This window comes from Taudactylus pleione, unplaced genomic scaffold (assembly GCF_031769625.1).
Source record: "Taudactylus pleione unplaced genomic scaffold, aTauple2 ptg000333l, whole genome shotgun sequence".
In the NCBI taxonomy this organism is placed as follows: Eukaryota; Metazoa; Chordata; class Amphibia; order Anura; family Myobatrachidae; genus Taudactylus; species Taudactylus pleione.
This window is the reverse complement of record NW_028284734.1, coordinates 9,412,974-9,485,062: the sequence shown is the minus strand read 5'-3', so window position 1 is coordinate 9,485,062 and position 72,089 is coordinate 9,412,974. Positions and strand designations below refer to the sequence as shown.

The window sequence follows — 72,089 nt, the reverse complement described above, 5'->3', positions numbered from 1 at the left end:
TCAAAGGAATGAAATTATGAAGGTTGTCAGTAGTAACAATGTGAATACTGAGGTAAATGTAGAACTGCATTACAACCCTGAACTAGAAGGTACCGTCGTATAATGTACAAGATTTAGACATGCATAAAATGTATTATTAAAATGTTATTTTAAAACATCTTAAATAATGTAAGTCCCTATTCCCCCTCAAGACTTCCTTTATAGGATTGGTGCATCCCCACATCGTTCCCATGATCTCCCAAGATCTGCGGTGTGCGTATAGGGGTAGTTTTATGTCTCCTCCTAGAGACACATTATTGATGGATTAAGAACCACCTTGTGCCATCCCATAATATAACATTAAATAATATGTCATAATGTAAGCCTAAATTAATTTTAAAATTAGAGTATGATAGCATGTTGTTTGCTATCAAAGGGTGGACTGTCGAAGCCGGATAATGGGCTGAGACAGGATCGGTGTAAAATTAGATTGGGGCGACGCCATTTTGCGACTGGCCGCCCAGCGCCATGTTAGAGAAACTTGCCGTTATAAGTACACAGTGGCTGCGTCCAAATTGGCAGCTGTGGTGGCACTAGCGCACATCTCTGAATCAGGCCCTATGAGTGATCCATGCAAATACAGGCTTCCTTCACTATGCAGGCAGTAGTAGGGATGGCCATCAGTAGGTTAACCATCAATGATGTCGAAGCCGGATAATTGGCTGAGACAGGATCGGTGTAAAATTAGATTGGGGCGTCGCCATTTTGCGAATGGCAATGAGACGCCATTTTGCGACTGGCCGGCCAGCGCCATTTTAGTGAAACTCGCCATTATAAGTACATACGGCGATGCTATTATTTAGCGTCGTGCGATTCCCACGCAATAGAAAGAAGTTAAAGGTCCTCACCATACAAATAGACAGTCATTAAAACATATAAAATGATTAACCCTGCAAAACACGTACCATGGTGTACTCCACAAAACACATAGTCGCACAACGCTAACTAGCGTCTTTTCCCAATTCCCCAATACTTACACACTGCACACTTACACAAAAGGTTCCCTAGCATTAAAGTGTAATATCCAAGGTTTATGTAGTAATTATTAATGTTGTGTAATAAAGGTTATATGATATCTAAGGTTTAGTACATGGTAAGCAGACAGTGTTTGGTGTTGTACTGATCCACTGTGTCTCCACAGATTTACGGTATCATCGGTGAGAAGATCGCAACATGCGTCTGTAAACTATGGACTATAGAGAGTTAAAACATTAAAATGTACTCTTTAATGTTAGCAGCTTAGATTAGCATGCAGCGGGAAAAAGGACACAAAGCGTTGTTAGAGGTTGTTTGTGTACATTCGAATTGACCTATGAACTATCCTGTAACAGAAGCACCTTTAAGAAGAACCAATGGAATCATGTCAAACTTGTCTATTGTATTGCCTATCCCTGTAAGAGTATATATGTGCGCTCTCTGACCCCAGTCTTGAGTCTTCTTGCTGTGCTGTTGACGGAGGTTTCTAATGCTGATGCCGGTATCTGGGCCCAGAGGACGTGCGTATATAGCAACTGTACCTTGGGTCTGTATGATTTATTTGCGCTAATTGTCTTTAGATCACAGCATATAACCATCTGTTTTTATATTGAATAATAACTTTTTGTGCTTTGGGACCACATTCAAAGTCTGAAAGCATTACTGTGCGACTCATTACGCTAAATAGCGACAATTTTAGAAGGTATAGGCAGGATTTTAGAAGGTATAGACAGGATTGCATAGAGGTTTTAATTAGGTATCCATAATGATCACCATTGATTGTACCATTGGTGGTTGACATTGATTCTATGAAACCATCGGCTGTGAACCATCAACGGTTTCATCCACCAATGGGCTTCCCTGTTTTAATACTGGCCGGACAGTGGGCCAATCAGGGAGTGGGGGCAAGGCTTCAATGGTAGTGTTAGGGGTGGAGCTAAGCTCTGTGTCCTGGTACATAAAGGGAAAAAAAAACATTGCTAGGCTCTGTGCCATTGATGGCGGCGAACCATTGGATCTCTGCCATTAATGGCAAAACCATTGGCATCGGTGGTCGATGGCCAACCTTAGGCAGTAGGAGCTGTCCTGTAACATGGCAGAGGGACCCACCTGAAAGTTGTGCAGCTCAGCTTGACTAGGAAGCCAGAGGCGAGCTATTCATATATGGAGCAGATATCATTGTGGTCAATATCTGGGGGAATCAGATAAAGAGTGCACTATTGTGATATACACCTTAGCAGAGGAGTAGCGTGGAACCATGGCTCCCGGAGAAAGTGCATGTCGTAGTGCCCCCCCCCCCTCCCCTCTCTGTACTGATTTGTGCCAGTGAGGCATGTCCAGCCTGTGGGGGAATACTGAAGTGAAGAGAAAAACAACAAACAGTGGCAGTATCACGCTGGGCGTTGAGGTCCCATTGGGGGAATAGAATGCTTCGGTGATATACTATCTGACATTAAGGGGTAGCTCCTTTGGCACTGCTTTATTTATGTATAGCACCTAGGATCTGACTTTTATCTCCTTTGCATCATTGTTATTAGTCAATAGAGAAGATTGTATTATATATTCTGATCATTTAACTTAAATTGATAGAGTACATGTGCTAGAGTGAGATTCCACAGGGTGTACAACTTATGACTGCAATTACTGCCCCGAGTAGCTGTCACTGGAGTGGGAACACCTATGGGAAGCTCACTTCTCAGCTATGCTCCTACTTAGCAAATATACATTGCATCTATATTAATGTGAGTACTACTAATCATGTTCTGTCTAACTCCATTATTTCAGGTCTCTTAATCAGGGCCGGATTAACAATGGGGCGGGTGGAGCTACAGCTCCAGGCCTCCCATTGGAAATAGGCCCATAGGATACACAGACTGCAGTGCAGACAGGAAAAAAATGTTTTTTTTTCCTGTCACCACCAACAGTCCATCTCACTGCCCAGCTCACTCACCTCCCAGCCGCCCGAAGTATAGCCCTTTCTAACCCCCAATTCTCCCCCCTCGGTGGGTCTACTCACTGGCAGTCCCAAAGCCCCGCCCACCGCTGGTCGCCGAAGCTCCGCCCACGAGTCATCTGAAGCTCCGCCTCCTGTGCTGTCGTAAGCTGTGTCCTAGCTCAGGAAGGAAAGCAGCCCAGGTCCCAGCATGCTCAGAATCTTTCAGCAGGTCAGTGTATTATCTGGCCCCTGTGTATGTATGTATGTGTATATTGATAGACATATCTATATAGATATGCATATAGGTGTTAAATCAGGTGGGAACACAGGTACATTTATGTATGTATATACAATGTATATATAATATATATATATAAAGTATATATATATGTGTGTGTGTGTATGTTTATATATATATATATATATATATACTATATGTGTGTATATATAAATATATAAATATGTGTGTGCATATATATATATATGCAGACATGCATATTTATATATATATATATATATATATATATATATACACACACACATATGTATAAACAATGTCCGTGTGGTCCGGCTCTCCTGTAGAAAAAATGCTTAGCTGGGTGCCTGCAAAAAGTCAGTGGGGGGTGCAGCTCTCTATGCTTTTAAAAACAACACAGCTTCGGCATTATATTTGCATACATACAACACACACACACGCATTTGCATACATACAGTACACACACACGCATTTGCAGGGCCGGATTAACAATGGGGCGGGTGGAGCTACAGCTCCAGGCCTCCCATTGAAAATAGGCCCTCACAGACAGCAGTGCAGGCAGGAAAAAAAAAAGTTTTGTTTTTTTTTCCTGTCAGTCAGCTCTCTCACCCAATGGCTGCCAAAATCAGCTTAGTGAATTCTGACCTCCCCACCTGTTCCCCTCCACTTGAAGCGGATCGATAGGCCAGGCCAAAGGCCCACTCACCCTCGGACCGATGAAGCCACGCCCACCTCCGATGCCCCGCCCACCACAGACCCGTCAAAGCTCCGCCCCATTATACCGAGGCTCCGCCCCTGAACCGTTCTACTCCACTTGAAGTGGATCGATAGGCCAGGCCAAAGCCCCGCTCACCCTCGGACCACTGAAGCCAAGCCCACCTCTGATGTCCCGCCCACCAAAGACCCGCTGAAGCTCCGCCCCATTATACTGAGGCTACGCCCCTGAACCGTTCTACTCTAAAGGCAGCTCAGCCCAGCATGTCAGGATTTTTACTCAGGTCAGTGTAATGTCTGGCCCCTGTCTATATATGCATGTAAATATATATCTACTACCTATCTATCAATCAAATTAGGTGGGTATAACAGCTTATGTGTATATATATATATTAGGGATGAGCGGGTTCGGTTCCCTGAGAACCGAACCCACCCGAACTTCGGGGATCCGGGGCGATCCGAGCCCAAGCTCGGATCTCCCTGTCTGCCCCGGATCCCTCTCCCGAGGCAAAACCTCGAGATCTGCTGTCGGATCTCGAGGTTTTGCCTCGAGCGGCCATTTTAAAAAAAATGCCTTTGCCTTTAATGGGCAAAGTGCTGATTGGCTAACAGAGCCGTCTGTCACGGCTCTCAGCCAATCAGCATTATGGTGCTCATTTGCATGTAGCACGGACTCGTGAGATCCGTGCTACATGCATCTGTGTGACTGACAGTGACACAGAGCACAGATGGGTCAGTGAGACCCGTCTGTGCTGCTGTGTATTTCAATGACACAGATGCACGCACGGACCAGGACATCCGTGCTACTTGCATCTGTGTCATTGACACAGAGCACTGACGGGTCCGTGAGACCCGTCTGTGCTGCTGTGGTAAAAAAAAAAAAAAAAACCTGTGTAAAAAAAGAAAAAAATGGCGTGCCCCCCCCCCCCCAAAAAAGAGCAACCAGCCCCGGGCATTAGTGACCCAGTGCTGGGTGTGCTTAAATACAGGGGACAAACGACGTAGGGGTCCCCTGTACTTAAGCACAACCAGCACCGGGCTAGTCAGAACCAGTGCTGGTTGCCAATATACGGGGGACAAACGACGTAGGGGTCCCCCGTATTCTGCGCAACCAGCTCTGGGCTCTGATCCGGTCCTGGTTCTGGAAATACAGGGGAAAAAAATTAGTAGGGTTCCCCTGTATGTTCCAGAACCAGCACTGGACTTTTTCTAGCGGGGGGCTGATGCCACAGCCAGGGGAGCCCTTTCACCGGGTCCCCCAGCCGCAGCATCAGCCCTGACCGCTAGTCAGCCCAGGCCGGGGATCCCTGGAGAGCTGGGGACCCCCCACTAAGCTCTTATACCCACCTAATCTGTTTATAAATGTGTGTATATATGCACGTACATTTGTGTATATGTATGTATATATATATACACACACACGTGTGTGTGTGTGTGTTTGTATATGTACTGTATGTATACACACGCGTATATGTATGTACGTACTTGTGTGTGTATATATACAGTATATAAATATATATATATATATGTGTGTGTGTATATGTATATACACACACACACTTGTGTTTATATACATACATAAACACACATATATATATATATATACAAATGTACGTGCATTTATATATATATATATATATATATATACACACACACGTGTGTTTATATATATATATATATATATATATATATACACGTACGTGTGTGTGTGTATATATATATATATATATATATATATGTGTGTGTATATGTATATATACATACACACACACGGTGGTAAATAGGGATGTACAGGAGCTTCAGGCACATTTAAGGGGACTGTGGCAGGTGTGGAATGATATGTAAACATTCATCATGTTGATAGGAGAATGTCAACATGGTCATAATGTTGAAGTTGTCCGTGTCGACATTCATGTAGACAGTGATGGAATGTCGACATATCATCCCAGTTGGCCAGCGCTCACTGACCTGCTCCTGATGGCTGCAGTGACTCCAGCACGGCTTCCGGGTCCCAGCGGTCATGACCTCTGCGGCTCCAGTCTTCCAGTGAGTATCCCCCCCTAACCCTAATGCCTACCCCTAACTTATAGTACCTTTCCCTAACCTCCTCCCGCGCAGTTTAACTGTAACCTCCCCCTAGTGCCTAACCCTATCCTCCTCCCCCCGTAGCCTAACCCTAACCTTTCCCTAGTGCCTAACCCTATCCTCCTCCCCCCCGTAGCCTAACCCTAACCCTCCCCCTAGTGCCTAACCCTAACCTTCCCCTAGTGCCTAACCCCCCCATGTAGCCTAACCCTAACCTTCCCCTAGTGCCTAACCCCCCCATGTAGCCTAACCCTAACCTTCCCCTAGTGCCCAACCCTATCCTCCTCCCCCTTTAGCATAACCGTAACCTTCCCCTAGTGCCTAACCCTATCCTCCTCCCCCCGTAGACTAACCCTAACCTTCCCCTAGTGCCTAAACCTATCCTCTTCCCCCCGTAGCCTAACCCTAACCTTCCCCTAGTGCCTAACCCCCCCCATGTAGCCTAACCCTAACCCTCCCCCTAGTGCCTAACCCCCCATGTAGCCTAACCCTCCCCCTAGTGCCTAACCCCCCCATGTAGCCTAACCCTAACCTTCCCCTAGTGCCCAACCCTATCCTCCTCCCCCTTTAGCATAACCGTAACCTTCCCCTAGTGCCTAACCCTATCCTCCTCCCCCCGTAGCCTAACCCTAACCTTCCCCTAGTGCCTAACCCTATCCTCCTCCCCCCGTAGCCTAACCCTAACCTTCCCCTAGTGCCTAACCCCCCCATGTAGCCTAACCCTAACCCTCCCCCTAGTGCCTAACCCCCCCATGTAGCTTAACCCTAACCCTCCCCCTAGTGCCTAACCCCCCCATGTAGCCTAACCCTAGCCTTCCCCTAGTGCCTAACCCCCCCATGTAGCCTAACCCTATCCTCTTCCCCCTTTAGCATAACCGTAACCTTCCCCTAGTGCCTAACCCCCCATGTAGCCTAACCCTAATGTCAACATTTTCATGACTGTCAACATATCACACCACACCTGCTTCGGTCCCCTTAAGTGTGCCTCAAGCCCCTGTACCATCACAATTTACATGTATATGTGGGTGTGTATGTGGGTGTGTAATGTATGTACACACCCACATACACATATATATAGCAGTCAAATGGGCGGCACTCTGGACGGCCTGTATAAAACACACTAATACTCAGTTTAAGTTATCAACGCTTCAGAACTTGTATTCATTCTTTTGTCAGGGTTACTGAAGGGACGAATACAAGTTCTGAAATGTTGATAACTTAAATGGATTTTAATGTGTTTTATACAAGCTATCCAGAGTGCCGTCCATTCCACTGCTACATAGTTCCCTCCCTTCACAGGCAGTGGTAATTAGGAGGGCACCAGACGCCATAGCACTATCCTTTGCACAGGAGTGCTGGCCTACACATGCACAGTCAGCGGCATAGCAGGGCTAACTCCAGAGCGCCCTGTGCTGACCTCGTTCCCCTTAAGTGTGTAACGTCATGCCATTGCATAGATGTGTTGAGGCCACCGGCACCTGAAAATGCAGCACTGCCCGGAGTGTCCTGGGAGAACGCTGCACTGGCCACACACCTATGTAAACCAACACCACACCGCACTGGTCATGACCCCACATTACCAGTCACACTGCAACGGCACTTGTCACCTCCCCTGCAGTGACATACAATAGGCTCATCATAAATTTCAGCTCCAGGCCCATGTGGACATTAATCTGGCACTGCGCATTTGCATACATACAGCACACACACACGCATTATATTTGCATACATACAGCACACACACACGCATTATATTTGCATACATACAGCACACACACACATTATATTTTTATACATACAGCACACACACACGCATTATATTTGCATACATACAGGACACACACATTATATTTGCATACATACAGCACACATACACACACATTATATTTGCATACATACAGCACACATAAACGCATTATATTTCCATACATACAGCACACACAGACGCATTATATTTGCATACATACAGCACACACACATGCATTATATTTGCATACATACAGCACACACATGCATTATATTTGCATACATACAGCACACACACACATTATATTTGCATACATACAGCACACATAAACGCATTATATTTGCATACATACAGCACACACACACACATTATATTTGCATACATACAGGACACACACACATTATATTTGCATACATACAGCACACACACACGCATTATATTTGCATACATACAGCACACACACACGCATTATATTTGCATACATACAGCACTCACATGCATTATATTTGCATACATACAGCACACACACACGCATTATATTTGCATACATACAGCACACACACGCATTATATTTGCATACATACAGCACACACACATTATATTTGCATACATACAGCACACACACGCGCGCATTATATTTGCATACATACAGCACACACACACGCATTATATTTGCATACATACAGCACTCACACACACATTATATTTGCATACATACAGCACACACACGCGCACATTATATTTGCATACATACAGCACACGCGCATTATATTTGCATACATACAGCACACATACACACGCATTATATTTGCATACATACAGCACACACACACACACATTATATTTGCATACATACAGCACACACACACTTTACCTAACCCAGGGGCGTATTAAGAGTTGAAAGGGCGACAGGTCCCCTCCTCTCTCCCCAGCAGCTGGCAGCGCACTGAGCGCAGCAGTAGACTCTGGGCACTAGTCTGTGCCCAGAGTCTACTGTGCATGTCACTGGGGAAATGGCACAGTTGCCATTTTCCTGGTGATTTCACTACTGCGCATACGCAAAACACCGTGAAAATGGCTGGTGACCATTTTCCCATTTTCTAGGTGATTTATGCAGCCCTACTGCAGCGGACACGGGACTCTGGAGAGGTGCACCCCTGTCCTAACCTTCTCTGTAGTGCCTAACCTTCTCCCCCCCGCAGTCTAACTGTAACCTCTCCCTAGCTCCTAACCCTCCCTGCAGTGCCTAACTCTATCCTCCCCCAACAGCCTAACCCTAGCCTTCCCTAGTGCCTAACACTATCCTCCTCCCCTCACAGCCTAACCCTAACCTTCCCTTCAACATACCACACTATGGCCCTCATTCAGAGCTGGACGCTCTGAGCAGAGCGCACGCTCTGAATGAGGGCCGTCCTCCATAATTATGGAGCGTCCTCCTGGACGCTCGTATAGCTGTGGGTCACCACCCACAGCCTATACGAGCGTGCAGGTTGATGGCTGCGATGGTCTTGACCATCGCGACCATTGCCACTGCGAGCCGGAGCCTGCGGTTGAGTTTCTCAACCGCAAGGCCCGGAGTGATTTTGGCTCTATCAGAGCCAAAATCACTCCCACTGACATCACTAGTGATGTCAGTGGGCCGGCTTCTGACGGTAGGCGTTCCCTTGGGAACGCCCCCGTCTGGGAGGCACGCCCACCAAAGGGGGCGTGCTGTCAATCAACATCGACAGCACGCCCCCTTTGATCAGACACAACGAGCGAAGGAAAGTCCTTCACTCGTCGCGTCTGGCGCATGCGCACGACGGAGCTCCCTCTGTCGTGCGCATGCGCAGTGCACACCATCGACCCACTTGCGAGCGGACAGCCGCTTGCGAGTGGGTCTGAATCAGGCCCTATACCCGCTTGGGTTCCCTTAAGTGTGTACCCTCCCAATTTACTATCTATCTGTCTGTCTATATAATGACATTTTTATAACACTTATAGAAAAAATATGCCAATAGTTTTGGATTTCTTTTTTTGTTTTATAAATCTACACTATTCTAGCACACAAGGTAAGGCAGACCATACAGCTTACATCCTTTCACAAGGTTGAAGGTAGGCGCCAGCTATGCCCTCCATGGAACTAAACACATCCACAGCACAGGCCACATCCCTATGTAAACCACACCTACACCGCACTGGTCACGACCCCACATCACCAGTCACACTACTGCGGCACTTGTCACACACCCTGCAGCGGCACACAATAGGCCCTTCATGAATTTCAGCTCCAGGCCCATGTGGACATTAATCTGGCACTGCTCTTAATATAGTATTTATTAAAAGACCTTTCAAATAACACTTTGTGATCATGCCTAGGAACACCTCATTTCTTTATATAGCAAAGCAGTGACTTTTTTAAAACTCATTCCTGTCAATAAGAAAAGGAGAGGAGAGGGGAGGTGACAGAGGCCATTAAGAAAGGAGAGGGGATGGACAAAGAGTCGATCAGAGAGGGGTGGTGACAGAAGCCAATAAGAAAGGAGAGAAAAGGGGCAAAGAGACCATCACAGGGTAGAGTGGGGCGGGAATTAAAGAGGTAAGACGTGAATGTAATCAATCTGACAGGAAAGGGGAGGTGACAGAAGATGATCACAGAGGGAGGGAGGGCCGGAGAGGAGACAATCTGGGCAGCTTGATGGAGCATTAAATGTAGAAACGGATCTCAGATCCATAATTTATTTAAGATATAGAGCAAACAAACTGAGATAAACCTAACAGGCGGCCGTCATACTGTGCAGTGCCCAATGAATTCCGGAAATGTGAATGGCGCCCGGAGCTCATGCTCCACTGGAACCACCCTCGCTACACCCCTGCACCTTAGATAAATGAATGCAGTAAGTGCAAGGCCAAAAAAATAATCTAGCAGTTAAACAAGTCGTTCTAATGGTAAAATGTAGATATACAGTATATACTGTATTTGTATAAGTACCATACAACACATTGAGCCCTTATGTAAAGTTCTTATATTAGGGACAACTCATATAGGAACTTCACATAAGGGCTCATGATGCTGTTGGTACTTATACAAATGTACACTGTGTATCTAAATTGGAATAGTTTATTAATTAATTTCACTTATAAACAAGGGAACACCATAAGTAGCTTCTAGCACTCACAGAACCAGTGTAACGTCAGCCGTCAGCTGTTTAGTATATAGTATTCATTCATAGGATTTTACAATTGAGTCACTCATCACTCTACATGTGTGTGTGCTAGCGTGTGTCTCAGGGGAAAGCATAGGAGAAGATAAAGTGACCACCTGGTGCAGGATCATTACAAGAGTCCTCTCTCCATACAGCCGTATACAAATGAGATATATAAGGGAAATATTCCTAGGAAGTAAGAACGTCTGCTCATGACTTCCAACCTAAACGCCACCAAACAGAGCCCAAAAAATGGGCGTAGCCTCAGGGTACACCCCCATATTAATCAATCTGGGGAGGTGTCTAGACCTCCTGGGGATGCTGGACGGCATCTATTTGGTGACAGTGCAGTGACAGCTGATGGGAGTAGCTGGTCTGTCATATCTCCACAATTGCTGGCGGCAGCCTGGCTGTGGGTTGCAGTTCCTAGGGCCTCACCTCCCATACTAGCACGCCCATACATACATAACACTCCCATATACGTTCCATCTGCGTCTGATCAGCCAACCCGCTGTAACCACCCAGTAACGCCCAACACGTATCTAATACACATCTTTGTGCATGCGAGTTCTGAGGAGCAGCCGGATACAGTAGCAGGGCTTAAGGTAAGTATTGTTTTTCTTTTTGTGCAAGGGGGACTAGTAATGGGGACACTAATACTTGGGGCACTACTACATGGGGGCACTACCACTGGGGACACTACTACTGTGGGCACTGCATAAGGGGTACCACTACAGAGGGCATTATGTATAAGGGGCACTACTGCTGTGGGCATTGTATAAGAGGCACTATTACTGTGGGCATTGTGTATAAGGGGCACTACTGTGTGTCACAATGAGTCAGACATGTGCCTGTCGGTATGAAACAACTTGAGTTAAAGTCAAATGTCAATGTAGCATTCAGCACACATATATTGTTGTGGGTCTGGATGGTTCTACAATTGCAGCTATTGTAGCTTTTGGATATAATTTGGAAATACATAAATAAGGGTTGGTAGCTGTAGTAAGAAATGTTCACCATCATTAGACTGTTACATGCAATGTTAAGCTGGGTACAAACTAAGCGATATTTTGGACGATTTGATGATTTCCGACGGATCGGAATGACAAATTGTTCAATTCGTCCAGTGTGCGCACAATTGCGCACTCCTGTGAGTCGTTCGTCACATATTTTGGTCAGCCCTATATGCTGCTCAATCTGAGGATCTCGTTAATGATTTTTATCACATCGTGCAGTGTGTATGCTCTACTGAACGACGGCAATATGTTAACATTATATAGTGAACGCTCTAACCACCAAATGATGCACGATATATCGTTCTGTTTGTTAGATTGCACAGTGTGTATACACTATATCGTTTGTCCGGGAGTTCAAGGGAAATCGTTGACGATATTGCATCATTTGCACATCGTCTAATGTGTACCCAGCTTTAGTATTGTGCGTTTTGTTTCTACTCAGTTGGCAACTATAGCTGTAATTATGTATTTACTCACTAGGTGGAGCCAGAGTCAGTATAATTGTGGTACATTACATTATGTTGCAGTTCTAACAATTGATCTTATAATAATAATAATAATAGATATTATTCTCAGATGTTCGTTTCATAGATGTTCCTGTATGTCTTGTCAGCTTGTACACTTGAGTGATATTAATCTTCCTCTTTAAGCTGCTGTCATTTACTACTGAATGTAATTTTTCGTGTTATTTATACCTATGGACAGGGCTGCCATCAGAAATCGTGGGGCCCGGTACTGACAAAGAAGGCAGGGCCCCCCCCGGGGGATGGCGCAGAGGTGGGAGGAGCTGTATATAATGTTGGTGGAGCTACACAGGGGGGGAGGTAGCCATCAATTAGTGCATAACCCAGTTTAAAAATTCTCAAAGTTTGGGGTGGGGAAGACAGGATGGGAATGGGTGGCACAGGGCTGGGTAGGCTGGACTGGGAGGGCACAGGGAAGGTTGGACTGGGGGACCTTAATTGGGGGGCACAGGGCAGAGAAAGCTGGCTGGACTGGGGGGGGCAGGAAAGACTAGGTACACTAGTGGGGAGGCACAGGGCAGAGAAGGTTGGACTGGGGTGGGGGACAGGGCAGGGAAGACTGGCTGGATTAGGGGGGGCACAGGGCAGGGAAGGGTGGCTAGACTAGGGGAGCATGGGGCAGGGAAGGCTGGCTGGACTAGGGGAGCATGGGGAGGGAAGGCTGGCTGGAGTAGAGCGTTAGGGCAGGGAAGGCTTGCTAGTTTCTTGCAGTAGGTGGAGCGGAGGGGCACAGGGCATGGACTCCTCCTACCTCGTTTCTTCAGAGGGCCCAGGCCGGGAGACAGCAGTGCAGAGTATATGAATCAGCAGCCGGGTAGACACAGCGCCGCTGGCGGTAATTGAAATACGACGCTGCCCACGAGCCAATCACAGCTCGCGGACCGGCAGCCAATCAGGAGCGGCCGCAAAGGCTGCTCCTGATTGGCTGCCGGTCCGCGAGCTGTAATGTCTTGCGGCCGGCACCATATATCAAATACCGCCGGCAGCGCTGTGTTTCCCCGGCTGCTGATTCATATACTCTGCACTGCTGTCTCCCGGGCCCCCGCTCTCTCCGGGCCCGGAACTCCGGGCCCGGCCATCCCCCCCTGACGATTTTGCAATCTTCTTTGAGAGACTATTCCTTTTTCTGATATTTCTACCAATAAAATCAAAATTAAATAAAAATTAAGTTAAAAACAAAAAAAAAAAATTAACATTAAAATAAAATTCCCAGCAAACGTCCAGAATAAAAAGTTTATTGCTTTACAGTCAGGTGCATAAGTATTGGGACATTGACAGAATTTTCATATTTTGGCCTCTATTCACCACCACAATGGCTTTGAAATGAAACAAACAAGATGTGCTTTAACTGCAGACTTTCAGATTTAATTTGAGGGTAATTACATCCAAATCAGGTGAACGATGTAGGAATTACAACAGTTTCTATATGTACCTCCCACTTTTTAAGGGGCCAAAAGTAATGGGACTATCAACTCAAAAGCTATTTCATGGACAGGTGTGGGCTATTCCCTCGTTATTTCATTATCAATTAAGCAGGTGGAGTTGATTCTAGGTGTGACATTTGCATTTGGAATCAGTTGCGGTCGACTCTCAATATGAGATCCAAAGAGCTGTCACTATCAGTGAAGCAAGCCATCATTAGGCTGAAAAATCAAAACAAACCCATCAGAGAGATAGCAAAAACATTAGGTGTGGCCAAATCAACTGTTTGGAACATTCTTAAAAAGAAAGAATGCACCGGAGAGCTCAGCAACAGCAAAAGACCCGGAAGACCACGGAAAACAACTGTGGTGGATGACAGAAGAATTATTTCCTTGGTGAAGAAAAACCCCTTCACAACAGTTGGCCAAATCAAGAACACTCTCCAGGAGGTAGGTGTATATGTGTCAAAGTCAACAATCAAGAGAAGACTTCACAAGAGTGAATATAGAGGGTTCACCACAAGATGTAAACCATTGGTGAGCCTCAAAAACAGGAAGACCAGATTAGAGTTTGCCAAACAACATCTAAAAAAGCCATTACAGTTCTGGAACAACATCCTATGGACAGATGAGACAAAGATCAACTTGTAGCAGAGTGATGGGAAGAGAAGAGTATGGAGAAGGAAAGGAACTGCTCATGATCCAAAACATACCACCTCATCATTGAAGCATGGTGGTGGTAGTGTCATGGCGTGGGCATGTATGGCTGCCAATGGAACTGGTTCCCTTGTATTTATTGATGTGAATTCTGAAGTGTTTCGGGCAATATTATAAGCTCATATTCAGTCAAATGCTTCAGAACTCATTGGACGGCGCTTCACAGTGCAGATGGACAATGACCCGAAGCATACTGCAAAAGCAACCAAAGAGTTTTTTAAGGCTAAAAAGTGGAATGTTATGCAATGGCCAAGTCAATCCCCTGACCTGAATCCGATTGAGCATGCATTTCACTTGATGAAGACAAAACTGAAGGGAAAATGTCCCAAGAACAAGCAGGAACTGAAGACATTTGCAGAGCATCACCAGGGATGAAACCCAGCGTCTGGTGATGTCTATGCATTCCAGACTTCAGGCTGTAATTGCCTGCAAAGGATTTGCAACAAAGTATTAAAAAGTGAAAGTTAGATTTAGGATTGTTTAGTTTGTCCCATTACTTTTGGCCCCTTAAAAAGTGGGAGGCACATATAGAAATCGTTGTAATTCCTACACCGTTCACCTGATAAGGATGTAATTACCCTCAAATTAAATCTGAAAGTCTGCAGTTAAATCACATCTTGTTTGTTTCATTTCAAAGTCATTGTGGTGGTGAATAGAGGCCAAAATATGAAAATTCTGTCAATGTCCCAATATTTATGGACCTGACTGTATATTCCTGGAATTTTATTTACTGCCATGTTATATGTCTACTCAAGTACTTATTAAAAATCCTAGTTTTATTTTCAAATCCGCTTCTGTGATCGCTCCTGCTACCACCCCGGGTCCACAAACAACCCAGAACATAACAGAGACAACATTCGAGGGAGTTTTGCAAAACAATGTTAGCTGACTCATACTAATCACGGAAATCAAATCAATAATACCAGACATTGTCGCAAGGCTGCGCTCTCATGCAGCTGTCCGCATCCAATCGCTAGCAAGTGATTAGCACGCCCACTATGTTTTGCCGTGCAATCGCGGTATGTAATTAGATGCGCACCAGCCTGACACAAGACGTCCACTTTCCCTTAGTGACAGACGTCATCTCCAGGAAGGGTATTAAACCATCGGTAACATCAACTGACATCGGACCCATATGCAGCACTTGTGGCTGACCATACCCTACCGCAAGCACAGCGAGTGTTGCTGTGTATTATTCAGCCATGTGACGTGTACGCTGATGCTGCTACTTAATTATGCACGCCCCTGAAATGGCGTTTAGACGCACAGACACGCCTGCATTCGCACGACCACACCCCCGTTACCAACGACCACCCCGTCACCACCCACAAACGGCACGTCCTGTCACTCATTCTTGCGGAGCGTCTGTGTACAGGTTGCGAACGCTTCCCGATCGCATGGACTAGTTTTCACACTGCGTCTTGTACGCATGCGCAGATTGCAAACATCGGCAGGCTGCGCGCGAAAGCAGCCTTGTGACCGAATCAGGCCCTAAGGTCCAATCATTGCTGAGAAAAAAAGAACTCTAAAAGGACTACCAGCCAGCTTCTTTACACAGCTGTAACGATGCACTGCAGCCCAGAGAGGCTCTGGGATTACCTCAGAAGAGACAATGACTATAGCAGATTCTCCACCTGTTTACATTTAAAAACAAAGAATAAAAAGGACAGTCCCAGCACTTACAGTAATGGGACCTCCCTAAGCTAAAAGAGCTTGTGTGACTACCAAATGCGGCCATGGGTCCTACTCTTTTTCTACAGTGCTTACCAACCACCATCAAATGACTCAGGTAACACTAGTGTGCCTGATGCTCATAGCTGACAGTACAGCATATCCAGTCTAACTGAGACATTCTGGGGTTGGTAGTTTTCAACCAAGCAATGAACTACAGTGTCAGGTGACGTTGTTGAGCAAGGTCTAACAGCTACAAGACATCAATTTTTGAAAATGCAGCTACTGGCATCTCTAAAGGGCTCTGAAGTCCAGTCAGAACAGGCAAGAAAGTTGGAAGAGAGTAGCTAGAAATATAAAAATTTTTTATGGGAGAACCCAACTCCCATGAGACCGCACAGATGAGGATATACATTATATTTTTTTGGACCTACTCTATATCACAGCTAGCTTGGTATGTGACACTATTTGGGGGCCTATTTATCAATTCTTATTTGCATGATATCCCCCGAAAACACCCATTTTCAGGGGGTGCCCGCATATAAGTATTCCTGTATGTATCTACAGGGGAATATCTGCAGCGGCCCCTGCTTAACTACAAAGCAGCCCCCCACAGAAACCTTAGAGGGTGACTTTCTTGTTGAATTTACAGAGCATGGTCCTGGTAGCCAATGGCATCTGAAGATTGAGTAACGGGAGAGGAATCTGAAACTAAAAGTAAAATTATCTCTAATGTGATCACTTTACTTTTCCACATCGCAGGGACGGGCCCCTGTTCATGCATGTGTTTCTTTAATACATCTGGGTGGTAAATAATTTCGTATTGCCGTGAATAGTGGCGATAAGAATTTAAATTTATTGGGTCAAAACCAGATCATTAATAAATAGGCCCCTATATCGGATAGTAGTCCTATTTTATGTATTAAGAAGAGGACGGTCTGCTCAAAAAACATGAAACAGTGGGAAAAAACCCACAAATATTTTATTTACATAAATAGTTTAGTGCAGAACTTTACATAAACTACATTTCACATTATATGTATACCTACTTGCAATCAGGTTATAAAGCTGTTACTTTATAGCTGATGTCAACAGGGGCAGTAAAAAGGTAAATGCACAGAAATGTTCAACCTAGCTCCATTGTGTTATGAGTTTCTGGCACTTCAACTGCAAAACAAAGTTGCTTCTCTGAGCTATAAAATGCATAAATGAAGCTAGGCCTTGTGTATGTACAGATCAAAGACTTCTGTGAGGAAAAGGTCGCTCTTAAATAAGTTTAGTCAGCGCCACACTAGTAAGAAGCTGGTGCAAGCAGGATGTCCTATGCATGGCTGGCGCCAGTACAGCTCAGTCACTGTCAAATTCTTCTATCTTCATATCTTCATCTTCCATTACTGCTCGTGCTGCAACAGGCTGAGGTTGGCTGGTTGGGAGATCAGATTCCCCTCCTTGGCTGGAAGACATTATACTTGCACCAGCCTCGTCTTTACTCTTTACGCTGCTTTCTTTTATGCTTTGTATATCACTTGTGTCCTCTTCATCGCCACTGTCAGGCACACCAGGGTCCTGGTCAGTGAGCGCTTCAAGCCTCATCCTGAAAAGCATTATATACAAGTGAAGCACAAAGTACTACAATCTGCTATATCAACATAACATTTTCATGCATAAAGCCACAAGGTACTGTCCATTATTACGCTGGCACACAAGAGCAAGTTGACAATTATTTGTATTTTGCACTATAGCCATCATTTTCTATCACAAACTGCAAACTTCACCTCCCACATGCCTTAGCAATTGTTAAAAGCTTCTGCTATAAGCTAAATAAGAAAGAACAGTATGCCAGTGTTAAAATCAATGGCTAAAACCCATTCATAAATCCATCAATCAGTGCAGATAATTTCTGTTTAATAGGAGATTACAAAAGCCTGGCTTCAGAACTTGCTGCATACTGATGTAAGATAGCGAAGCACCAAATTCCCTAGACCACTTATTTAGAATTATACAGTAATTTCCAGCACTTTCTACCAGTGAAAGAAGTATTACACTCCCTAAGAAAACAGTTTCAGGGAACCAATAAATTGTCGTTGTTTTTTCCAGTAATTAGTTACGTTACCTTCCAAAATGTCTCTTTAAGGGAAGTCTGCCAACATCCTGGATAAATGCAATTTGTGCTGGAGAAAAACATAAAAGATAACATAAAATCTGATACACCGGGATGATGATTAGAAATATCCATTGTCTTTATTAAACTAACTTGGTAGAACCTATTGAAAACAATGCCAAGCCACCAGAAGAGTCACTTTTACTGCAGGGTAATGTATATTATGTGGTCACTTTGTTAGGTACACCTTTCTAGTACTGGGTAGGATGCCCCCCTATGGCCCCAGAACAGCATGAATTATGTGTGGCCTGGATTCCTCAAGGTGCTGAATTCATTCCTTAGCGTTTCTGGTCCATGATGACATGAGAGTATCACACTGCTGCAGATATGTTGGCTACACATTCATGCTGTGAATCTCCCATTCCACTACATTTTGGATTGAGATCTGGTGACGGTGCCGGCCACTGTAATACACACTGATCTCATAGTCATGTTCAAAGAACCAGCTTGGAGAGGACATATGCTTTGCAACATTGGGGGAGATGTGTTAACTGCCGAAGTGGCATCAGCGCACGTTATGTGCGCTGATACCGCTTCTCCTCCATGGATGATTGAGGGTCTATGCACCCCTGTCATTATTGGCGCTGCTATTTACAAGATAGCAGCACCGATAGCCTGGGCAACTTATGAACGTTCAGTTCGCTTGACCTTTCCGCCCGCTGCAGCTGTCGCTATTGACAGCTGCAGCCTGGCGATGCCCTATCCCCACAGCAGGGACAGCGCTGTTCTTGCTGCGAGGGCTGCAGGCTCCAGGGCTGCAGGCAGGATCTCGCGATACTTGCGAGATCCCGCACATGCTCAGTGGAGCTGGCCGGGACTGAGACAAAGCGCATCAGCAGAAGGTTGATGCACTGTGGTCTCTACCGGGGATCGCCGGAGAGGGGAGTTATCGCTCCCCCACTCCGGCCAATGAGATGTTAATACATCTCATCGTTAGTGCTTCCTGCTCTACCTCGGTAAAGAGTTCCCCCATGTGTGGTATCCTGTTGGATTGGTATTAAAGGGCACAATGTGTGCTAAGAAAATATTGCCCACCCTTACACCAGCACCAGCCTAAATCATTGATACAAGGCAGGATGATTTCATGTTTGCACCAAATTCTGACCTTCCCATTTGTATGTTGCATCAGAAACTGACAATAGTTTAGGTGGTATTTTACCAGTCCTCAACAGTTCAGTGTTGGGTGTCCACTGTAGCCTCAGTTTCCTATTCATAGATGAAAGGAGTGGAACCTGCTGTGATCCTCTGCTATAGTCCATTCACTTCAAGGTTCACATGCTGTGCCTTCAGAGATGCCCTTCTGCATACCACTGTTGTATCACATTTATTTTAGTTAATGTCGTCTTCCTGTCAATTTGAACCAACCAGTCTGGCTTTCTCCCGGTGGCCCTCATTAACTAGGCATTTTCACCCACAGAGCTCAGGACTCTCTGTAAACTCTAAGGATCAGCAGTTTTGGAGATCCAACCACCTGTCTGGTACGAACAATCATTCCACGGTCAAAATGACTTAGGGTCTGATTCAGCTTGGATCGTAGTTGCTAACTTGTGTGCAATTCTGTAGGCAGGTCTTAGGTGAATATATGCAAATGCTGCATTCGCAATGCCGTCGCACGGCTAACATACACATGCCCTCTGCCTACGCTCACATTCATAACACTGCCCAAACCAGGCCAAACATCGGACACATCGAGCCCACACCCAGCATTGCAGCAGGTCAGACCTTTCAGGTCACGTGGAAAGCTCAGGCTAATTTCTGCACGCTCATGCAACGGCACGCCTGCGTTTCCCCGACCGCCATCCCCCACCCCCCCCCCCCCGTCACCACCCCCAAACGCTCTCTTCCTGTCAATCTCCTAATGCCCTGCGTGGAGTCCGTGGTATCAGTGTGTTCGCAATGGCGAGTTTGCGCACTGCGATGCATGTGCAGTACGCAACAATCGACCGATAGCGTATGCATTAGCAACTGCGATCCAAACTGAATCAGGCCCTTAGATCACATTTCTACTCCATTCTGGTCTTTGGTCAGATCGACAACTGAACCTCTTTGCCATGTCTGCATGCTTTTATGCATTGAGCTGCTGCCATATGATTGTTTAATTATATATTAATGAGCAAGTTTACAGGTGTACCTAATAAGGTGGCCACAGAGTGTATTTATCATTGCTTACCATACAACTAAACCTAATCTATACACCAACGTAGACAAGAATCACACCACAGCAGGGGCAAAACTATGGGAGACAATGGAGGCGCCTGCCGCCGGGCGCCAGCACTGAAGGGGCACCTCCTCCATTGCCCACAATATATTCACCCCACTTAGGGCTGTAACTATGTACCCGGAGTGTACCGTCACGGCCGTCCAATACATGGCACCTCTTCCCGGCACCTGAAAAGCCACCATACACTAGTGGAGAGCTCCATGTCAGACCATCAGCTGTTGCCTCCGTCTATCTATAGTCTGTCCCTACTCATTGGTATCGCTGCTCCTCAGATTATGTCAATGTGACACGTCCGGCATTACAATGTGACGGGGGGCACCAAATTATAATTTGTCTCCGGGCCTCTGGGATGAATTTACGCCACTGCACCACAGACTTTAGCGATTTACTGGTTTTGTAGTAAATAGAGACATTTGTTAAGTATTATGCAAGTTGCAGCTGTCATGAACTCTGCAATTTTAGAAAAACAGTGGTTTATTGCATTTAGTATTGTTGCTGTTGGTCCTCCGGTTATACTGGTTAGTCCATTTTTAATCACCTACATGAAGCACAGTAGTTACTGCTGTAGATGAAGTGCAGTGGAGTAACCAATACTGGTTGCATTTGCTCTGAAGGTTGGATTTTGGGATAGACACTATAAGCTAAGTGCTCATGATTGGCCTGGATTGGTATCAAAGCAAGTAACATGTTGCCACATTCGAGTGCATGGAAAATATGTTTATCGTATTTACAATTTGCGTTTGTGGTGGTGATAACAAACATCATGGATGGGGTGCAGAAGGCTGTGCTGAGTAGAAGTGAGGGGCACTGGTTTACATTATGTACCAGGACCCAGGCACTTTTATGCCACATAATTACATACTAGGAAGAACAAAATATTTAGTATCACTGTATAGTTCCAGGTTTCTAAAGGAACCAATTGCAATGTTAAATAACATTGAATTTTGCCCAGTAGTCAAGACGTTGTATTTGATGACTTAGCTAGCTCATAGTACATTGGCATATCTATTTTTTTCACAAAGAAACACCACAAATTATTTTACCACTTTACCTTGGTTTCTCAGTGGGTTGGTTAACTTAGCCAGATATGGGATGACCTGGGTTTGAAGGCACAGAGGTGAGGAACAGAAGATGGAAAAAAGTTCTCTTGCGGCAAGGGAGTTTTCTTGGTACTATAAGCCAGGAAAATAATGAAAAGAAAGACATGTTCACTGCTATGTTCTATTCATATTAAACTATCTTCTGTTACAAGAGAAAATATACAGCTCAAATATGCAATGACTTGGAAACACAAATGTGGCTGGTATACATAGCATAGAATAGTTTTAAAGGCCATTTGAAATAGCATGTAAATCATTCCAGAATATATGAATTAGCAGCATTACAATGCAGTGCAGAGAGTACATTTTGCCATCCAAGGCTAATTTATATATTACACTGTCCTTGTGTAAAACTCTTAGGTAATACAGTTTAGCATGCATTTTTATTTTAAAATGAAAACATTATAGACTGTTCATCTTTTAGTTAAGACTACAAAAGTGTGTTTACAAGTTAGAAAGCATTTTAAAGCACCTCTTAAGTGATTGTATCAATGTTAATGCAAAGGAAGCGCATCAGTAGTTGTATGGGATCAGGTCTTAAAGTCAATAAGGGGATTTTTGTTCTTGCTTGTTAAATCCTTTTATCTGAAGTCCATGGGGGGCACTGGGAGCTGAGGGTATAGAATGGAGGAGGGGAGCCTGGGCACCAACTAGTTCATATTTATTTACCCAGCAGAACAGGCTCCTTCTCCCCTATATCCTGCCCAGAGAGCCAGTTTAATTAACAAGCCCTAGAAGAGGAGAAGGAGAAGAGAATAAGGAAGACCGGCACAAACACCTCAAGCACAGAGTCGGCCATTGAGAAGAGAGCCAGGGGCGTCATGGTGGATGCCCTGTGTCCCCCATGGGCTTCAGAGTAAAGTATTTAACAGGTATGGACAGAAATTCCCTTTTCAACCATGAGGGACACTGAGAACCGTGGGATGTCCCAAAGCAGTCCATCTAAGGGAGGGGACGCTCCTGTGTTGTGCTCAATACTCTACACCTGAACCCAGCATCCGAGCAGGGGAAGGTATCAAAGCATTAGAACTTGATGAAAGTATGGGGGCGGAAGACAATGTGGCCGCCCTGCAAAGCTGCTCAGCAGAGGCGCCACGCCTAGCCATCCACGAATTCCCCACCAACCTGGTGAAATTAGCACACACCGAGGCCAGGGCAGGTTGGTCCGCAAAAAAGAAAGGCATGGCGGATCCTGAAGCAAAGCAAGCGGGCCAAGGTCTGTTTAGAGGCTGGCCAGCCACATTTATTAAAGTCATAAACGATAAAGAGGGAATCAGATTTCCGAAGATCCTGCATCCTATCCACGTAAAACACGGGGGGCCCGAACCACATCTAGGGAGGCCAACTCTGGAGAAGAGTCAGGAACAGAAAAGGAGGATACCACAATTTCAGGATCAATGTGGAAATGGGATAGGATCTTCGGGAAGGTAGCCAAGACGCTTCTGTAGAACCGCTTGATCCGGGTGGAAGATAAGGAAAGGAGAGTGATGGGACAGCACACACAAATCTGATACTCACTGGACCAAGGCAATGGCGAGCAAGAAATCTGTTTTCATAGTAAGCTAACGAAGGTCCACCATTTTCAAAAGCTCAAAGGGGGAAGGAGCCGCCCAGCTTCAGAACAAGAAACAGGTTGGTATCGAAATCTGTTCTTCTTTGAGGAGAAGAAACTGGTACATTGACATGGGAGGTGAGCAAAGGCCAGACGGAGTTCCTCAAAGGCACTGCCTCCCCGGGTTCTGACGGAAGACCTGTGGAAAAGAACTGGCTTGGAGGGCGATCCCAGAAAGTAAGAGTGTAACCCCAGGAAACACTCTTTACCCAAGCGTCTGAAAGTATTCAACAGCCAGATCTATGCAAAGAGTAGAAGCTGCTGGTTTGTCAGCCAGCTTGGGAGCTGGATGAAGGGTAGACCAGGACTGGCGATCTCTGGAAACTTTAGAGGAGGGACCTTGTGACCTCAAGTAGGACTGTCCCCTGCGGACGAAAGGAGCAAAGGAAAACCCTTTGACTTAGTGCTAATGATGGGAGGAACGCTGCTTTGAAAGCCACTACTTTAACCACAATTTTATCCAGTTCGGGCTTGAACAATATATTACCTGAGAAAGGTAAGGCTTCCAGAACCTTTTTGGATTCTGAGTCCGCCCTCCAAGTACACAGCCAGAGCGCTCGTCTGGCAGCTACTGCGGAAGCCGAGACCTTAGAGGAAAGGAGGCCAGAGTCAATGGCCGTTTCCCCCAGATAAATACTGGCCTCACAAATGAAGTCCACTTTGGATAGTAATTTAGATAGGCAGATTGCAAAGGTCTTCCCCAAGAGAGTCCACCCAACGCTCTAGAGCTTTGGCCACCCGAAGAGCCGCAACTACATAGAAAAATATTGTTTTCAGAATGTTTTATTTTCCTATCCGTAGGATCCTTAAGAGAAGCCACATTCATGTTAGGCAGGGTAGTGGACCTCACCAAATGGGCAATGTGGGCATCCCCCGGAAGTGCGGATTCCAACTTAGCCCTATCTGTAGCTGAGAGAGGGTAAAAGTTCATAATTCATTTGGATACTTGGAAACGCTTGTTAGGGTGTGTCCAAGCCCCTGCCAGGGGATGCTACTATTGAGGAGATGAAGGAAATAAGGAAACACTACCGTCGCCTTTTTCTTCTGTTTTAATAGGGGGGCCTCCACCATGGGCATGGTGTCAGAATCCCTAAGTAAGAGAGCAGACTTGACCAAAGCATCCCACATTAACCTGGCAGAGGTCCTCTGGAAAAAACAATGATTCTACAACCAACATCACAGACACATGAGGAGACAATGATTTCCAGAGGTCCTCTGGAAAAGACAATGATTCTACAACCAACATCATCCTCAGGACATGAGGAGTCCCCTGACTCAATGTCATAGCCTGAGAGGAGAGGAACAGAGAGGTCTCGTCAACACTATTTTCGCGTAGACGTTTGATCCAGCCTCTGTTGTAGTGAGGTAGATACCTGCAATAGGCCCTGGACCTACTGAGACAAACCCTGAACCCATGCTGGTTCGGGTAAGGCCATTGTGTGAATCCGGACTTCGGTTGTGAACTGGACTGGGATCTGAGTGAGTGAAACTGGCTGACTTGAACTGTGATCTGCACAGTCCCTGGGAACAGGGAGAATGGATATGATGGTGTGCTTGGTGTATACTGGTTGCTGACAGGTAGAGGGCACTGGAGGCGCAACCAGGATGGAAGTCTGTTACACGAGCAGGATGAAAGATGATAAGCTTATCAGTGGATTGTAACAGGGCCGTGAAGCGGACAGCACTGGGACGGTTAGGAACCTGTAGAAGCTCTGGCAACTGGAAGCTGGAGACCAGGCCAGAACCGGAGGTGCTGGATGCTGTAGTAACAGTGGTACTGTGGTTGAACACCGGGTTGTAACCAGCTGAGCAATCAAGTGGAGGATTCGCGCAGGGTATGGTGCAGAATAAAGTTCAATGTTGCAGTTGGTTGAAAGACTGCACTACATGGGAAACAACCGTGCTTTGTAAACAAGTATTCAGGTCTGGAGCTCAGATAGCAAGGCTCAGTAGGAACGGAGCTATACACACTACAGGTGGTAAAACTGGGAATTCAGAGGTTAATAGCACTGCAGTAGTTCAGGATCTCTGTAGTACCTTGGCAAGGACAGGTGAGCCACATGGATGAATGATTAGGCTCTCTGCAGACAAACACTCAGGCCTGTAGTCAATTAGTTTGTTATAAAGTTTCGCCTGTCAGACTTTTCGCCTACATTACGTATTTTAGCCGCAGAAACTTATCGTGTGCGTACCCGCGATTCGCTCTATTCAATTCCAAAAGACGCGAAAACACACGTGAAGTCAGAACAGGCGAAAAATGGGAAATCAGCCTGACCACCCATAAAAAGATGCAGAAACATTGGGGATCAAAGTAGTAGTGCCTGATTAGCCCTAATTAAACTGTTTGGGGTACTTAAGTTTGCACAATTGCCACTAATTAGCGTCTTTGCACAAGTGGTGAAGAAGGGCATAAAGCAGTATTTTTAGGAGAAAATAAGTAGTCCTGTCAAATTAGGGGCACTTGAAAATGGGTGCAAGCATACGGTATTTAAAAGTCGCTAAAGTGAAGTTTTAAAAACCGTAAAAAACGCACATTAAAGCAAACACCTGCAATCAATAAAACACCTCACCCCTACTTGCAGACCGCCCCAATGTCTATTTCGCTACTTTTTGTTTGTACCCCCACTTTGAACTTTTTGGCCCCCATGTTCAAAGTTCTTTTTTGGGGTGTCCCTCATTTTTTTTTAGTTTTTTTTTTTTACGTAGTTATTCTTTGGGGGGCTGTCCCGAGGGTGCTGAGTGGTTTCCCCACCTTTGTACCCCAAAATAAAAATGTTACACTTCTTTTCTCCTGCTATTCAGAGGAAAATCTTTTTTGCCTATTACACTGCATTACTTTCCGCGCACGCGAAAAGCGGAATTGAATACGGAGATAAGTTTCCGGCTGGCGAAAAGTCGCAATTGGCAGTATTTTCGCGGATCTCGACTTTTCGCTTCTAATTGAATACAGCCCTCAGTCTCTTTACAAATGCTGGAATCCTGCAGACTTGTAACCAATTCGTTCTGAAAAAGTTACTGGACTCAAAGCAGCACTGCAATGACACAAGGAATGCAGAGGCTGATAGGCAGGATACAAGTAACACTCTGAGGTCTTCTGTATTCAGGAATTGTATAATGACAAAAGTAACAGCAACCTGGATACTGGATACAGTAGGGCAGTCAGATGCAACTGCTGCACTGATGATCAGGAAAAGGTCTAGCAGAAAACTAGATACTCAAGCTCAGGAATACCTGCCACAGTGGTAACTGTGTTAGACGTTGCACTGGCAATTTGCTAGAGCCAGTGAATGGAACTTATACCCCAGGGTTAGCTGTGAGAAGCTGAGCAGAATCAGGTGGTTCAGGGAAGCTCAGTCTGGCATAGGATTGGAAGGACTGTGGACAAGGTGATAAGAACATGTAGTACTCCAGACTAGGCACTAATGTGGATTACGGCATAGCAGGCCGAGAAAACTGAAGCCTATGCATCCAGAATGGACAAAGGACGCTGGCACCATGCCATGTGAGTGGATCACAGCGTGGCACGAGCGTTAAGTGACCCAGCGGTGCAGAAAACATGACCGGGCCGTGACACGTTGTAGGCAAAGGAAGAACGGGAGAGATGACTGCAGCTGGGTGGTCAACTGTAACATAGCCTGTGAGAGGGTGTATGCCCATGTTGGTTCCTGAAGGGGACCCACAGTCGAAGTACTTTAATGCTGCGTCCCTGCAAAGCAGGTTTCACACAAACCATCATGATCTTGGTTTTGGAGCTGCAATAACTTAAAAACTGGGTAAAGAAGAGAAAAGGATATGCTAAATAAAACTTTAGAGGGAGCAGCCTGATAACCCAGTGATTGGAAAAAACACCAACTTCCTAAATAGACATATACAAAATAGACTGAGGGTAATATTGGCACTGGCCTCTTAGGAAGATGCTCTCAATACACAACAACTTTTGGAAATTGTTATAAATTACCCGAATGAAGGGCGAAGTCAGTGCCTCAATGTATAACAACTTAAAAACAATTGCTATAATAATCCTCATTCGAATAAACGGGATGAGACAATAAGGTTATATGAAAAATTAAAAAAAATGTATTTGCACACAATAGATATACATATGTAATGAGAAAAAACATATATTTTAAGACATATATAGTAAATACAAACATAAAATGAATAGTGTATCTACTTGGCCTCTCACCCTTGTTTAAAGTTGTGGTGCCTGGGACTTATTTTAATCACCCAACCCCAATTTAAAACTAGGGTGAGAGACATACCCTGTCTCACCCCTAGTGCAAAACCAAAGCGACTTGTAGCGTACTACCAATGCTCATAATAAATGAGCGAAAGGAAACAATTCTGTTGGCTGAAACAATATCTATAAGAAAAAACTGCGCATCCACTGCTACTTAACCCTCTCAACGTGCCCCGATATGTGTGGAAATCGATTGGCGAGGGAAATTGTATCATGAACCGTCGTGACTATCTAATGGTGTCACAGTATGATTCTATGAGTATAAATAAAAATATCTAATGTGCTTCACAACACAAACATAGGATTGTCAAGATAGCAAAAAATATTATTTAATATACCATAACAACTAACATATAAAATAAAGAATGAATTAAAATATAATAAAATAATGAGAAAATACACAAGTAGTATCACATATTAAAAAACATATGCCCCTAAAGAGCAGGTGCATTTTTGAAGAATTTAAAGAAAATCATTTTAGGGACTTAAAAATTTGCTTGCACCCATTTTCATGTATCCCAAATTTGATGGGCATTGTTATTTTTCCCAAACAAAATTGCTAAATGCTCTTCTGCATCACCTTCTTCAAAGCCACATTTATGCACCTGCCGCGGCTATTTAAAAACCTGACTTCCCTTCAGCATGTAAAAACGGGGTACCCATAGTGATTACCCCATGTCTGGACATCTTTAGGGGGGTCCAAGGATAATTTCCCGAAAATTCCCGGTTTTTTTTTTGCCGCTACAAGTTCGCCGGGTCCCGTTTTCGCGGCCTTTGTAATTGAATACAGGGAGTATCGGGCACGCGTGCGATACTTTTCCGCCTGGAAAATAGGCGAAAAGTCCAGCGCCTCAAATTTAATACGGGCCTATGCTGCAATCACACTGATCTAGCCCCTTTAGTGGAGGTTCCCATCATTTGGGTACATTCAGCGCTGGGAGTATTTTAATCAATATCTATAAGAAAGCAGGCTATCAATTCACTAGGAACCTGCAATATCACTGTGTTACCTGACCAATATTCATAATAATTATTCTTAAAGAGTTTGTTCCTAGTGAACATTGCGCATTTCATACAAATGGCTGCTTTTCTTGTGTGTAGGTAATGTGTTCTTTAATGAGAAATGAAGGGGGCGATACGGCAGGTATTAAAACAAAGGATTTCAGCACAATACTGTGTTTGATGACCCAGTTGGCTCATTATTTAACTGATAGGGGAAGCTTGGCAAAATGAAACAAGTTAACAATTCCTTCCTGCCTCATTTAGATTGTGTCAGTGGTTTGTAAACTCTGACAACTTCATTTTGCACAATGAAATAGAATTCTACCCACTTTTTTTTGTTTAACTTTTTATTCATTTAACTCTACAACAAATGCACACAATATCAGCTCAAAGTACATCAACAAATTATCAGATGCGGAATAGAATACTACCTGCGTAAAGCAGGGAACCTAGACCAAGAGCAATACATAGTGAGTTAAAAAAGACCTAGCAGAGAGAATTAGCTAGAGGTCTCTCTTGGAAACCTAATACAGAACCATACTGCACTGATTTTGTGTTTTATATGAAAATGGAAAGGAGAAGATGGGGGGGAAAAAAAAAAAAAGAGTGAAACATGGAAAAAGGTGATAGAGAACAAAGCCTGAGGAAAAAACAACAGGCACGTCCTGGGACTGTGGAATTATTAAACATAAACCTACTCACCTTTTTATTAACGAGAAGCCATTGTGGTTTGTGTAGAGGTCGGAAACCAACTCCTGATTGGCAATTGGCAAAAGCCCTAGAACTGTTGGCATGTATGACGCCCCTGCTAGCAACGGAGGAGCTGTACACACTCAGTGTGGATCGGGACTGTAAAGTTACAAACAAAACAAACAAACAAAAAAATAAATATATTATATATATATATATATATATATCACGCATTTATACAAATACCTAATGTGTTATTTGTGAATATGGAGACAGAAATGTGTAAATCTTTATTTTGTATAACAGTGTTACAAAGTTGGTTTCAAGAAAACCTATTGACAAATGCTGCCAGGCACCTTCCCGCTCATGTTGCTGTGCCCATTACTTAGGATGGCCGGTTGCATCACAAGGCTGTGTTAGGCCTTTGGCACAGATCATTATAAAATGTATCTCCCCGAATTGTACCATATTATGAGATAATCTTAGTAATTTGTCCTATTTTTACACAAAACGCAATTTATAAAATTAACATGGAATTGTTTCTTACTGGTAAAGTTTAACTATATTTTGAAGACTAGGGGTAAATTTACTAAAGTGAGAGTTTTCAGAAGTGTAGATGTTGCCCATAGCAACCAATCAGATTCTACTTAACATGTAACTAGCAGCTTCTAGAAAATAGCTAGAATCTGATTGGTTGCTATGGGCAACATCTCCACTTCTAAAAACTCTCACTTTAGTAAATTTACCCCTAAATTTCAACACATAAGGAGGAATTCAATTAGCCATGAAAACTTTTCACTTTTCCATGGCTAACTGAATCCCCCCCATACACTGTAAAAAGGCACAAATATGAAACTAGTACCCACTGTACACCCTCTATCATCAATGCGGCCAGTCTGAAATAAATGTATAAAATGGCAGTATACAATCTTTACTCAAATATCCGATTGCTATAAATTCAAATGGATATTATATAATATATGTTTAAACAAGAGGCATGGATGGGACCTGCATTTGGAGGGTGTGCTGGTTCCTGTAGTGCCATTTGGAGGATTTTGGGGTACCTCCAAGTGAGTTGGCTCTCATTATCATGTGGCATAACAGTATGCAATTATATGACCCAATATGGGTGCTATTATAATGTAGAGTTAGGGACCACCGGTACAGAGAAGCCTTGACACTGCCTGGTTGGCTTAAACATATCTTTGCAAATATATGCAACAAAGATCTCTGGATTTCCATTATCATGTCGTATTCAAATCTTATTGCTGGCCTTTTGCAGGGTGCTGGGGGAACATATTTCTAGTCTAGAGTAAACCCCTCCCCCCTTTCATGCACCAGTGAAAGACGCTGATCTGAGCTGACACTATTTTATATTACATTTAAACAAAGAAGGACTCCAGAACACATGGATGATGTAAAAACAATTGGGGGTATTAAGAGTGGTACATATTATGCAATGTATCGTACGATATATAATTCCGACGCAGATTGGAACAATATATCGTACACATCGTATAGTGTGGACGGCTAATCCATCATTTCCAGCCGTCGTGTTTCATCGCATTGTTCCATCTGCGATGAGGCAATGAATAACTCAGTGCTGTTATATGCAGCATGTAACAATACATTGTGCCGTCGTACTGGGGATCATGCTGTGTGTATGGCACACACAACGTATCTTTACATCACTCAGCCAGGTCGCACAGTCGTATGGTGTGTACCCAGCTTTATAGTAAATATATGTTAGCATGTCCGAAACACAATGTTATTTAATTATTTTTGACAACTATCCTGACCACTCGTGTGCCTGAGTATAGTAGTTATTTTTCTCAATCATTACTTTATTCAACCATTTATTTAGTTAGTAAAACTTTTGTTAGCAGTAATCCAATGGTTTCCAGACTATCTACAACTGGATCATGCCTCCATCAGGTTTCTAGCAATTGCAGTGCTTCAGTAACTGGTGGCCGAACAAACCTACTACCACCAACCTGGGCGCACATGAGCACTCAGAACACGTCCACTGTACAGATGGATCCTTATGCACTATGGCCCGCATTCAGAGCCGGACGCTCTGAGCAGAGCGCACGCTCTGAATGAGGGCCGTCCTCCATAATTATGGAGCGTCCTCCTGGACGCTCGTATAGCTGTGGGTCACCACCCACAGCCTATACGAGCGTGCAGGTTGATGGCCGCGATGGTCTTGACCATCGCGACCATCGCCACTGCGAGCCGGAGCCTGCGGTTGAGTTTCTCAACCGCAAGGCCCGGAGTGATTTTGGCTCTATCAGAGCCAAAATCACTCCCACTGACATCACTAGTGATGTCAGTGGGCCGGCTTCTGACGGTAGGCGTTCCCTTTGGAACGCCCCCGTCAGGGAGGCACGCCCCCGGCACGCCCACCAAAGGGGGCGTGCTGTCAATCAACATCGACAGCATGCCCCCTTTGATCAGACACAACGAGCGAAGGAAAGTCCTTCGCTCGTCGCGTCTGGCGCATGCGCACGACGGAGCTCCCTCCGTCGTGCGCATGCGCAGTGCACACCATCGACCCACTTGCGAGCGGACAGCCGCTTGCGAGTGGGTCTGAATCAGGCCCTATATCTGCAGTTGTGCCAAACAGCCCTTCCCAGCGTGACAGGTCCCCTACAATCTCTGCTTGCGCCAAGCATCTTTTTCGTGCGAAAATGCATCTTAGTCGCAATCGGATGCAACAAAACAGCTTCATAAGACTGCACTGACTCATTTGATATGCGACACATGTATATCTGTGTGCCACTAATGGAGCGTACACACGGTCAGATTTGTCAGACTTGTCAGATGAACGACTGAACGATTGAACGATTGAACGATTTGAACGATTTTACCAAAGTTTTGAACGATTTGAACGATTTGAACGATTGAACGATTTTTGACTGCATTAAAATGAATGGAATCGTCCAAGTCTGACTGCAAACCCATCAGATGTCAGATATCGTTATCTGACAAACGGGAACGCGCATCGTTGATCGTCCATCGTTCAGGCATGTCAGATATGAACGATTTTCCTTCAGATATGAACGACTGAACGATTTTTAAATCGTTATCGTTCATATCTGAAGGAAAAATCTGATCGTGTGTATGCACCATAAGTCTGGATCTGTATACAAAGTGCTATGATGCAGCGGCTTTTGTCCACACCAAGTTCCGTTGTACTTCGTATACAGATTCAGACTCAGTTGCACACAGATATACAAGTTTTGCAAATCAAATGAATCAGTGCATGCTCATGAAAAGATATTGTCACATCCAATTGTGACTAAACACATTTTTGGGCAAAGACTCTACAACGCTTTCCGCAGCTCACCCGTGCCAGGTGTCCCGCGCCACATGGTGTACTGAAGCTGGGTGTATGAGGGTGTACTGAAGCTGGGTGTATGAGGGTGTGCTGAAGCTGGGTGTATGAGGGTGTGCTGAAGCTGGGTGTATGAGGGTGTGCTGAAGCTGGGTGTATGAGGGTGTGCTGAAGCTGGGTGTATGAGGGTGTGCTGAAGCTGGGTGTATGAGGGTGTGCTGAAGCTCGGTGTATGAGGGTTTGCTGTAGCTCGGTGTATGAGGGTGTACTGAAGCTGGGTGTATGAGGGTGTACTGAAGCTCGGTGTATGAGGACACATCTGTTTTGTGAATTTCTAGACAAGTCTTTGTTAACTGGAATTTTGCAAGGAAATGGTTAAAACTTCACAGATAACACTCCTTACATTCCAGTCCCCGGAGAGAACGTCTGCGGCGCTGAGGTACTCGCTGGCTCGGACAACATCATCAATATCAGAGAAAAAATCTAAATAGTTTTGATGAAGATATAAGTTGAACAGTTCACTTCGCATATGTGACTTCTCTACAACAACCTAAGGGGGAGCAAAGACAATGAGAAACACTCCTATTGTACAATTAGAATTTCACAGAAAATGTATGTTACAGGAAAAGTTAATCAGGTTAGGCAACAAAAGCAAGCGGATAAGCAATGGGGTGAAACATGATCATTTACAAACCAGACAACATTGTGTGACCGGAAGTAGGAGAGAGAGAAGGTAACATGGTCGGATAAATATATATGCATGCAGGGAGTTAAAGAATGGCCAGGGAAACGTGAAGAGGAAAGAGCTATTTGTGGCCCACACAGTAACAGTGTGCCAACTGCAGCCACCAAGCCCAGGTTACATCTTCTCACTCCCTCTCGTGCAGATATTGTGTCTCAATGCCCCTAGAATAATGCCATGTTAGGAGGGGGACCATTGCTTTGAACGTTGGCATGGTAAACTGGGAAACAGAGTAATGGAATGTTTTCACATATTTCCAGCATTATATCAGCTAATAGGAGAGGGAAGATGCAATATAGAGTGATGAGTCTAATACACAGGATCCATGAGCTACAAATGCTGAAGAGTGATGCCCATATGCAGGCATACTGTGTCTTTGATGCAGCATCACAGGCTGACAGAGGGCCTGATTCAGAGCCGCTCGTAAGCGGCCGCTCATTCGCTCCGAGCGATGTTCGCACATCTGCGCATGCGTATGGGTCGTAATGCGCATGCGCCAACCAGTCAGTGCGGTCGGAAATCGTGTGCTCGCAAAATAGCGAGTGCCTGCTAATTTGAGTGACAGGATGAGGCGTTTGTGGGTGGTAACAGGGGAAAGTGCTTGAAAACGGGGAGTGGAGAGCCAAACGGTCAAAACGGGCGTTTTAAGGGTGTACATAATTAACAAAGCAGCGTTATCGACCATGTCACTTGGTTGTCTTTTAGCCTGAACTGTTCGCATGATTGCGGTAGGAAAATGTTACCACAAGAATAGCGAGCAGTTCATACACCTTTCGATGTACTCGATTAATCTAATAAATAGCGGAGATGACGTATGATGCGAGCGGCCAAGGGGCGTCTTTACAAAATAGCGAGCGCATGTTTTGGACGCTCGCTCAGACATAGAGGCGTCAACAGACCGCAAAGAGCGATCGCTCAATTTAAATAGCCAGCCCCTTTTTCTGAACGAGCGTCCGTAACTAGCGTCCGGCTCTGAATCAGGCCCAGTGCCCTAATACAGTATTGCTTGGGTTGTTGGAAAGGTTGCACAAGAAACGGACGTCAATATGCAAACCAGATTATTCCTACTTGCTGCTTCTATAAACATGGACATATAGCCGATACTGCAAAGTGCAGAAATGCCTTCTGAAACTAACCACGTGTCACTATAGGACAAGCTTCTCATATATGACTATTCTATTCATTGATGCTCATCCAGATAATGAACATGGATTTATTTTTTTCTTAAAAGGTCTCTCACCTCTGGAAGAACAAGAAGTAGATCTCTATCGTGCTGCGACAAATGTGCTGGCAATTTATGGTAGTCTACATCCATTTCTGGAGTCTCTCCTGAGAAACAGATGTTTACAAAAGATATAAATCATCATCATCATAATAACGGTTTATAGAGTGCCAACATATTAAGCAGCGTTTAATCATTCACATAAGTTCTTCAACAAGTGGAGCTTGAGGTGCACACTGCACAATGTGTACCCAGACGATATGTCGGCCCTACATATCGTACTGCGGGTTCACATTAAAGCAATGTAATGAACGATCCCTCGTTCCGTCCTTCATTACCTGCAACAGCACCGCACGCGATATAGTCCGGCTGGCCGTGCAGGAAGGCCAAGTGGGCGATATCGCATGCAAACGCTGGTGCGTGCACATTGGGCGTACACTGTACGATCCGGCCGATGTGACGTTCCGATTTGGCTGGAAACGACATATCGCGGCGATATCATTCCGGTGTGTATCCAGCTCTACAGTCTAATACACTAACATTAACCCATCAGTAAATTTTTGGACTGTTGAAAGAAACCCACATACACGGGGGAGGTGGGGACAGACAGTGCCCTGGTCGTAATTTCAAACACTGTATATGAACATGTGGTCTTATGCTTTCCAATGAATATTGGTTCCAAAAATGTATAGCGAGGAGCCATCTCTCTTGTAGCCAGAACACCAAATAATTACTGTACTGTGGGCCTGATTCAGAGAGTTACGCAAACCTGATGGTTTACAAATATGGCGTGAGATCTGCGCAGATACCGCACTACGCATGTGCAGATCTCCAGGATGCAGCATGATTGATATGCTGTGGCCATATGGGGTCGTGAAGCCAACTGCCAGCGATCTCACAAACGAGGGCATATTGGTCCTGTTATTGAGGCTTGCCTAGGCCAATGTCTGCGTCTTCAGATGCAACTTCACTGACCCCGGCCGCGTGAAATACAGTAACCTCAGGGTATTTAGATGGTCAATGTTTATGTAGATGATCTGATGGCTGCGTCTGAAGACAAAGTTGCAGCAGCTGTGCAATAGCGTCCACCTCTGAATCAGGACAGGTGTCATTTAAATGGAACTTTCCTGATAACACAGCATATACTGAGTTATATATCTATTTTAAGGTGCGTACACACTGGGCGATTAGGAAAAACAGTACGATTACGACATCGTAAGCGTACCATCGTTCCTCTTCCCCTATAGTGCCTACACTGAACGATCAGTTATTCAGTGCAGGCACCCTCCATCATTCCTGAACATGGCCAATCTGTCGTTATCGGCAGATTGGCCAGCATGTTCAGGTGATGGACAGTGTCGGGAACGACCAGCAGGAGCACGCAACGTTGCTCGTTTCCGAAATTATAGTGCACGATTACTGAGCGATTGCACGATTATGATGTCCTAATCGTGCAATCGCTCAGTAATATCGCCCAGTGTGTACGCACCTTAAGTGGCTGCTTTCATATTTACCACTAAGGAGAAGAAAAAAATGCTTTTATAAGCCGCTTTATTAGTTGTAGATTAAGAGTGCCACTTCCGTTATACAGTATGTGCATGACTATGTATAAAAGTGTATGATGTCACTGGAGACATTTTAGTGTCCTTTCGATGTAGTAGCATCGCATACATAGGGGTAAATTTACTAAAGTGAGAGTTTTTAGAAGTAGAGATGTTGCCCATAACAACCAATCACATTCTAGCTATTATCTTCTAGAAGGTGCTAGTTAAATGTTAAATAGAATCTCATTGGTTGCTATGGGCAATATTTCCACTTCTAAAAACTTTCACTTTAGTAAATTTACCCCTGGTGTCAGTATTGATGTTACAAATACCATGGGTACTTTCTGCGTCAGATGTGATCTACAATCCTCTCTACAAGATACTACTGCCACTGGCCTTTGTCACATCCCAGTCTCAACAAGTTCACCTGCTCGCTTAGCAGGCAAATTAGTATTATTACGCATAGGGTCACTTATCCAGTCAAACATCCCATTCAAAGCAGTAGAGGATTTAAAATGACCTTACTTTTGCAGTGAAGTATCTTCCCCAGCGCTCGGAACAAGAAGAGCGATGCATCTTTGCCGCCGATTGCTTGGATATCGTCTGAGTTTTCACTGGTTTTATCAGATTTTTTTTTACTCTTTGACTTGGATGACATTTTTTCTAGCTTTGTTGGTTTTCCTTTCTTTTTAGGCCAGAAATCATTTGGTAAAGCCGCATCTGTAATCAACAGAAATATAGGAAAAGCCTTTTCATAGCCACCATTTTGTGAAGACGTTTCCTTTTGACGTTTTCAGTTCTGAGCAAAATGCATGAACTGCAGAATGTAATCATTCTTTGCTACATAGTTTATACCACTGCTGGGCAAAGTTGCAATTATACAATTATAAAGAACACTGGGCCTGATTCAGACCCGCTCGCGAGCGTTGAGCGCTCGTAAGTGGGTTGATGTTGCCCAAGTGCGCATGCGCACGACGGAGGCGGCTCTGTCGTGTGCATGCGCGAGACCAGAATAACGACGGCCAAGCCGTCGTTATGGGTCTCACACCAAAGGGGGCGTGCTGTCGATGGTGATTGACAGCACGCTCCCTTTGGTGGGCGTGGCTGCCCAGACGGAGGCCTTCCCATGGGAACGCCTACCGTCTGGGGCTGGCCCCACTGACATCTGATAGGCGAGACCTTACCGCAGGATCTCGTCGCAAGCCCGATGGTCGCGATGGTCTTGACCATCGTGACCATCATTTTGGCCGCTCGCTATAAAGGCCGCTCCAAAAAGGAGGAGGGACGGCCCTGATTCAGAGCGAGCGCTCTGTCAGAGCGTCCGGCTCTGAATCAGGGCCAACGTTCTTTAATTCCTATATTAATTGTTATCTATTCCTTTCTATTCTCCATGAAGGGATGGACTATCTTAAATCATGAAGTGACTCCCTGCCTGGTGACAAGAATACATATATTCCCCTCATGGTAGATGAGAGATATAGTTATTTGTAACAATTTCACTTTTAAAATATTAAACATTTATGAAAACATTTTTCAAATCCATCCCTGGTAGCTGGATGCCACAATGCATCATCTCAGGAGCTGCCGTTTTTCAAAACTGTCAGTTTCCATGGATAGTGACCCATTTTCTTGGTGCAGTTATTGGATGCCAGATTTGTGGTTTTATTAAGTTAACGTTGCACTGATTAGAAACCTTAAACCTTACCTTTAAGTGCAGAGAACTGAAGACTATTTATGGCACTTCTAACATCTCCTGAACTTCCAGAGGACAGTAAGTCCAGAGTGTTCTTATCAGGAATAACAAGTCTTCCCCCACTCTGAACAAGAAAATGACAAGAGGCATATTAGAATGTAAACTGAGGAGCCGTAGCTTCTACTATCAAAACAAACCCACACAAGATACAGAGACAGAATCGTTGCTCCACACTGCACCAAGAGCATAAGATGCTCTCAAATATGATACACCCGGACGATACTTACAGTAACAACCATGTAGTGGGATATGTCAATATTAAAACAAAAATAAGCCTAATGATAGACCAACGCAGAATGGCCTGTTCCCGAGACGGGTAGTCCCAGTCCATGAGATCATAGCACTTGCACGGGTGAATGGAATGGTGATTAGAAGATGCTCGGATCATACAGACACTTACCGCTGCAGCCTCTGTAGTAGCAATTCTAGTCAGCACTTTCATCATGCTGGTGGGAGCAACTGGGTTGAAGCTGAAAAACAAATGTGTATATTGTACTTCCAGTTTCTCCCAATTATATATTAATTGCATGCCGCAACGAGGAATGGGGGGTGGGAGTGCTAAGAATGCCATGGAGAACATTATGTAACTATACATGAAGCCTCTACTGAGCAAAAGCCATAACCCGTGGGAGGAAACACAGCAATACAAAGGCGAAATCCACATCATACGTGTGGCAGGTGATAAATGAGACAGAACTGGACCTATATTTCAGTATCAGAAAAAGATATTACTCAGATATGATTAATATTACAATATATAATAAAATTACATCAGATTGAAATGAACCATTATCAGGCACATTGGCATATTCGGTCAGGAGGAGACTACAGATTACTGCAGCCAGGCTATGTACATGCTCAGCTTCTGAATGCAACAATAAGCAACAGTCATGCTGGAAGTGAAATGGCCAATAAGCCCAAGGGGCCACTCTTCTCCATTATATGTGTGAACAAACAGAACACGATTCTATCACCCAGCAATCACGTGGGGCAGTAAATGGAGGCCAGCCTAAGTATGCAGCACTTACTGAATCTATAAGAGAACAAAGAGCCTGATTCAGAGATGTATGTTAGAGAATGAATGCACATCTCCGATGTTTGGGGGTCTGTGCAGGACCCTATCTTCGCATGTGCAAAACGAGTCCTGGGATCTCGCTCGCCACTCCCCTCCCCCACCAAGCCGCAGCATCATTGACTTGCTGCGGCATTTGGGGGGGTGGAACAGGGGCGTGCTTGGTCACCGTTTCAATGCATGTCGTCTCCGTTTTTCGGGAGGGAAGAGGCAAGGGTACGTATTGGCGGACGCAGATTCCTGGCCTCTTGCGTGAGCAGGCACCTGCCAGGCTGCGGGAAGCTTCAGCTCCAACAGTCTGACCAAATGGGTAACCATCGCGATTTTGGTCGCAGTGTTGGGATCGCAAATATAGCAAGAGGGTGTCCGACACCTCCTTCTGCATTTGCATCAGAGATGGACAGATTTGTACAGCCGCTTGTGTGAGGCTCCGCAAATCCGTCCATCTCTGAATCAGGCCCAAAGTATCTTAAGAAGTGGTAAATGGAATAGTGGGAATGGGATGCCATTGTAGGAGTGACAATAATGAAGGGGATATGAGAGTAAAAATGCTAAAAATGTCATGTAAAAAAAAACCTTCAAGAGTAATATAGGGGGGAAAATGTGAGGGGTAGGAGGGGGGGGGAAATGTGAGGGGTAGGAGGGGGGGGGGGGGAATGTGAGGGGTAGGAGGGGGGGGGGGGAATGTGAGGGGTAGGAGGGGGGGGGAATGTGAGGGGTAGGAGGGGGGGGGGGGGAAATGTGAGGGGTAGGAGGGGGGGGGGAAATGTGAGGGGTAGGAGGGGGGGGAAATGTGAGAGGTAGGAGGGGGGGGGGGGGAAATGTGAGGGGTAGGAGGGGGGGGGAAATGGTGAGGGGTAGGAGGGGGGGGGGGGAAATGTGAGGGGTAGGAGGGGGGGGGGGAAATGTGAGGGGTAGGAGGGGGGGGGGGAAATGTGAGGGGTAGGAGGGGGGGGGGGAAATGTGAGGGTAGGAGGGGGGGGGAAATGTGAGGGGTAGGAGGGGGGGGGGAAATGTGAGGGGTAGGAGGGGGGGGGGAAATGGTGAGGGGTAGGAGGGGGGGGGGAAATGTGAAGGGGTAGGAGGGGGGGGGGGAAATGTGAAGGGTAGGAGGGGGGGGGGAAATGTGAGGGGTAGGAGGAGGGGGGAAATGTGAGGGGTAGGAGGGAGGGGGGAAATGTGGAGGGGTAGGAGGAGGGGGAAATTGTGAGGGGGTAGGAGGGAGGGGGGGGAAATGTGAGGGGGTAGGAGGAGGGGGGAAATGTGAGGGGTAGGAGGGGGGGGAAATGTGAGGGGTAGGAGGGGGGGGGAAATGTGAGGGGTAGGAGGGGGGGGGGAATTGTGAGGGGTAGGAGGGGGGGGGAAATGTGAGGGGTAGGAGGGGGGGGGATTGTGAGGGGGGTAGGAGGGGGGGGGATTGTGAGGGGTTGGAGGGGGGGGGGATGGTGAGGGGTAGGAGGGGGGGGGGTATGGTGGGGTTAGGAGGGGGGGGGAAATGTGGAGGGAGGAGGGGGGGGGGAAATGTGAGGGGGTAGGAGGGGGGGGGAAATGTGAGGGGTAGGCTTAGGGGACCACTTATGCCATAAATGTGATGGTCAGAAAACTGAAATCATTTACCTGATATTACAGACACTCAGTTCATCCTGAATATCTTTCGGAAACAGTCGGCGTTGATGGCTGTCACCGCTCAGACTGTCTGAGATTATAAACACCAGAGGGCAGCGACCAGTTTTTACAAATCTCCTACAGTGCATCAGAAAACAGTATGGCTCAGCGAGGGACACGCTAAAGTAATAGGAAGAGACACACAAAGGTTTACAATGAACCTCACCTGAGAATGTCATGTAAACTTCCAGGATCCCTATAAAATAGGTTGGGCATATCCTATGATAAAGTGAAAACAAGAAAAAATTATAAACACAAAGCATGACATTTTCTTTCTATATTACAACATTAAACAAAAGAAAAATCTTGGGGATCCTTCATTTCTTCTTGTTACACAGTTATTTGAAGGACTCCTTGTGATCTTTGCAACTGACTGACTAAAACTTCACAATAAACACATTTGCATATCTGACCTGTATCCTTTTACCTATGCTACGCATCTCAGAAATGCTCTACCTCCCATCAGCTGCTTACCACCTTCTCCTCTTCACTACTTTACAATACTACTTAGCCATCACTTTCAGACTTAAACAGTCAAATAAGCTCCATGACCCCCTGGGCTGCCCTTAAATGCCGGTGGTCCAGGTTGACAAAAAATACACTCAACTGTTACAAACTTATTTTCCTATACACCTAGTTAGACTACGTCCCTTGCAACAAGGACAAGGACCTCTTCCTTATGTTTATTTTGCTCCTGTCAGTAAACATGAAAACATGCAATCATCAACCCATGTGCTGTATGCTGTAATAGTCTTGTAAAAAGTGCTACATAAGCAGAGGTGGTAACAAGTGACATACATAATATAACATAAATCTTTAGGAGATAATTCTGGTATTAGCATCCAGAGGTAAGTGATTATAATATGAATAACTATACAAGGAGAATCACATTAAACTTTGTTAAGTTCCCTCTGCACTGGATTTTAACTTTTATTGCCGGACGCATACGTTCTGGAATGCTATTCATGTGGCATTCTGGGACGCAAAACTGGCAGTGATTTTGGCGGTCACTGAGCCCCATATCAATGCCAGGGGGCCGGGCTAGTGGGACAATATCAGTTCTGCACTTGAGCAGGACTAATTTTCTATGAATAAATATATAAAAAAAAAATGACTTAATTTATTTGTAATTTTTTTCTACTGTCACTTTGAAGGGTGTTTAAACAGGTCTTCTCAGAGCATGTAAAAGGAATTAAAACACAGCGTAACACTGTAGTGCTACCCCCAATTTGTGTAGGAGGAAATGAAACAAAACAAGTCTATAGTAGGGCTTCATGGTATTTATACTGCTTTGGTAATCCACTTACTTAGAACAGAATTTTAGCATGCGTGAGCACTAAGTATAGGATTGGGTCTTTTTCCCCTCTCCAACTAATGTCAATCCATCGCATTGCATGTAATTATATGATATATTGCCACAACATAGTGCATTATAGCTTTAAAACATTTTCAAAAATTGAAAAGAATGAAAATTACAATATAAAATATAAAGGATTTCCAAACTGGAGACGTACCAGCATACTGCAGACAATAGATTTCATAAGATGCTCCGGAGAGTTAGGTTATATTGTCCATTTAGGTTCTGGGGTAGAACCAGATTATACCCAGGCTGTTGTTTACTATTTGCGCCAGTAGGGGCTTCATAGCTATATTTTTAAGTGGCATACATAAGCCTAGCATAACATAACCCAATCTTTTGAGACAGGTACGTTCCTAATTACCATCATGAAGGATGTGTGCAGGATTTCACTCCACTGAATGACATTTCACATTTTATAAAACAATTACACCATTTTATACACATATGTATCATCTATGTATATAGGTGATTAATTAACAGAGTTTATTTCCATTTTGCCATGTAACTTACATCAACAATGATGACTTTTCTGTCGGTACATGGTGACTCTCCCAGCATCTGTAATCTATTATATTTGTTTGCCCTCAACAGAAAGTCCTGAAAAAGAGCTGACTGAGACTTGCTGGTGTAAGGCTGGAATCCCATATCTGCAAAAAAACAAAACACAGAGAGAGCCTCAATAAGGTACATAAGTCGTCTAGTGTGTGATCAACTAACATAGCTAAAGCCAGAAAGGCTGCATACTCAATCATATAAATGAGTCCAATCAGGAATCTATTGTAATAAAATATAAATATATACAAAATGTAACACTACCTCGACAAAAAAAATCTGGTGGGTCATCCTGTTTAAACTCTTGCATCAAGGGGTTGATCCATTCCTGCACTTCGATTCCTAGTTCCTTAGAAAGAACTAGAATAGTTGTGGACTTGCCACAGCCAGGAGGACCAGTAAGTAACAATATAGATCCGTTCTGTGAAGATGTACATGACAGTTAGCACTTAAATGCTTTAAAAAAAAAAATACTAAAGAAAAAAAAAAACTACTTAAAAATTGCAGTTTGTTTTTTTTATATATATTTTTACTTAAATAGATTTTAAAAAAACTGTATTGAAATGTTTTAGTGAAAAAAAACAAACAAAAAACACCTAGGGGGTCTCTGGCTATAGACAGTGTGTGCTATATAAATAACTGTGAATAAATAAATAATGGAAGAGTAAACCCAACCTGTTTTGGCCCAGCATTGGCTCTTAGCCAGGTCTCAACCTCCTCAACTTTCTTTTTATGTACAGCAAGGTCTGTCTGCAGGAACAAGTAGTTCAGCATCATTAAAATATAATCTCCTAACAAATAATTTCAGGCTAGACAAATCCCAAGCAAATCCATGTAATACAATATTATTCTCATCTATTCGGTTTTACTTACCTGAGCTTCAGGCCTGTATTTGTCAATCCAAGGGTCATTCTGTGTCTGACCTAAGGTTGGTTTAATCGGGTCACTGGAATGATTGGAGGAAAAAGGATTTGATCTTTTTTTGCTCTGAGCTTTGTTGTCTAGTAAAGTCTCTTCTTTCTTGTGAACAGCTCTTTTAGCTGCTCCTGAGGCCCGAGAGGACGCATTCACTGTATTTCCAAACAAGTTTTCAAATGACGGCTCTACCCAGTCCGTGATCTGCAGACACAGTAAATCAGACTTCTGCTCATTTTGTGCAAACTATACAACACTAAAAATATTTGTTGCATTTTTCATAAGTAAGCTTTGTGGTTGTTGCCCACTAGGACAGCTCATCATATTTTGCATTCCAAAAGCAATTTGGCCAATTGCAAATACTGTACTTCTCCTGCAACATTTGCTAAACACATTGTTTTACCTTTCTGGCTACCCTGTTATTTTCTGCCATGTATTTATATCACCAAACAGAGGCCCTGATTCAGAGCCGGACACTCTGACAGTGCGCTCGCTCTGAATCAGGGCCGTCCCTCCTCCCTTTTGGAGCGGCCTCCTGGCCGCTCGCATAGCTGTGGGTGACCACCCACAGCTATAGTGAGCGGCCAAAATGATGGTCGCGATGGTCAAGACCATCGGGCTTGCGACGAGACTCTTGCGGTAGGGTCTCGCTGCCGCAAGCCCTGGAGTGCTTTTGGCTCTATCAGAGCCAAAAGCACTCCCACTGACATCACTAGTGATGTCAGTGGGGCCGGCCCCAGACGGTAGGCATTCCCATGGGAACGCCTCCGTCTGGCCAGCCACGCCCCTGGCACGCCCACCAAAGGGGGCGTGCTGTCAATCACCATCGACAGCACGCCCTCATTGGTGCGAGACCCATAACGACGGCTTGGCCATCGTTATTCGGGATACGCACGATGGAGCCGCCTCCGGCGTGCAAATGCGCACTTGGGCAACATCGACCCGCTTGTGACAGCGTCTGAATCAGGCCCAGAGTTTGTAGCTCCTGGGTAAAACGCGTCTCTACTGGGCAATCAGTATCAGATACAACTAGTTTGCAGTGTGTACTTTAATATAATGCTCCGATTCTTTAATTACAGTACCAAACTGTGTTAAATGTTGAAGCTTTAAGGATAAAATGCAACATCATGTAATACAAAATGGGGTGTTTTACTATAATAGTATATATGAGAACATTAGCACTAATAAAAAATAGTAGCTTTCATTCTTATAAAGCCGGACAAAAAAAAAAAACACACCATAAAAAAAGAGGCCATCAGCACAGAGACAGATTGCTTGTTTACGGCACTTATTAGGTTTCTATCACATCTTGTTAGAAAATTGGCTACTAATAATTTCAATGTTTAATAAACAAATTTCAAGCAGAAATATGGTAGAAGATTTAAATATATCTAAAATTATCTTAATGTGAGTTGTAACAATACATAATTTTGAATCTACAACCAGGTCAGGGCTGTAGCTAGGGCAGTGCGGCCGGTGCCATCGCACAGGGCACCACAGGTCAGGGAGCGCTGTCTGGGCCTGTCAAATTTCTGTTTATTATCATTCTCACTTGTAGCTTCCTCTTATTTCATCCCCAGCATCTCCTGGCCTCTCCTATCTCTTCCCTGGCCCTTCCCCATGAAGCCATGGCCCTTTCTTGGGTGCATTATGTCCCTTTGAAAAATGAGGGGGGCGCCAATGCTCTTTCTGGCACAGGGCACCAAAAAGTCTAGTTACGGCTCTGAACCAGGCATCAATATTTATGTAAATTAAAAGAAACTTCCATCCATGTAAATAAAGTCAGAAGTGCTAATATTAATAAAGTAATATGCTTATGATATGTGGTGGGATATTTTGCAAAAAATGTAACTTATTACTCATATAACCACAATAATCATGCTGCTATATTCATGTTACAATGTCATCCCCATTACCTTAGCAGAAGTGACTTTTCTCCTGCAAGATGCTTTTGACATGATAAAGCTGAGAGAGTCCCATCACCTCAGCACTGTACCCTGCACTTGCTGCCTGGAATAAACCACATAGCATGTAATATTATATAATAAATAAATGTACAGTATGTAGCATGGGACATTAGGGAGGGGTCACAAAGGGGATAACAGCAGCAGGGGGTGAGGGCAGGGCTGTTACAGTGTGTCTGAGAGGCTTCTCCAGCTGAGACGTCCTGACAGTCTCTGTGTTGCTGGGATTTGTAGTTCTACAACAGCCGGCGAGCTGTCAGGAGTAAAGAACCACTTGTAGCCGCGGCTCTTGTCGTCCCACCACACTGGAAGAAGCACAGGCTGGTAATGGTGCTAATACTGCCCCGGGTGCTGTCACTTTCATTACCGGAAAGTGACAGAGTCGGGCGGTGAGGGTGGCCCTGGCTGGGTCACCGCTGGAGGCCGGGGGTACACGCCGGGTAACTCACCGTCTGGGAACACACTACCGAGTTGTTGTCACTTTACACGGGGACACCTCTAAGCCTGCGGGCGCCTCTCAACTGCGTCACCGGCGCGGGAGTGGCACGCACACCGGGATGAAAGTGGTTGCCGGCAGGGCTGACCCCTGAGGCTTGGGCCGCCATCTTAGATGTGGTCTGTGACCATGGCTGTACCTAGGAACCACAATTACTATTTGCTACAATGAGGAAAACATCACATTTATGTATTTATTTACTTGAAGGTCAAAACAGCTACATTGTGCATTCAGATCCCAGTCTGTAGCCCATCGCTTATTATAACTCGTAAGACGCGATGCTATTGGCCAATACGTATCGTCACAGTCACACCGCCCCCCCCCCCCGCCTGAGAGTAATAACACGTGCCTGGTAAACGCGAGACTGCAGCGGTGCAATCATGAAGAGCCCCAACATCCTGCTCACAGGTCAGTAACCTTAGTACCTCTATAGTGCCCTTACATGCTGATTACAGATCAGTAACCCTGGTTTCTCTATGGTGCTCCTAATTGCTGCTCACAGATCAGTAACCCTAGTACCTCTATAGTGCCCCTACGTGCTGCTCACAGGTCAGTAACCCCTTTACCTCTATAGTGCCCCTACATGCTGCTCACAGGTCAGTAACCCTGGTTCCCCTATAGTGTACCTACATGCTACTCACAGGTCAGTAACCCCGGTTCCCCTATAATGCCCCTATATGCTGCTCACAGGTCAGTGACCCCTGTGCCCCTATATGCTGCTCACAGGGCAGTAACCCTGGTTCTCCTATATGCTGCTCACAGGTCAGTAACCCTAGTACCTATATAGTGCCCCTACGTGCTGCTCACAGATCAGTAACCCTAGTACCTCTATAGTGCCCCTACATGCTGCTCACGGGTTAGTAACCCTAGTACCTCTATAGTGCCCCTACGTGCTGCTCACAGGTCAGTAACCCCTTTACCTCTATAGTGCCCCTACATGCTGCTCACAGGTCAGTAACCCTGGTTCCCCTATAGTGTACCTACATGCTACTCACAGGTCAGTAACCCCGGTTCCCCTATAATGCCCCTATATGCTGCTCACAGGTCAGTGACCCCTGTGCCCCTATATGCTGCTCACAGGGCAGTAACCCTGGTTCTCCTATATGCTGCTCACAGGTCAGTAACCCTAGTACCTATATAGTGCCCCTACGTGCTGCTCACAGATCAGTAACCCTAGTACCTCTATAGTGCCCCTACATGCTGCTCACGGGTTAGTAACCCTAGTACCTCTATAGTGCCCCTACGTGCTGCTCACAGGTCAGTAACCCCTTTACCTCTATAGTGCCCCTACATGCTGCTCACAGGTCAGTAACCCTGGTTCCCCTATAGTGTACCTACATGCTACTCACAGGTCAGTAACCCCGGTTCCCCTATAATGCCCCTATATGCTGCTCACAGGTCAGTGACCCCTGTGCCCCTATATGCTGCTCACAGGGCAGTAACCCTGGTTCTCCTATATGCTGCTCACAGGTCAGTAACCCTAGTACCTATATAGTGCCCCTACGTGCTGCTCACAGATCAGTAACCCTAGTACCTCTATAGTGCCCCTACATGCTGCTCACGGGTTAGTAACCCTAGTACCTCTATAGTGCCCCTACGTGCTGCTCACAGGTCAGTAACCCCGGTTTCCCTATAATGCCCCTATATGTTGCTCCCAGGTCAGTGACCTCCTGTGCCCCTATATGCTGCTCACAGGTCAGTAACCCCTTTACCTCTATAGTGCCCCTACATGCTGCTCACAGGTCAGTAACCACGGTTCCCCTATAGTGTACCTACATGCTACTCACAGGTCAGTAACCCCGGTTCCCCTATAATGTCCCTATATGCTGCTCACAGGTCAGTGACCCCTATGCCCCTATATGCTGCTCACAGGGCAGTAACCCTAGTACCTATATAGTGCCCCTACGTGCTGCTCACAGATCAGTAACCCTAGTACCTCTATAGTGCCCCGGTTCCCATATAGTGCCACTACATACTGCTCACAGGTCAGTAACCCCAGTTCTCCTATAGTGCCCCTACATGCTGCTCACAGGTCAGTAACCCCGGTTCCCCTATAGTGCACCTACATGCTACTCACAGGGCAGTAACCCCGGTTCCCCTATACTGCCCCTATATGCTGTTCACAGGTCAGTGACCCCTGTGCCCCTATATGCTGCTCACAGGTCAGTAACCCTGGTTCCCCTATATGCTGCTCACAGGTCAGTAACCCTGGTTCTCCTATAATGCCCCTATATTCTGCTCACAGGTCAGTAACCCTGGTTCCCCTATATGCTGCTCACAGGTCAGTAACCTCGGTTCCCCTATAATGCCCCTATATGCTGCTCACAGGTCAGTGACCCCTGTGCCCCTATATGCTGCTCACAGGTCAGTGACCCCTGTGCCCCTATATGCTGCTCACAGGTCAGTGACCCCTGTGCCCTTATATGCTGCTCACAGGTCAGTAACCCTGGTTCCCCTATAGTGTACCTACATGCTACTCACAGGGCAGTAACCCCGGTTCTCCTATAATGCCCCTATATGCTGCTCACAGGTCAGTGACCCCTGTGCCCCTATATGCTGCTCACAGGTCAGTGACCCCTGTGCACCTATATGCTGCTCACAGGTCAGTAACCCTGGTTCTCCTATAATGCCCCTATATGCTGCTCATGGGTCAGTATCCCCGGTTCCCGTATAGTGCCACTACATGCTGCTCACAGGTCAGTAACCCCTGTTCTCCTATAGTGCCCCTACATGCTGCTCACAGGTCAGTAACCCCGGTTCCCCTATAGTGCACCTACATGCTACTCACAGGGCAGTAACCCCGGTTCCCCTATACTGCCCCTATATGCTCTTCACAGGTCAGTGACCCCTGTGCCCCTATATGCTGCTCACAGGTCAGTAACCCTGGTTCTCCTATAATGCCCCTATATGCTGCTCACAGGTCAGTATCCCCACTTCTCCTATAGTGCCCGTACATGCTGCTCACAGGTCAGTAACCCCTGTTCTCCTATAATGCCCCTATATGCTGCTCACAGGTCAGTATCCCCGGTTCCCATATGCTCACAGGTCAGTAACCCTGGTTCTCCTATAATGCCCCTATATGCTGCTCACAGGTCAGTATCCCCACTTCTCCTATAATGCCACTACATGCTGCTCACAGGTCAGTAACCCTGTTACCTCTATAGTGCCCGTACATGCTGTTTACAGGTCAATAACCCCAGTTCCCCTATAGTGCCCCTACATGCTGTTCACAGGTCAGTTACCCCGGTTCCCCTATAGTGTACCTACATGCTACTCACAGGTCAGTAACCCCGGTTCCCCTATAATGCCCCTATATGCTGCTCACAGGTCAGTGACCCCTGTGCCCCTATAACCAGTAAACCTGGTTCTCCTATATGCTGCTCACAGGTCAGTAACCCTATTACCTCTATAGTGCCCGTACATGCTGCTCACAGGTCAGTAACCCCGTTACCTCTATAGTGCCCGTACATGCTGCTCACAGGTCAGTAACCCCAGTTCCCCTATAATGCCCCTATATGCTGCTCACAGGTCAGTGACCCCTCTGCCCCTATATGCTGCTCACAGGTCAGTGACCCCTGTGCCCCTATATGCTGCTCACAGGTCAGTAACCCTGGTTACCTCTATAGTGCCCGTACATGCTGCTCACAGGTCAGTAACCCCTGTTCTACTATAATGCCCCTATATGCTGCTCACAGGTCAGTATCCCCGGTTCCCATATAGTGCCACTACATGCTGCTCACAGGTCAGTAACCCCAGTTCTCCTATAGTGCCCCTACATGCTGCTCACAGGTCAGTAACCCCGGTTCCCCTATAGTGCACCTACATGCTGCTCACAGGTCAGTTACCCCGGTTCCCCTATAGTGTACCTACATGCTACTCACAGGTCAGTAACCCCGGTTCCCCTATAATGCCCCTATATGCTGCTCACAGGTCAGTGACCCCTGTGCCCCTATATGCTGCTCACAGGTCAGTAACCCTGGTTCCCCTACATGCTGCTCACAGGTCAGTAACCCTGGTTACCTCTATAGTGCCCGTACATGCTGCTCACAGGTCAGTAACCCCTGTTCTACTATAATGCCCCTATATGCTGCTCACAGGTCAGTATCCCCGGTTCCCATATAGTGCCACTACATGCTGCTCACAGGTCAGTAACCCCAGTTCTCCTATAGTGCCCCTACATGCTGCTCACAGGTCAGTAACCCCGGTTCCCCTATAGTGTACCTACATGCTACTCACAGGTCAGTAACCCCGGTTCCCCTATAATGCCCCTATATGCTGCTCACAGGTCAGTGACCCCTGTGCCCCTATATGCTGCTCACAGGTCAGTAACCCTGGTTCCCCTACATGCTGCTCACAGGTCAGTAACCCTGGTTACCTCTATAGTGCCCGTACATGCTGCTCACAGGTCAGTAACCCCTGTTCTACTATAATGCCCCTATATGCTGCTCACAGGTCAGTATCCCCGGTTCCCATATAGTGCCACTACATGCTGCTCACAGGTCAGTAACCCCAGTTCTCCTATAGTGCCCCTACATGCTGCTCACAGGTCAGTAACCCCGGTTCCCCTATAGTGCACCTACATGCTACTCACAGGTCAGTGACCACTGTGCCCCTATATGCTGCTCACAGGTCAGTAACCCTGGTTCCCCTATATGCTGCTCACAGGTCAGTAACCCTGGTTCTCCTATAATGCCCCTATATGATGCTCACAGGTCAGTATCCCCACTTCTCCTATAGTGCCCGTACATGCTGCTCACAGGTCAGTAACCCGTTCTATAGTGCCCGTACATGCTGCTCACAGGTCAGTAACCCCTGTTCTCCTATAATGCCCCTATATGCTGCTCACAGGTCAGTATCCCCGGTTCCCATATAGTGCCACTACATGCTGCTCACAGGTCAGTGACCCCTGTGCCCCTATATGCTGCTCACAGGGCAGTAACCCTGGTTCTCCTATATGCTGCTCACAGGTCAGTAACCCCAGTTCCCCTATAATGCCCCTATATGCTGCTCACAGGTCAGTGACCCCTGTGCCCCTATATGCTGCTCACAGGTCAGTAACCCTGGTTCCCCTACATGCTGCTCACAGGTCAGTAACTCTGTTTCTCCTATAATGCCCCTATATGCTGCTCATGGGTCAGTATCCCCGGTTCCCGTATAGTGCCACTACATGCTGCTCACAGGTCAGTAACCCCTGTTCTACTATAATGCCCCTATATGCTGCTCACAGGTCAGTATCCCCGGTTCCCATATAGTGCCACTACATGCTGCTCACAGGTCAGTAACCCCAGTTCTCCTATAGTGCCCCTACATGCTGCTCACAGGTCAGTAACCCCGGTTCCCCTATAGTGCACCTACATGCTACTCACAGGTCAGTGACCCCTGTGCCCCTATATGCTGCTCACAGGTCAGTAACCCTGGTTCCCCTATATGCTGCTCACAGGTCAGTAACCCTGGTTCTCCTATAATGCCCCTATATGCTGCTCACAGGTCAGTATCCCCACTTCTCCTATAGTGCCCGTACATGCTGCTCACAGGTCAGTAACCCCTGTTCTCCTATAATGCCCCTATATGCTGCTCACAGGTCAGTATCCCTGGTTCCCATATAGTGCCACTACATGCTGCTCACAGGTCAGTAACCCTGGTTCTCCTATATGCTGCTCACAGGTCAGTAACCCTATTACCTCTATAGTGCCCATACTTGCTGCTCACAGGTCAGTAACCCCGGTTCCCCTATAATGCTGCTATATGCTGCTCACAGGTCAGTAACCCTGTGCCCCTATAGGCTGCTCACAGGTCAGTAACCCTGGTTCCCCTATATGCTGCTCACAGGTCAGTAACCCTATTACCTCTATAGTGCCCGTACATGCTGCTCACAGGTCAGTAACCCCGTTACCTCTATAGTGCCCGTACATGCTGCTCACAGGTCAGTAACCCCGTTACCTCTCTAGTGCCCTACATGCTGCTTACAGGTCAGTAACCCCGGTTCCCCTCTAGTGCCCCTACATTCTGATTATAGATCAGTAACCCTGGTTTCTCTATAGTGCCCCTATTTGCTGCTTACAGGTCAGTATCCCTTTTACCCCGGTTCCCTTATACCCCTTTTTTCTACTTCAGGGTCCATAGGGTATCCACAGGATACCTTGGGGTATAGGTGATGACGTCAGGCATCGGGCACCATAGAGTTAAGCTTTTCAGCCTCCCAGGATACACTAGGGTCCCTCTCCTATACCCCGCCCCCGAGCCAAGACATCTCAGTTTAGTTTGGTGCCCGGCCGGAGTCGGATGCACCTGTTAGAGGGGGGCTATGAAGAGCCCCTGAAGTTTCTTCAATGCAGCTGTGGCTGCACATCTGGAAGTACAGCATGGACAGTCAGTTCTGACGTCCATGCTGTCTTCCCTACACCCCCGCCGGTACTGATCCGGGGATGCTGGTAGGCATCTGGGGTCACAGCTAGCGGTGACCCCAGATGTTCAGGACCATGGCCGGAATCAAGGGGGGCAGCAAGGTAAGCAGCGGGGTCCCACGGTGGGTCCCCGCTGATACATGGTCCAGAGTCCCCAGGCAGGGGGCTCCCTGGGGACTGGCTGCAGCGTGGAGCCAGGTTCTAACCTGCGCTTCCACTACCCCCCTGGGACAGCAGGACCGTGGCAGAGCGGTAGCGCTGCGGCGTCCCAGGGGTTAAATGCATGCCAGGGGAGCGCGCCTTCCCTGTCTCACAGCCGGCGCCTCCCCCGCTGCACACAGCCCTCTCTGCACACGCCGACTGGCCCTGTGGCAGCGCTCCTCCCCCAGGCTGGCCTCCTCTCTGCTCCTCGGTGGCCATCTTTGGAAAGCATGGTGAGCGCTGCTGGACGCTGAAAGGACGGTGACATCGCGGTCTGGGTCCCCCTGCATACCTCTCCTCCGTTGGATTAAGGTCTGTGTATGCAGCGCTGTGTCCTACCAGGCTCTGAGTCTGTGTAGTTGAGGATCAGCGCTGATAGTGCAGGAATTGATTTCTTTGCATTGTATGTGACCTATGCTAGCGTCTGCTGACTGTACTTTTATTTTTCTATCTGTCAGCATTTAACTGTCCCTGTTCTTTCTGCTAAAGCCCGTGCGGTGCTTGCAGGGTGGTCTCACACTATACTAACGAGTATCAGTGAGAGGGGTCACATACTTACCATTATGTCTGAAAGTGATTTTCCTCTCCAGCTTTTATGTACTACATGCAAGGTACCTATAGCGGAGGGGGACGGTAGTGCGGAGGGACTATGTCGACGGTGTTATTCGTTGACGCGACCGATTACGGTCACGGCTCCAGTACAGGAGCCGCCCTGGGCTTGTTTTGCCAAAGCGCTTACAACCCTCGTGGGCCAGTTATCTCCCAGCCTGCTCTCACTCAGATGGGTTTGTCCCAGCAGTCAGTGGTGTCGTCACCCATGCGAGGGTTCCCAAAACAACTAATGGTACCCCACCGTCTCCCTGTTTCCCCTCCTCTGGTCTCTCATGAGCCTGCGTGGTTAATTCGTTAACAAGCTCTGTACAGCAGTTGTCAGAAGTGTTGCAAGGGGAGTCTGTGATGCTGCCGGTGGCGTCTCTGTCTGCTCCTTTTGAGGACGACGACGGGACGACCGACAATGGGGAGATTTTGGATCTTTCTGACCAGGAACCTCCCCGTCCTAAAGAGTCGGACGCTAAGTCTAATGTGTATATACCTGGCCTTATTCGTGCAGTCCGTTCTGCTTTAGTTATTGAGGATGAGGAGCCTCCGGTATCAAAGTCCAAATACGCCTTTTTCAAGGATGTTAAAGGAGATACCACAGTGTTTCCTCTTTCGGGACAATTAGTTGACCACCTAGAGGAAGCGTGGAAACAGCCAGGCAAACGATATCAGCCTCAAAGGCGTTTAGCAGTGGCGTATCCGTTTGCGGACAATTATTTTGCCAAGTGGGAATCCCCTCCACAGGTGGATTCTCATGTGACACGCCCTGTCCGTAGTGCCACATTACCCATGCCATCCTCCCTTGAGGACCGCAAGGTGGAGATCTGCCTGAAGACCGTCTATTCCCTTGCGGGGGGGGGGGCAGCATGGCCAGCTATGGGTTGCCAGAGCTATGGAGCGCTGGGCTGATACGTTGGAGGCGTCCGTCGATTTCGACTGAGCAGACGGAGTTGATCGTCAAACTCCGGGATTCGGCCACTTATATCAACGAAGCGGCCTTGGATATTAGTACCCTGGCATCTCGTATTTCTTCGGCAGCTGTGGCTGCTCGTCGCACCTTGTGGTTGCGATCCTGGAAGGCGGACGCTGATTCCAAAAAGGGTTTGGAGGCGTTGCCTTTTAACGGAGAAGTTCTCTTCGGTCCGGACCTGGACAAGATTGTAGCCACGCTGGCGGCAGCTAAATCGGCATGTCTCCCGTCGGCTGCTGTTCCTTCTCGTTCAGGTACTCCGTCCTTTCGGCCTTATATGGCCCAGGGCAGGCCTAAGGCACAGTCCTTTCCCCGACAGGCTGGCCCCAAGAAATCAGCCAAGCCCCGGAAGCAGGCCTGGAGTACCAGACGTCCGGCCCCTAAGTCAGATGACAAGCCTGCGGCCTGACGGTCCGGGCCTCCCTTTGGGGGATCCCAAAGTGGGAGGCCGCCTGCTGCAGTTCGCCCGGTGTTGGTCGGTCACCACGACAGACACTTGGGTTCTCGAGGTGGTCTCACACGGGTATGCCCTCTCCTTCCGGCACAGACCCCCGGCTCGATTCTTCACTACAGGTCTACCATCAGACCCGAACAAAGCCACGGAGCTGCGGAAAGTTTTGCACACTATGCTCCAGGCTGGAGTTATAGTGCCTGTTCCATTCCATTCCAGGGTTTCTATTCCAATCTCTTTTTGGTGCAGAAACCCAATGGGTCATTTCGCCCGATTCTCAACCTCAAAGCTCTCAACAAATCTTTGCGGGTGCCGAAGTTTCGGATGGAGACTCTACGGTCCATCATTCTGGCGCTGGAACCGGGGGACTACATGGTGTCATTGGACATACAGGACGCTTACCTGCATGTCCCTATTCTTTTGCGCCATCAGCAGTTCCTCAGGTTTGCAATCCGCAGCGATCACTTTCAGTTCCGGGCGTTACCTTTTGGACTGGCGACAGCACCACGTGTTTTCACCAAGGTGATGGCAGTCATGGCGACTTCCCTGCGGCTGCAGGGAGTCCGCATGTTGCCGTACTTGGACGACCTTCTCTTAGTGGCAGGCTCTCCGGAGCTCCTTCTCCGCCACTTGGACCTGACCATTGCGGTACTGCAACAGCACGGCTGGTTGATAAACTGGCAGAAGTCAACCCTGATCCCGTCTCAGCGGATTCTGCACCTCGGAGCCTTATTGGACTCTGGACAGCAGAGGATCTTTGTGACGGGGGAAAAGATCTCTGCCTTACAGTCGAGGGTGCGCAGTTGTCTACAGAGCCACTGGGTGTCTCTGCACTCGGCGATGAGGTTACTGGGCTCCATGGTGTCGGTATTCGACATGGTGGAATATGCCCAGTTTCACTCCAGACCTCTGCAACACCTGATCCTGTCCAAATGGAATGGACTGCCTCAGTCTCTAAAATCCCAGATGATAGTGCTCACTCCGGAGGTTCGTCTGTCCCTTGCCTGGTGATTGCAGACGACCCATCTCAACAAGGGTCGTCCGTTCTGGGTGGCGAATTGGGTCCTGTTGACAACGGACGCCAGTCTTCGGGGCTGGGGAGCAGTTTCGGGTCCACACTTGTTCCAGAGCAGGTGGACTCCGGCAGAAGCAGAGCTTCCAATAAACATCTTGGAACTCCGAGCGGTCTTCAATGCTCTCCAGCAGGCACATCGGGTTCTCCAAGGTCGCCCAGTGCAGGTCCAGTCGGACAACGCTACCACCGTGGCCTACATAAACCGGCAAGAGGAACCCGAAGTCGGGCGGCTCTCGTGGAGGTGTCTCGGATCCTGGTATGGGCGGACCGCAATCTTCCGGCCACATCAGCTGTCTTCATCCCGGGAGTGCTAAACTGGGAGGTGGACTTTCTCAGTCGCCAGGACGTTCATCCAGGGGAATGGTCTCTGCACCCCAACGTTTTTCAACTGCTGGTGGACAGGTGGGGTCTTCCAGAGATCGACCTCATGGCGTCCCGGCACAACAACAAGTTGCCGGTGTACGGGTCTCGCACAAGAGACTAAGAGGCGTCTCTGGTGGATGCAATGTCCGTCCGGTGGACGTTCCGGTTTGCTTAACTCTTTCCTCCGGTTTCCCTTCTTCCACGGGTAATCCGGAAATTCAAACAGGGATACTCTCCTTCCTACAAGCGGGACTAGACCATGGGCTTCGCCTTGCTTCTTTGAAGGTGCAGGTTTCGGCCCTGTCTGTCTGGTTTCACCGTAGGATTGCTTCAATCCCTGATGTGTGCACCTTTATGCAAGGTGTTCTGCGAATTCAGCCGCCATTTGTTCCACCTGTGGCACCTTGGGACTTGGCTGTGGTCCTGAGGGCTCTCCAAGGACCACCGTTTGAACCACTGGGCTCAGTGGATCTTAAATGGCTAACAGCTAAGACTGTTTTCCTTCTGGCCATAGCTTCGGCCAGACGTGTTTCTGATTTAGGGGCTCTCTTGTAGATCCCCTTTCTTGATTTTTCATGGGAACAGGGCAGTGCTACGCACTCGTCCTGAATTTCTTCCCAAGGTTGTTTCCCAGTTTCATGTTAACGAGGAAATAGTTGTTCCGGCCTTTAACTCACCGGGCCTTTCAGTGGGTGAGGCCACTTTGAATGTTGTGCGGGCCTTAAGGACTTCTGTTGACCGCACTTCTTCGTTTAGGAAGTCGGACGCCTTGTTTGTCCTCTATGGCTTCCGTAAAAAGGGTTGGCCTGCTTCAAAGCAAACTTTGGCAGCCTGGATCCGTATGGCTATTTCTGAAGCTTATCTTCATGAAGGCCTGCCGGTTCCTCCTTCTGTGAAGGCTCATTCCACTAGGTCTGTGGGTCCTTCGTGGGCAGCTCGACGTGGTGCCTCTGCAGTCCAGATCTGCAAGGCTGCTACATGATCCTCTGTCCATACCTTCGTGAATTATTACATGTTTGACACCTTCGCCTCTCAGGATGCTTCCTACGGGCGGCGGATTCTCCTTTCAGCACAGGAGCGTCCCCATCCTTAAAGGATACTGCTTTGGGACATCCCCAAGATACCCTATGGACCCTGAAGTAGAAAATATGAGATATGGTAAGAACTTACCCTTGTTATCTCTATTTCTACGAAGTCCATAGGGTTCCACAGGACTCCCGCCCTGTCGCACCTGTGCTGCAGATGGGCTTTGCTCTGGTCACCGGTTTTTCCGTCTCCCTCTGGTGAGAATGTGATTCTTGTGTGTCTAGATCTTTCTTCTCTCTCTTCCTTCTCCTCCTCCGGCCTATGGCTTGTTACCTAACTGAGATGCCTTGGCTCGGGGGCGGGGTATAGGAGGGGGACCCTAGTGCATCCTGGGAGGCTGAAACTTAACTCTATGGTGGCCGATGCCTGACGTCATCACCTATACCCCAAGGTATCCTGTGGAACCCTATGGACTTCGTAGAAATAGAGATAACAAGGGTAAGTTCTTACCATATCTCAAATTATCTAAAGTTGATGGATCGCACCTGGGAATTTGAATGCCGGATACTATTCGGCTGAGACCCCTTTCAGACAGGTAGTTTATTCCTGGGTCAGCCACTTCCGTGCAGTGCTGGTGCTTAAAGATGAGATCATCTTCACCCCAGCTTTCTCTTCCTATGCTGTAAATGGGTCCTGGGTCAGATGACCCGGGTTACCTGTTTACACTGCGCCGCGACTCAGGGAAATCCCTGGTTTAACCCATGTAACTACTCAGGTTTTTTTGTTTATTTGTTAAGCAACCTGACTAAGCAAAATTGCGGGTTGCTGTGCTCTCATGTGCAATAACCTGGGATTTTGCTGCTAGTCTGATAGAGTATTACCCTCTTGTTGTCCTGGGTCCTTTATAGTGCCCTACATCCTGCCCATAGGTCAGTAAACCCCAGTTTCCCTATAGTGTCCCAACATTCTGCCCACAGGTCAGTAACCCTGGTTTCTCTATAGTGCCCCAACATCCTGCTCACAGAAGGTCCAGATTAAAATGGGGCGGGTAGAGGTCCAGTCCCCACATAAAAATAGGCTCACAGCACACAGTCAGCCATAAATTATAAGTATTAAAATTAGTTTTTCTAGTTTTCTCACAAATTATGCATTTTTTTTCTATTTTTTATGTATTTTGGGAGACAGTGGGGCTGTTAGTGTATTGTGTGTTTATATAGTCACTTGGCTCTGGTCACTCCCACCACACAGCACTGGTCACAGCTCCTCCTGTCCTCAGTATAGGCCCTTGAACATTTTCAGCCCATGGCCATGTGGCCCTTGATCTGGCCCTGCTCACACGTCAGTTACCCTGGTTCTCCTATAGTGCCCTACATCCCCCTCACAGGTCAGTAAACCTCTATTACCTTGTTCCATTATAGTGCCCTACATCCTGCTCTTAGGGTAATAACACTGTTACCCTATAGTCACCCCAACATCCAGCTCACAGATCATTCAACTCTGTTCTCCTATAGTGCCCCAACATCTTACTGGTCAGTATCCCTTGTTGCCTTATACTGACCCAATATCCTGATTACAGGCGAGTAACCCCATTACCTTGATTCCCTCCTAGTGCCACAACATCCTGCTCACATTTCTCTTTGCTAGTAACCCAGTTTGCTTCTGATATGGTATATGGTGGCTACCTTACCTAACATCTGGCTCGCCTGTCAGAAGCAAGCTGGTTTAAATATCAACATGCTGCTGACATGTAACTCCTTCTTAGTACCCCAAGGTTTTGCTAACAGGTGAACAATTGACCCTTCATCCTTCCTGCAATCCATGAGGAATCCCAGCATCCTTCTAGTTGTCAGATGAGTCGCACTCCATCATCCTTCCATCCATAAGTTATGTTCCCCTTTCTTATACCTTGGCGTCCTTCCTGTCGCCAAACTAGGTCCCCATACTCCAGCGTCCTTCCTGTTGCCTGGCAAGTCCCCCAGCCACCACACACATCATAACACTCTCCCGGCATGTTGGCTGGATCGGTCAGATTTTGCCGAAATGAAATGGAAATTCCTCATTTGCTTGTGTGTCAGCACCTTTTACTGAACACAAATACAAACGTTTGAAGTAACTACTGCCCTTTGCTGACTTGTTCTGTATTCCTTCTGTTTAATTTCTATTGTAAAGATGTCTACTTAAATGCTATGAAAAGTATGCAAAACCTTATTTAGAAAAAAAACCCTGAAAGTTAAATATTAGGCTTATAGACTTTGTAGTTTTATAATTATTGATTTGGTTTTTTTTCTTTGGTTTTTTTGCAGGCACTCCTGGTGTTGGTAAGACCACTCTTGGCAAAGAGCTTGCAGAGAGAAGTGGTCTAACATTTGTAAATGTTGGAGACTTGGCAAAAGAAGGTACAGTAAGACACCACAACTTATTTTCACACGCTGTACAGTCTTGGTACCATCGTTACATTTCATTGTAGTACAATAAATGTTGTTGTGTAGATTGTTAAATTTAATGTTACATTTACAGTGTGCAGTGTTATAATGATAGTATCTTACAGTAGATTTACGATTTGTTTATTTTGAAGGCCTTTTGATCTATGGAATGCTTAAAGGTTCACTATGTATTCCCAACACTTCAATGTCATTTTGTGCCAGATAGAATAATAAACTATATCAGCACCTGTCATGGCACATATATGCCAGGGGCACTGCATGAACGCATGTAGGCGACACAATTTCAATAACAAATCACTGTATGCCAACTTAATACAGAACACTCGCAGGTGAATGTCATTTTTGTTCAGTTACTAACATAGTAAACGCCACATGTTTTTGCCATGCTGGAAGACCTGGATAGGAGAAAAGCACCTGTAAATACCACATGGAAGAAAATAAAATAAAAATAAATGGATAATAAAAAATATATATATCCTAGGGAAACACAGCATTCTGAAATAAGAACATGTTCACCAACAGTAAAACTGAAATGAATTGGGAACACTATTCACTTGATACATTCTAAGCTGCTCGGTTAATTACAGCAATTTGATGGTTAGAATGTTTCCTTCTTGTTGTAGGTAACTTGTATGAAGGTCATGATGAAGTATATGATTGCCCTATTCTGGATGAAGACAGAGTAAGTTTTTTTTTTTGTTTTGTTTTGTTTTTTTTAAATCACCATCATTTTATAGATATAAAAATATTGTACAGGTAACTGTTACCTAGGTGATAATGCAGCATTAGGTCATCTATTTTAAAATGGTCCCAAGGGGACCGTCCCATTTTTGTTCCATCATTCACACCTTTATGATATTGATTAAGTTCTAGTTCTGCTGCTATCATGCCTGGTATTTCTGTGGCATATTAGTCCGCTCTTCTCAACCCACAAAATTCACACTTTGTGCTAGATGAATAGTGTTACAAGAAGAAATGTTCTGCAGGGTCCTTTGGCGATATGGTCTCCAGAAGACGTTCACGCAATGTGTTTCAAACCATAAAAAAATAAATAAGTCCACATAGCATAATACAATATGGGTTAAGGACACCACTGTGCATGCAAAGGTGGTGAAATTGTGTAGTAGGTTCTCTTCACTTCAGTGAAGCTCCAGCAGTAGGACACCAGCAATATGCTTACAAAATAGTAGATTTGAATTCTCCTCAAGTAAGTGTCTTTGGTGTCAAGTCCTCACTCTCACCCAATTTCATTCATTAGCCAGGTATGCACTTACAAATCACACAGCAATATCAGGCATATAAATCCACAAATAGATACACCAGGCACCTACCGAATGGAATAAATCTTATAGCAGATCATAGACACAATAGACCAACACCTGTAAATGTCCTCATGAGTCAGGCAGTTTAGATTATCGTGCTTATGTCAGTTATTGTGGGTAGACTTTGCGTAGGAGATTCAAGGGTGACATGTTTCAGTATATGCCATTTTTCAGGCTTGTTTTTTTATGGTTTGTTACACATTTAGGGGTATTCAATATGGAGCGAAAAACTCAGTTTTTGCGATGTTTTCGCACCGATGACGTCATTTTCGGAGGTTTTGGTTTTACACCGTATTCAATTTCAAAGACTCTTCACAGGTTCGAAAAGTCTTTCACAAAAAAATGGGGATAACTTTTCACCACTGAATAGGTGGCGAAAAAAAGTGCAGAATTGGGGTTTAGGGTTGCAGGATAAAAAAAAAATAGCCTGCACCCCTGGGAATGACATTTTAAAAATAACTGTGTCAAAAAAAGTTCTAAGAAAAAAATGGGAACACCCCAAAAAATAAATGTAAAATTTGGGGTGAAAAAGAAAATGGGAAAAAAGTGTTTAAAAATAGGGAAATAGGTTCAGGGCTATTCTGCAAGTATGCGGCAGGTGTATTCTAGAATAGGCTATTAGCGGCAGGTGCATAGTTGCAGAATTTTTTAAAACTTACTTTAGGGACATAAAAATATGCTAGTACCCATTTTCATGTACCCCAAATTTGATGGGACCACTTAAAAAAACGAAAAAAAAAACCTAAGTGCTCTTCTGCAACACTTCTTCAATGTCGGGAAAAAACACCTGCTGCGGCTATTTAAATCCCTGACTTTCATTTGCAGGCTAAAACGGGGGACCCATAGAGATCCCCCATGTTTTTACAGCTTTAGGGGGGTCCTACAATTTATTCCAGGAAAATTTTGTTTTTTTACGCAGATCCCACTTCGCAGCTTTTCGTTTTCGTAGGTTTTATATTGAATGTGGGGATAAAGCGGGCGCGCACCCGATACTTTATCCCAGGAAAATCTCTGATGTGGAGCGAAAAGTCCAGCACGGACTTTTCGCTCCTATATTGAATACCCCTCATTGTGTGAATGTCTTCTGAGAACATAGTGCCAAACTACCCAGCAGAGCATTCCTTGTTGCTACCGATTTAAACTTACTGTCATTACTTCCTCAACAAGGATGTAGGCTGCTTAGCTCAGTTTATTGCACAAATCTCCGCCGATATTTTATATTCCGGGTGAATAGCGCTAAGCTAAACCTGTAAACAGTAGCACCTGTGTAGGAGGAATGGCAGATGTCACCAAAATTGACCATAAATGTAGAATATAAACACTACCAGTTAATGAACATTTTCAGGTTTAAAACCGTAATCTTTAAATTTAATGCATTTAATCTTAGATTAAGTCTATTGACTGTTTTTATTGATGCAAGTCATATTATTCATTTACTGGACTTTTCTGTTCATATGCTAGCATGGTGCCTTCATTCACTGGTCATTTCAGCACCTCTCCTGTTTTTGGTTGTAGAATTCTAAAACTTCCTTCAATCTTTAAACCAAAAATGTATTTGAAAACTATACATAGCAATAATGATGTCCCAAAATAGTTTTTATGTTGTATCTTCTACATACACCATCCCCTTAAATATGAGCACTCTCTTAACCATTCATTCACTGGACCATTCACCCTATCTAGAGATCAAAATAATTTTCAGCACCCACAATCTATACACACTTACGATAAACTATATGCGATCCGCTTATTGTGTGTATGGGTAAATCCACCAAATTCATTGTTTGATGAATTGGGTAATTGCATCGTCCCATCTGATGTGCTGCACTTCATATGGGGCGATGCCACGACGACGGGGTGCTGTTACATGAAGCATGTGATATCGCCTCGTCACACGGCAGATCGTGTAGTGTGTCCATTGATGAAATATCGTTACATCACATCGCCGCACCAACATTCAGGTGTGTACCCAGCTTCATGATTTTACTACCAAACCTGGGGACCACAGATCTGTGTTTATGGACACTCCTTATATTGTACTAGTAAAGGGACCCGGCCTATGCCGGGTCACCTTGGTGTCTTCCGTCTGCTCCGTGCCAGAAAATGCATACTTCTATTCCATGATACATATACTTATATAAAATATATACCCTACATATCCATTCTAGGATAAACCATTTAAATCTTTAAAGCCCATTGTAAACTAAGATATAGGGGTCTATTTACTAAGCAGTGTTAGGAGACAGAGTGAAAAGTGATAAGGTGCCAGCCAATCAGCTCCAACTGTCATTTTTCAAACACAGCCTGTGAGATGGTAGTTAGGAGCTGATTGGCTGGCACCTTATCACTTTTCACTCTGTCTCCTAACACTGCTTAGTAAATAGACTCCATACGCTTGTATGCAACAGCAATGTATGCAGTGATGTAATGTATGCAGTGATGTAATGTATGCAACAGCAATGTATGCAGTGATGTAATGTATGCAACAGCAATGTATGCAGTGATGTAATGAAGGCTGTCGCACCCCTTTTTTTTTTTTTTTTTTACTTCGATATATAATTTTTCTTCAAATACCAACTATACAGTGGAATAGAGTGTTGGTGTATTTCTTAGCACCTCTTTTGTGTGTAACTCTGTACAGTATGCAGTGTGCCCTTTTTCATCAGTTTTCTTGTCCGGCAGGTGATAGATGAGCTGGAGGACAGAATGAGTGATGGTGGAGTCATTGTAGACTATCATGGTTGTGACTTTTTCCCTGAGAGATGGTTCCACATAGTATTTGTCCTGAGAACAGATAATTCCTTGCTCTATGAGAGACTAGAGAGCAGGTAAGAGCATAACTGGTCTCTTATTATACTGAAGATAAAATACTCAGGGCTCTCTTTAAGAAAGTGCCATAATCCCCTTTAGCACTTGATAAAGGGGTTATGACATCCATTTTGTATTGAATGAACAGTGATGAGCTTAGGTTACCACTGTTTGAGACTGTACTGCTTATGCAATTAAGGCTTTGTTTTGTTTCTGCTGGGTTGAAGCGCAATGCGTATGTGCAAACTGTCATCGTACATGTGCATCAGTTGACAACTCGTTGCTGGCAGTAGTAGACGGCCGAGAGCTCGGCAGAAGGTACCGCAGAGGAGGAGGAGGATGCCACCGCCGCTGGCCCTCAAAGGAAATGTTAAATACCAGCGGGGAATAGTTCTATGTATCACTGTGATACTAAATACCGGTGGCACATCTAGTTTAGTATCATTATTAAATGGAGCCCTCAGAGAGCCCGCGACGTTCCGATCACTGTGACCAGAGGGGGTGCAGAGGGAACAGCAGGTCTCTCTGATATAGCTGGCTGCTAAAAGATTATGGGGTCTAGTTACTAAGCAGTGTTAGGAGACAGAGTGAAAAGTGATAAGGTGCCAGCCAATCAGCTCCTAACTGTCATCTCACAGGCTGTGTTTGAAAAATGACAGTTGGGAGCTGATTGGCTGGCACCTTATCACTTTTCACTCTGTCTCCTAGCACTGCTTAGTAATTAGACCCCTAAATTTCAGCAGCCGACTAGTGGGTGTTTCTGACTGGTGCAGCAGATGCGACATGTCAGTTAAATCCCAGTCTGGCGTGGTCCCATGTCATGCAATCATGCCAGGCAAGTGAGTAAATAGAAAAAAAAAAAATAAACTGCTGAAGCTCTTTCCACATGTGTACGGCAAATCCTGGTGGTATCTGCAATGGGTGTAACAGCAGTCATGTGAACCTGTGACATTATTGGCCCTATAAAGCCATCAGCCCACATAATGTATGACTGTAGAGTTGGTAGCATAACATTATTTTACTTGCACTTTTTCTGTACACATACAGAGCTGTACACATCACATATGCTGAACCTGCTGCAGAGTAATATAAGACTAGGCAGAATACCGGCGGTTGTTTAATAAATACACACACACACTATTGTGGCCCTTTTTTTTTTTTTAATAGATATATTATAATGTGTGTGAGATTAAAGTACACAATGGGAGAAATTTTACAGCCTAAACCCCATCCCCTTGTTTTCCATTACCTACACTCATCTGGAGCCCTGTTCTCTGTGCTGTAGTGACTGCTGCTAGGAGATTCAGCATTCTCAGTGACTTGAGTGTGATTACAGCAAAAGGTCTTTCTGTTTAATTCAATTACACCTCTCCCTCCATCCTCCCTTCGTATCCCCACAACCACCCCAGATTCTTGCACATGGCAATACTGTCTGTTCTTAGCTGTGCACTATGGAAGCTTTGTCATTGAGCTCTATTGGAGGAATATAAATGAGCATACTGCAAGCCACCCAGAGATAATAAGCAGTTATGTAACAGGAGGGTGAGTCTTGGCTTGTAAACATTTTTCAACCCAGAGTCCTTAAAATGCCTTTACGATTGTTCATTGTGCATGTTTACTGATTGCACTATAAGTAAGAATTATGATAGTGTAGATTTGGAAATAATCCTTCCTGTGAGATGTTACTGTATCTTAACTGCAGTCTTTTATTGGAGAATTCCTTCTTGGCATCTGTATACCAGTCTGGTATGTGACCCTGCAACAACCTTGACATAAATCTTGTCTTTTAGGGGATACAAGGCGAAAAAACTTCAGGATAACATCCAGTGTGAGATCTTCCAGACTATCTATGAAGAGGCAGTAGAGTCCTACCGACAGGAGATAATTCACCAGCTGCCCAGTAACACACCAGAGGACCTGGAGCAAAACCTGGAACAGATTTCCCAGTGGATTGAACAATGGATAAAGGATAATAATTGAAAGTGCAGACTGATTTGTCACTATTATATCTGCCACATTAGAAGATATGCTGACGTGTTGCAGTAGTTTACAGTATTTACTGTCCTAGTATAAAATGATTCAGTTGAACCTGATGTACATACTATAAATTGATAAAATTATTAAAAATAGATCCTTATCCAAAGACTAGTGCTAGAAGGATGATGCCAGACACATTATGCTTTTACTTTAGACTTTTATAGTATTACTTTTCTTAGATTTGCTCTTATAAAGTCAGCTGTCTGTAGTTGCTGTGACCTAAATAATGAGCCTCTAATGGGGCAATTTTCTACAGAATAACACTTATTTATACCCATCTGTAACTACTTCATAGATCATGTTGTGAGAGTTGACTTTTAGGGCTATATTTACTAAGCCTCTGTTCTTCAAAACCGACAATTTTATATGGTTTTTCTGTGGGATTTGAAACGGCAATAATATTAAATGCAAGGATTTTGACTTCAATATTATTGCAGTTTTAAATGCAGCCTTCTACCAGTTACTAGCTATTATGCTATTCCAAGAAGTGAATAAAGAATGGGCAATATGTTTTTCTACCAACTATTGGGTTCTGCATATTAGGCTAACTTGGTTAGATACACTGTGCACAGGAAAGCATGTGAACTTCAGGGCATTGGGTGAGGGAGCCACGTGCAGCTGTATTATTCAATTATCCGCTACATAAACTATTGGCTTTGGACTTCTGCCATCCCCAATATTGCCAGGAATTTGAGGTGACTAAGTGCAGGTCATTATTTAATTCTGATGCACATGAAATTTAAATAGAGATTGAGGAGGAACCATTTTATATTCGCTCTAGAATGTATAACTAATAATTGATTATGGTCAGGAAGGAAGTTGTGTTCTATAAATCCCATTTCACGCTTTCTAAGTATACTGAGATGGTGTCCAGGTTATTGCTGCTAATTGGTGATCGTCACACGCGCAAACCCTCCTATAGTCACTCTGAGGAGCACTGCTATTCCGATAGGTTATAACAGTGTTGGCTAACCTTGACACTCCAGCTGTTGTGGAACTATATATCCCAGCATGCCCTGCCACAGTTTTAGCATGCCTTAATAGCAAAACTGTAGCAGTGCATGCTGGGTTATGTAGTTCCATAACAGCGGGAGTGTCAGGGTTAGCCAACACTGGGCTATAAGGTCATTTCTCTTAGTCCCTAGACATTCTAGATCATCTTAAGAGATGTAATTTTATTTAATCATTTTATTGGAATTAGCTTTTTTCTTTTTTTTTTTAAATGCTATTTAAGATATATTTATTGTAAAGCTTAATGCACCACTATATTCACCAATGATCTTTGGTTATAAATTAACATATTTGCCATAATTAAATTGCTTACATTCAGATAGCTCTACTCCTGGTGGCTCCGCCCCCTCATATGGTGTCACATGTTAGAAGGGTTGGGCATCACAGTGACGAGTAATGCTGGCCATACACTGGACGATTGATCACACGATTTGGGCAGTTTCTACAGGTTCGACAGACCAATCATTTGAAAATAGTTGTATTTTGAGTCTTCTGCCACCCTGATGCGCGTCCCCGCGGATCAGATGATTTTGCAGAGAGATCTCAACTGATCGTGTAGGAATTGACACACATTATGTGATGTGATTGATCAAATCGTATGGTCTTATGTGAAATAGTTGCATTTTAAATACAAATCGTCCTGTATCTGAAGGAAAGAATTTTCAAGGGAAATCATACAACTGATCTGACCAACTTTTGAATCTCACCGTGTATGGCCACCTTAACCCTGCCCTGGTGCTGACTGTTAGAGATTGGTCATGTAGCGGAATGTTTTACAAGTGTATTGTGATATATTTTGCTCTTAGAATGTGTAATTACACATTTCCTTTTTGTATCTTACCCTGATTATATTTCTTTATAATTAATTTACCTGCAGATAAATAAAATTGTTAAATGTCAAATAAAAAAACAATAGTAAAAACTGTTTTTATTTACAAAGTATTGTTTAGTATTATATCCTTTATATTTACAGGCTGCTCTAGTATATGTATATATTTACATATAAATAAACTCTAATATTTTATGTATATGTATGGCTCAAAACATACACTGAGCTCATCGGAGCTACAAGGGATTCTTACTCCCCTGTAGCTCTGGTGGGCAACAGAAAATAACAGGATTTTGGTACTTACCAATAAATCCCTTTCTCCGATTCCACAGGAGACACTGGAGTTCAAGACAGTGGGGTATAGACGGTGGTAGAGCAGAGCCTGGCACATTAAATAATTTAGAAGTGTGACTGGCTCCTCCCCCTCTATGCCCCATCAGCCACAGTTTAAGAACTGAGCCCGAGAGGAGACGGAGGACAACAGAAAAACAAGGAAAAGGAGAAGACCACAGAACGGAACAAGACTGACTTAAGGAGAACAGAGGAACCCACAGCAGGGAACACATGCAGTCACACAACTATAGAAACCAAACAAAACGGCAGGTACGCAGCGCTGGGCGGGCGTCCAGTGTCCCCTGTGGAATCGGAGAAAGGGATTTATCGGTAAGTACCAAAATCCTGTTTTCTCCTTCATCCACTAGGGGACACCGGAGTTCAAGACAGTGGGGACGTCCCAAAGCCAACCTCCTGGGTGGGAGCGCGGAGAACTTGCTGATCCCTTGGCCAAACCGAAACCGAGACCGCCAAGAACCTGAGTCTAGCGGAAGCTGAGGAGCAAGTGTCGTAGCACAAGAGACAAACACTACTCCTCACTAAACAATCACAGAAAATTCCACAACTTACAGCGTAAGTCAAAAGGAATAGAACAGCTGTTGAGCGAACAAACACAAGTGAGAAACTTCAGAATCTGTAATCTCAGCTGAAATAGACCAAACCGGACTGTTGGTGGCAGAGAGCCCCACAAGAATCTATAGGAAAAGGGTAGTAAACGAGCACAAACTCGAGAACCTTACTAGAGTCTAAACAGGCACCTTCAGCAGCCGCAGACAGCAGAATCCCAGCACTGCTGGACATCGCATATATAAAAGTATAACAATACCAAACTACAGATACAGAGCTGATCCTGTCCACAGACTCCCAACAAGAGTATGCAGGGAGGCAAAAGACAAGACTGAACAGTCACCCCGAACCATCCTTGAGGTCCAACAGTTGTTAACCAGTGGAAGGGTTAGACCATAGAAGTCTCCAACGAGTGGAGATCCCACTGGGCATGAGACCGAGGCGAAAGAGAGAGAGGATTGAGACTACAATACCTTTCAGAGGGTCAGACGGAAGTACAACCCATTTTGAAAACGGGGATAAAACAGGAACTGAAATGCTGTCGCTAAAAAGAAAACAGACAACTTCCAACATGATGGAAGTGCGTAGTCAGTACCAACTGCTGGCCCGAACATAGTATGAAAACAACCAGGAACCTAGCAGTAAAACAGCACGAATGCAACAGCCACCCAGGAAGAGCTACCAATATAGGGAAGCATCCCATACAACAAGTCCAGAGCACTAGGACAACCATATGAGTGTGATAAAAATATCAGCAGATACTGAACAGGAAACCAACCAGGTCTCCTGCGCGGATCACACTTATGTTCTAGTAGAATAGTATCGCCAATCCAATGTTGTAATTATGCACCCACACTCTAGGAAAACTCTAAAGTGTAGAGCCAACTGATTAAAAGAGCGGATGGCTTCTAGGACAGCAGTTAGGGTGCGTAAGGGAGAATAAAGCTATGTATGTCAGGTTGCATGAAATAGGAGCATCATCCGAGGCATTAGTAAGCTCTTACCTTTGAGCGACCAGAAGCCCTGTGGACGCTATGTAGAATGTCACTGACCTTTACCATCACACAGCAACCCGCCACGTTAGGTATAGAGAGTAGCTTCAGTGGGCTAAGACCAATGCTCTACAGCACGGACTTCAGTCTGGAGATGTGCAGTAGAAAATACTGTGGAAACTAGCAAAATTTTTAGTTTTGACAAAAAGGTCGTAGAGCAGGACTCTATACCTGAGCTTGTTCCATTAGAGACGTGTATCTGTATAGCCGTATTATACATACACCCCAAAAACGGTCTGCTAATTTAAGTATCCTTACATAAATATTTATAATGGTGAAGTGCGTATTATACCTACCAGTCTAATATAACCCAGGTCTGACCCTGCCTATATCGGCAGGTGGTTCTAGCCTTCCAGATATGAATTGTAAAGGGCCCTTTAGACTCATATTCTTGAGATACGCTACAATAATATGGAGTACCGGAATCGATACTGAGTTCCTATGTCTAAGTACCTGTACTTAGACATAGAACGAGTTGGTTATCCCAAGTAAAGAAGGGAGATATCAATAGAGATAACCCCAGTAGTTTAAACAAAAAACAGGTTTTTGTTTCCCAATTATTAGGAAATATTCATACAAGGAATGGGCGTCTTACAAGTTTGCTACCAATTGCACCACTGTAATGATAATAGGTTCCCCGAAACAGGGCCGTATAGACTGGCGGGAATGGAACTATAACTCCAGGAGGGTGTAAATATATATATGTATATATATATATATATATATATATATATATATACACACACACACACACACGTGACATGTCTAGGACCCATACTAGAAGCAATGCCTTAGAGAATTGTGACTATCACCATGGAAGCTGCAGCACATGACTCTATTTTATAGAGCCACCATATAATATTAATATGTATGTATGTAGCCTACACCTTCTGGTAATCCCAGGCGGCTTCCCTTGTGTGGATTATAGGTAAACCTAATGATTGTGGAAGTGTAGGCATTTTACACATATATGTATATTCACACACAACCCAATCCCCAGGGAGAGTGTAAAGCGTAGTCATACCAACTACCGCATCAGGAGAGTCCAGCCTCCAATCGCAGCCTCCTATCAATATGCTAGGTATTAGACATAAATTGATAAGAACAGATCCTACCCCTGCTCCTACGGTAAGGATAAGAAGCGATATCCACATATGGATACACGTACCTACATACAAATTTAGTAGGTGACGTAACATTTTAAAATTAGAACATGAGCAATAATTAAAGCCATGGAAGGAACTGAGCCCAAGGACAAATTTTACTCCATCATGTGTGTTATACAGCAGGGTTAGTATAAAATACAATATACATACATAGACTGCTCATGTGCCGCGTGTGGCCGTCATTCTGCTACTGCGTAGGGGCAGGATATTTTAGCAGTGTGCTGTCCCAGACTGGTATCGATCCTGGGACCCTTCTGTTACTGGCGTACTCGCCTTATCAGGTGTGCCATCTTAGCGCCAGATGAACCTGTTCTTTGAAGTGGGAATCAACAGGAAGACCCCAGCGCTGTGAGGCAGCAACGCCAACAACCACACTAGCTGCGCGTCACTAACCTCTTCCTATATGTGCTGCCAAAGGGAACACATGAGATATAAAAAGATGCACCTATGCATACCTTCTAAGGTAAGCACAGAAAACTGGGGAGAAAGGTTTTAAGACCAGCCTATAATGGTATCCACATATGCATGGGAAGCCAATGTGAGGCATAAACCTGGGGATGGGACGCAAAAATGTGCTAACCCTGGGTGAAGGGTATGCTATGACCATAAGTTCTGGCAGCAGCACCAGATCAGTGGAGCTAATACACCATGAGGCTATGATACTTAACAGGCTAAGATATCAGACCCTTAGATTAATCCACACTCTGTCTCATGCACACACTGATACACACTCCGTGCCTCATGAGCATACACATTGATACACACTCTGGACCTCATTCAGAGCCGGTCGCACAGAGCGTGCAGTCGCTCTGAATGAGGGGAGGACCTCTTGAATTTTCAAGACGTCCTCCTTTGCGGTGGTAAGGCTGTGGGTTAACACCCACAGCCTTACGACCGCCTAAGGTGATGGTCGCGATGGTCAAGACCATCGCGACCATCGGGGCTTACGACGAGATCCTAGGGTAGGGTCTCCCTTGTCGTAAGCCCCGGAGAGCTTTCGGCTCTGTCTGAGCCGGAAGCTCTCCACTGACATCACTAGTGATGTCAGTGAGGCCGCCCCCAAACGGTAGGCGTTCCCATGGGAACGCCCCCATTTGGGCTGCCACCCCCTCTGCCCGCCTTCCAAACGGGGCGAGCTGTCAATCAACATCGACAGCTCGCCCCCTTTGGATCGAGACCCGCTACGACCGGCGCTGTCAGTCGTAGCGTGTCTCACGCATGTGCACGACGGCGCCGGCGCCGTGGTGCGCATGCTCTGTGGGGGGCCATCAACTCGGTCCGAGCGCATTGGCGCTAACGACCGTGTCTGAATGACCCCCTCTGTCTCACGCACACACTGATGCACACTCTGGACCTCATTCAGCGTCGGTCGAAGCGGCCGCACGGTCGTACGCCACCGATGTTCGCTAAACTGCGCATGCATAAAGTTCGCAATGCGCGTGCGCAAACTAGTCGCTACGATCAGAAATTTCTCTCTCCTTGAACACAGCCAGGTC

At 45.6% G+C, this 72,089-nt stretch overlaps 2 protein-coding genes across 3 annotated transcripts; one reads left to right on the top strand and one right to left on the bottom strand.

Annotated features, from left to right (window-relative positions):
- Positions 1 to 17,234: 17,234 nt before the first annotated feature.
- RAD17 (RAD17 checkpoint clamp loader component) lies at positions 17,235 to 46,029 on the bottom strand. 2 transcript variants are annotated; one of them, XM_088443708.1, is made up of 17 exons: positions 45,888 to 46,029; positions 45,391 to 45,484; positions 43,433 to 43,678; positions 43,235 to 43,309; positions 42,824 to 42,980; positions 42,518 to 42,654; positions 40,814 to 40,866; positions 40,600 to 40,725; positions 38,311 to 38,380; positions 37,863 to 37,974; positions 36,683 to 36,877; positions 34,632 to 34,720; positions 33,053 to 33,199; positions 29,325 to 29,471; positions 21,720 to 21,840; positions 18,400 to 18,457; positions 17,235 to 17,880 (listed from the first exon to the last, which is right to left on the bottom strand). In XM_088443708.1, exons 2-17 carry the CDS (start codon positions 45,430 to 45,432, stop codon positions 17,634 to 17,636), a joined length of 2,022 nt encoding a protein of 673 aa, XP_088299834.1. In that variant the 5' UTR covers positions 45,433 to 45,484; positions 45,888 to 46,029; the 3' UTR covers positions 17,235 to 17,633. The 2 variants fall into 2 exon arrangements, with proteins under 2 accessions (XP_088299834.1, XP_088299835.1); XM_088443709.1 differs by having other exon boundaries at positions 45,391 to 45,480.
- Positions 46,030 to 46,255: 226 nt separating this feature from the next.
- AK6 (adenylate kinase 6) lies at positions 46,256 to 65,950 on the top strand. Its single transcript, XM_088443707.1, has 5 exons — positions 46,256 to 46,342; positions 59,328 to 59,420; positions 60,092 to 60,150; positions 63,473 to 63,618; positions 65,389 to 65,950. The coding sequence occupies exons 1-5, from the start codon at positions 46,315 to 46,317 to the stop codon at positions 65,576 to 65,578; spliced, it is 516 nt and encodes a 171-aa protein (XP_088299833.1). The 5' UTR covers positions 46,256 to 46,314; the 3' UTR covers positions 65,579 to 65,950.
- Positions 65,951 to 72,089: the final 6,139 nt, after the last annotated feature.

Bases quoted from the DNA above. Each gene is read 5' to 3' on its own strand.
- RAD17 (XM_088443708.1), bottom strand. From the start codon at position 45,432: ATGTCAAAAGCATCTTGCAGGAGAAAAGTCACTTCTGCTAAG. The intron at 40,867-42,517 runs GTAAGTTACATG...ACTTTATCATAG, and splicing joins GAAAAGTCATCATTGTTGAT to GATATGCCCAACCTATTTTA. The intron at 29,472-33,052 runs GTAAGGAGTGTT...GTAACTTTACAG, and splicing joins TTCTCTCCGGGGACTGGAAT to TCCCGATCCACACTGAGTGT.
- AK6 (XM_088443707.1), top strand. From the start codon at position 46,315: ATGAAGAGCCCCAACATCCTGCTCACAG. The intron at 46,343-59,327 runs GTCAGTAACCTT...GTTTTTTTGCAG, and splicing joins CCCCAACATCCTGCTCACAG to GCACTCCTGGTGTTGGTAAG. The intron at 59,421-60,091 runs GTACAGTAAGAC...TTCTTGTTGTAG, and splicing joins TGGAGACTTGGCAAAAGAAG to GTAACTTGTATGAAGGTCAT.